Genomic DNA, 71,849 nt, shown 5'->3' with positions numbered 1-71,849 from the left:
GTGATGCACCGACACCTGTTTTGGTTTCAGGAGGTCTCTGACCAGAGATGAGAACTCCTTGGCCTTCTCCTCCGGGAGAAACACCTTCTTCTGTTCTGTGTCCAGAACCATACCCAGGAACAGCAGACGCGTCGTAGGAACCAGCTGCGACTTTGGAATATTCAGATTCCAGCCGTGCTGTTGAAGCACTTCCTGAGATAGTGCTACTCCGACCAACAACTGCTCCCTGGACCTCGCCTTTATAATGAGATCGTCCAAGTATGGGATAATTATAACTCCCGTCTTTCGAAGGAGTATCATCATTTCGGCCATTACCTTGGTAACTACCCTCGGTGCCGTGGACAGACCAAACGGCAACGTCTGGAATTGGTAATGGCAGTCTTGTACCACAAAACGGAGGTACACCTGGTGAGGAGGGTAAACGGGGACATGCAGGTACGCATCCTTGATGTCCAGTGATACCATGTAATCCCCTTCTTCCAGGCTTGCAATAACCGCCCTGAGCGATTCCATTTTGAACTTGAACCTTCTTATATAAGTGTTCAAGGATTTTAAATTTAGAATGGGTCTCACCGAACCGTCTGGTTTCGGTACCACAAACATTGTGGAATAGTAACCCCGTCCCTGTTGAAGGAGGGGAACTTTTATTATCACCTGCTGGAGGAACAGCTTGTGAATTGCCGCCAGCACTACCTCCCTGTCCGGGGGAGTAGCTGGCAAGGCTGATTTGAGGTAACGGCGAGGGGGAGACGTCTCGAATTCCAGCTTGTATCCCTGAGATACCACTTGTAGAACCCAGGGATCCACCCGTGAGCGAACCCACCGGTCGCTGAAGTTCCGGAGACGGGCCCCCACCGCACCTGGCTCCACCAGTGGAGCCCCAGCGTCATGCGGTGGATTTAGTGGAAGCAGGGGAGGATTTTTGTTCTTGGGAACTGGCTGTATGGTGCAGCTTTTTCCCTCTACCCCTGCCTCTGGGCAGAAAAGGACGCGCCTTTAACCCGCTTGCCTTTCTGGGGCCGAAAGGACTGTACCTGATAATACGGTGCTTTCTTTGGCTGTGAGGGAACCTGGGGTAAAATTGTCGACTTCCCAGCTGTCGCTGTGGAAACGAGGTCCGAGAGACCATCCCCAAACAATTCCTCACCCTTGTAAGGCAAAACCTCCATGTGCCTTTTAGAATCCGCATCACCTGTCCACTGCCGAGTCCATAATACTCTCCTGGCAGAAATGGACATTGCATTAATTCTAAATGCCAGCCGGCAAATATCCCTCTGTGCATCTCTCATATATAAGACTACGTCTTTAATGTGCTCTATGGTTAGCAATATAGTGTCCCTGTCAAGGGAATCAATATTATCAGACAGGGAATGAGACCACGCTGCTGCAGCACTGCACGTCCATGCTGAAGCAATAGCAGGTCTCAGTATAGTACCCGAGTGTGTATACACAGACTTCAGGATAGCCTCCTGCTTTTTATCCGCAGGCTCCTTTAAGGCGGCCGTATCCTGAGACGGTAGTGCCACCTTTTTTGACAAGCGTGTGAGCGCTTTGTCCACCATCGGGGATGCCTCACAACGTACCCTGTCCTCTGGCGGGAAAGGGTACGCCATTAGTAACTTTTTAGAAATCACTAATTTTTTATCAGGGGATGCCCACGCTTCTTCACACACTTCATTTAACTCATCTGAAGGGGGAAAAACCACTGGTTGCTTTTTCTCCCCAAACATAATACCCTTTTTAGTGGTACCTGCGTTAATGTCAGAAATGTGCAACACATTTTTCATTGCCGTAATCATGCAACGGATAGCCTTAGTGGAATGTACATTTGTCTCGTCGTCGTCGACACTGGAGTCAGACTCCGTGTCGAGATCTGTGTCTGCCATCTGAGGTAGCGGGCGTTTTTGAGCCCCTGATGGCCTTTGAGATGCCTGGGCAGGCACAGGCTGAGAAGCCGGCTGTCCCACAGCTGTTATGTCATCAAACCTTTTATGTAAGGAGTTGACACTGTCGGTTAATACCTTCCACATATCCATCCACACTGGTGTCGACCCCGCAGGGGGTGACATCACATTTATCGGCACCTGCTCCGCCTCCACATAAGCCTCATCAAACATGTCGACACAGCCGTACCGACACACCGCACACACACAGGGAATGCTCTGACTGAGGACAGGACCCCACAAAGTCCTTTGGGAAAACAGAGAGAGAGAGTATGCCAGCACACACCACAGCGCTATATAATTAGGGATTTACACTATTACAGAAAGTGATTTTTCCCTATAGCTGCTTAACATGTATAGTTTGCACCTAAATTTAGTGCCCCCCCTCTCTTTTTAACCCTTTGAGCCTGGAAACTGCAAGGGAGAGCCTGGGGAGCTGTCTTCCAGCGGAACTGTGAAGAGAAAATGGCGCCAGTGTGCTGAGGGAGATAGCCCCGCCCCCTTCTCGGTGGGCTTATCCCGCTCTTTTATTAATATTATGGCAGGGGATTTTTACACATATATAGTTTATTAGACTATATTATGTGTTTTTTTGCCATGTTAAGGTACTCTACTTGCAGCCCAGGGCGCCCCCCCCCAGCGCCCTGCACCCATCAGTGACCGGAGTATGTGGTGTGCATGGGGAGCAATGGCGCACAGCTGCAGTGCTGTGCGCTACCTTAAAGAAGACCGGAGTCTTCAGCCGCCGATTTTCTCCTCGGAATCTTCCGTCTTCTGGCTCTGCAAGGAGGACGGCGGCACGGCTCCGGGACCGGACGACCGAGGCTGGGCCTGTGTTCGATCCCTCTGGAGCTAATGGTGTCCAGTAGCCTAGAAGCCCAAGCTAGCTGCAAGCAGGTAGGTTCGCTTCTCTCCACTAAGTCCCTCGTAGCAGTGAGTCTGTTGCCAGCAGATTTCACTGAAAATAAAAAACCTAATAAATACTTTCTTTACTAGGAGCTCTGGAGAGCCCCTAGTGTGCAACCAGCTCGAGCCGGGCACAGATTCTAACTAAGGTCTGGAGGAGGGGCATAGAGGGAGGAGCCAGTGCACACCAGATAGTACCTAATCTTTCTTTTAGAGTGCCCAGTCTCCTGCGGAGCCCGTCTAATCCCCATGGTCCTTACGGAGTTCCCAGCATCCACTAGAACGTCAGAGAAAGATTTTTTTGTTTTTGTTTCAGTAGGAGTAGCGTTTAAATCCAGCCTCCTTTTTAGGACACCCAGCTGTACAAAACAGGCTAGCAGGATCCTCTCGCTCACACGCCGTCCTGCATAAGCCGCCGCTGTCGCATCTTCTCCTATCCCCTTCCCTCGACCGCCTCCAGCGTCTCTGCCTGTCCACTCCTCCCACGCCTCTGCCATTGCCCCCAACCACCAAAGTCTTGTCGGCTGCGGTGAGGTGAGCCCGCCAGAGCCACTATACATGCCGGGGTGCCTGGCTGGAGGGACAATGGGGCCTCCTCCTGACCTCCAGGTAACTGCTCTGCCGGACACCTCTCCTGAAGTATTGTGCTGCTGCTAACTGCTTCTCTATTTTGCTCTCTCACTGCCTCTCTCCCATGCCCTCCTTTCTGCGCCCTCTTTCTCTCTCCCCGATGCCACCCCACGCCCCTCTCCTCACGCCTCCCTGTCTCTCTCCCATGCCTCTCTCTCTCTCTCTCCATGCCCCCCATCTCCCAATGCCCTCCCCCTCTCTCTCTCCCGGTCCTCATGCCCCCACCTCTCTCCCTTTCCATGCCCACCACCCCCTTCATGTCTCTCCCTCTTTCTCTCTGCCTCTTCATGTATATGTATATATATATGTGTATATATATATATATATATATATATATATAAAATCTCACATCTGGAAACCCCTCCCTAAAAATCCTGTGTTTGCCCCTGGGTGAGAGGGAACAAGAGACATGATGGAGAGCGAGATGTGGGAGAATGAGAGAAGTGGGAGTGTGGCAGAGTGAGAGAAGTGGGGGTTGTGGGAGAATGAGAGACGTGGCTGTGTGGGAAAGAGACAGAGGTTAGGTGGTCAGCTATTGCCCCTAACACACTTAATATGTGGGCAGTAAGCCCCCACTCCAATGCTCCTACATCCTGGCACCCCAAATCTACAGCACCAGCAAGCCATGCTACAACACCCTGTGCCCTGTGTATAGGTGATAAGGCAGGTGCATAGGGGTATGTGTACAGGGGATGGAACATTGGGGGTATGCAGCATACCAATGTTCATAGAGACACTGTCCGCCTACTTCGATGACATCACAAGGTGGAGAGAAGTTGGTAGGTTGGCTGGTCTGATGAAAAGTTGGTTAGATGTGTGGAGCACTAATGAAAAGTTGGTTAGATGTGTGGAGCACTGTTTTAGTTGGACAGACAAGTTGGACGGTTGGAAGTTTGGAGAGCTGGAGAAAAGTTGGTCTGATGTATAGCTAGCATAAGATATAGCAGTAGTGGGAAGAAGGGTGCAACCTTTTGCCAGCAGGTGACATTAGTAACAGAAGAGGTGTGAGGTGGACATACTGCAGTAGATAGGACAGTAGTGGGAAGGATGGTGTGACGAAAGCCCAGCAGTCTGGATTCTAGACAGCATACAGTGGCATCCGGACGTATAGCTGTATTTTTACCCTACCCTACCCCACCCCTCCCGCAGCCACACCCTAACCTCCTCCTCCTGCAACCTAACCCTAACTTACGATACATACAATATCACCTATCTTTTTACAAAAAAAAATCTGTAAATTGGGCACACCTTTTAAGAAATCAATACTAATATATATATATATATATATATATATATATATATATATATATATATATATATATATATATATATATATATATATATACTGGAAAAAAAGGCTGCGGCACTCAGGGTCTTGTAGAGCAATCAAATGTGTATTGGCATCACCTTGACAACGGGGTTAGACACCCCGAAACGTTGGTGTTTTATTTTGTGATGCCAATACACATTTGATTGCTCTACAAGACCCTGAGTGCCGCAGCCTTTTTTTCCAGTATCCAGTTTTACTGATGGCACCGGGGCACGCAGACCCTATATAGGAGTGCCGGGTTATCTTCCATAAATAAATATATATATATATATATATATAAGCTGCTCCTTATAAAATGACTTCGTTAACATATTTGGGATTTTATAACACTGACTGCTTCGGAATATTCATCAGACATATTGTCTCAAAATCTGCATACCCAGATTACGGATAAAGTAAAGGATCATCTTAATAGCCAATAATAAGATTTTACTCACCGGTAAATCTATTTCTCGTAGTCCGTAGTGGATGCTGGGGACTCCGTAAGGACCATGGGGAATAGACGGCTCCGCAGGAGACTGGGCACATCTAAAGAAAGATTTAGGACTATCTGGTGTGCACTGGCTCCTCCCCCTATGACCCTCCTCCAAGCCTCAGTTAGGAACTGTGCCCGGAAGAGCTGACACAATAAGGAAGGATTTTGAATCCCGGGTAAGACTCATACCAGCCACACCAATCACACCATATAACACGTGATAGGAACCCCGGTTAACAGTATGATAACAATTGGAGCCTCTGAAGAGATGGCTCACAACAAAACCCGATTTTTGTAACAATAACTATGTACAAGTATTGCAGACAATCCGCACTTGGGATGGGCGCCCAGCATCCACTACGGACTACGAGAAATAGATTTACCGGTGAGTAAAATCTTATTTTCTCTGACGTCCTAGTGGATGCTGGGGACTCCGTAAGGACCATGGGGATTATACCAAAGCTCCCAAACGGGCGGGAGAGTGCGGATGACTCTGCAGCACCGAATGAGAGAACTCCAGGTCCTCCTCAGCCAGGGAATCAAATTTGTAGAATTTAGCAAACGTGTTTGCCCCTGACCAAGTAGCTGCTCGGCAAAGTTGTAAAGCCGAGACCCCTCGGGCAGCCGCCCAAGATGAGCCCACCTTCCTTGTGGAATGGGCTTTTATTGATTTAGGCTGCGGTAATCCTACCGCAGAATGCGCCAGCTGAATAGTGCTACAAATCCAGCGCGCAATAGACTGCTTAGAAGCAGGAGCACCCAGCTTGTTGGGTGCATACAGGATAAACAGCGAGTCAGTTTTTCTGACTCCAGCCGTCCTGGAACATAAATTTTCAGGGCCCTGACTACGTCCAGCAACTTGGAATCCTCCAAGTCCCTAGTAGCCGCAGGCACCACAATAGGTTGGTTCAAGTGAAAAGCTGAGACCACCTTCGGGAGAAACTGAGGACGAGTCCTCAATTCTGCCCTATCCATCTGGAAAATCAGATAAGGGCTTTTTCAAGACAAAGCCGCCAAATCTGAAACCCGCCTGGCCGAAGCCAGGGCCAACAGTATGACCACTTTCCACGTGAGATATTTTAATTCCACAGTCTTAAGTGGTTCGAACCAATGTGATTTCAGGAATGCCAAAACCACATTGAGATCCCAAGGTGCCACTGGGGCACAAAAGGAGGCTAAATATATGCAGAACTCCTTTGACAAAAGTCTGAACTTCAGGCAGTGAAGCCAGTTCTTTCTGGAAGAAAATCGACAGAGCCGAAATCTGGACCTTGATGGACCCCAATTTGAGGCCCAACGTCACCCCTGCTTACAGGAAGTGTAGGAATCGACCCAGTTGAAATTCCTCCTTCGGGGCCTTCATGGCCTCACACCAAGCAACATATTTCCGCCAAATGTGGTAATAATGTCTTGCGGTGACATCCTTCCTGGCTTTGATCAGGGTAGGGATGACTTCCTCCGGAATACCCTTTTCCTTTAGGATCCGGTGTTCAACCGCCATGCCGTCAAACGCAGCCGCGGTAAGTCTTGGAACAGACAGGGTCCCTGCTGCAGCAGGTCTTGTCTGAGCGGCAGAGGCCAAGGGTCCTCTGCCAGCATCTCTTGAAGTTCCGGGTACCAAGTCCTTCTTGGCCAATCCGGAGCCACGAGTATAGTTCTTACTCCTCTACGTCTTATAATTCTCAATACCTTGGGTATGAGAAGCAGAGGAGGAAACACATAAACCGACTGGTACACCCACGGTGTCACTAGAGCGTCCACAGCGATCGCCTGAGGGTCCCTTGACCTGGCGCAATATCTTTTCAACTTTTTGTTGAGGCGGGACGCCATCATGTCCACCCGTGGTCATTCCCAACGGTTTAACCACATTTGGAAAACTTCTGGAAGAAGTCCCCATTCTCCCGGGTGTAGGTCGCCCATCGGAGAATCCTTGTGGCTTCTGCCATCGCCATCCTGCTTCTTGTGCCGCCCTGTCTGTTTACATGGGCGACCGCCGTGATGTTGTCTGAATGGATCAGTACCGGCTGGTTCTGAAGCAGGGGCCTTGCTTGGCTTAGGGCATTGTAAATGGCCCTTAGCTCCAGAATAATTATGTGAAGCGAAATCTCCTTGGAAATTTCTTCCCTGTGTGACTGCACCCCAGCCCCGAAGGCTGGCCTCCGTGGTCACCAGGACCCAGTCCTGTATTCCGAATCTGCGGCCCTCTAGTAGATGAGCCCTCTGCAGCCACCACAGCAGCGACACCCTGTTTCTTGCCGACAGGGTTATCCGTTGTTGTATCTGTAGATGGGACCCGGACCATTTGTCCCACAGGTCCCACTGGAACGTCCTTGCGTGGAACCTTCCGAATGGAATTATGCTTCGTACGAAGCTACCATTTTTTCCAGGACTCGTGTGCTTCCACTGGAAGAAACACTCTTTTCTGGTCTGTGTCCAGAATCATTCCCAGGAACAGAAGACGTGTCGTCGGGACCAGCTGTGACTTTGGAATATTGAGAATCCAGTCGTGCTGTTGTAGCACTTCCCGAGAGAGTGCTACCCCTACTACCAACTGTTCTTTGGACCTCGCCTTTATCAGGAGATCGTCCAAGTACGGGATAATAAAAACTTCCTTCCTGCGAAGGAGTATCATCATTTCGGCCGTTACCTTGGTAAAGACCTTCGGTGCCGTGGACAACTCCAACGGCAGCGTCTGGAACTGATAGTGACAGTCCTGTACCACACATCTGAGGTACTCCTGGTGAGGAGGGTAAATGGGGACATGCAGGTACGCATCCTTGATGTCCAGGGAGACCCTGTAATCCCCCTCGTCCAGGCTCGTAATAACCGCCCTGAGCGATTCCATCTCGAACTTGAATCTTCTGATATAAAAGTTCAAGTATTTTAATTTTAAGATGGGTCTCACCGAACCGTTCTGTTTCGGTACCACAACCATTCTGGAATAGTAACCCCTTCCTTGCTGAAGGAGGGGCACCTTGACAATCACTTGTTGTGATTATAGTGTTGAATAGCCACCAACACTGCCTCCCTGGCAGAGGGAGGTGCCGGTAAGGCAGATTTTAGGAAACGGCGGGGGGGAAGAACGTCTCGAACTCCAGCCTGTACCCCTGAGATACTACTTGAAGGACCCAGGGATCCATGTGAGAGAGCCCACTGGGCGCTGACATTTCTGAGACGGGCCCCCACCGTACCCGGGTCCGCCTGAGCAGCCCCAGCGTCATGCTGTGGACTTACCGGACGCAGGGAGGACTTCTGCTCTTGGGAACTAGCTGTGCGCTGCAGCTTTTTCCTCTACCTTTGCCTCTCGGCAGAAAGGATGAGCCTCTAGCCCTCTTGCTTTTCTGGGGCCGAAAGGACTGTACTTGATGATACGGTGCTTTCTTTTGTTGTGGGGTAGCCTGTGGCAAAAAAGTCGATTTCTCAGCAGTAGCTGTGGAAACGAGGTCTGAAAGACCATCCCCAAACAGTTTTACCCCCTTATAGGGCAAAACTTCCATGTGCCGATTCGAGTCGGCATCGCCTGACCATTGGCGAGTCCATAACCCCCGTCTGGCGGCAATGGACCTAGCGCTTATTTTTGATGCCAGCCGGCAAATATCCCTCTGTGCATCACGCATGTATAAGACCACGTCTTTTATATGCTCTATTGTCAGCAAAATATTGTCCCTATCCATAGTTATTTTCCGACAGGGAATCTGACCACGCAGCGGGAGCACTGCACATCCATGCCGAAGCAATGGCTGGTCGCAATATAATGCCCGAGTGTGTGACTATATCTCTCAGGGTAACCCCCTGCTTTTTATCAGCAGGTTCCTTCAGGGCGGCCGTATCCGGAGTCGGTAGTGCCACCTTTTCTGATAAGCGTGTAAGCGCTGTATCTACCCTATGGGGTGTTTCCCAACGTGACCTATCCTCTGGCGGGAAAGGGTACGCTGCCAATAACCGTTTAGAAATTATCAATTTCTTACCGGGGGAAGACCACGCTTCCTCACACACCTCATTTAATTTCTCAGATGCAGGAAAAACTACTGGTAGTTTTCGGTCACCAAACATAATACCCTTTTATGTGGTACCTGGGGTATTATCATAAATGTGTAATACATTTTTCATTGCCTCAATCATGTAACGGGTGGACCTATTTGGAGGGTACACTAGTCTCATCGTCGTCGACACTGGAGTCGGTATCCGTGTCGACATCTGTTTCTGCCATCTGAGGTAGCGGGCGTTTTTAGAGCCCCCCATGACATTTGAGACGCTGGAACAGGCACAAGCTGAGTAGCCGGCTGTTCTGTGTCGTCGACCTTTTGTGTAAGGAGTTGACACTTTCACGTAATCCTTCCATAAGTCCAACCACACCGGTGTCGATCCCGCAGGGGGTGACATCACATTTACAGGCATTCGCTCCGCCTCCACATCATTATCCTCCTCATACATGTCGACACAGCCGTACCGACACACAGGGAATGCTCTGACAGAGGACAGGACCCCACAAAGCCCTTTGGGGAGACAGAGGGAGAGTATGCCAGCACACACCAGGGCGCTATATATCACAGGGATATCACATATAAAGAGTGTTTTCCCTTATAGCTGCCTATATATATTGTATACTGCGCCTAAATTGTGCCCCCCCCCCCTCTTTTTAACCCTTTCTGTAGTGTATTGACTGCAGGGGAGAGCCAGGGAGCTTCCCTCCAACGGAGCAGTGAGGGAAAAATGGCGCCAGTGTGCTGAAGGAGATAGCTCCGCCCCTTTTTTGCAGACTTTCTCCCGCATTTTTATGGATTCTGGCAGGGGTTAAAAAGCACCTATATAGCCTCTGGGGCTATATATGGTGCAAGTTTGCCAGCCAAGGTGTCAGTATTGCTGCTCAGGGCGCCCCCCCCCCAGCGCCCTGCACCCATCAGTGACCGGAGTGTGAGGTGTGCATGAGGAGCAATGGCGCACAGCTGCAGTGCTGTGCGCTACCTTGGAGAAGACCGAAGTCTTCAGCCGCCGATTTTCCGGACCACCTTCTTGCTTTGTAAGGGGGACGGCGGCGCGGCTCCGGACGACGAGGTCGGGTCCTGTGTTCGATCCCTCTGGAGCTAATGGTGTCCAGTAGCCTAAGAAGCCCAAGCTACCACCACTTAGGTAGGTTCGCTTCTTCTCCCCTTAGTCCCTCGATGCAGTGAGCCTGTTGCCAGCAGGTCTCACTGAAAATAAAAAAACCTAACAAACACTTTCTTCCTAGGAGCTCAGGAGAGCCCCTAGTGTGCATCCAGCTCAGCCGGGCACAGAAATCTAACTGAGGCTTGGAGGAGGGTCATAGGGGGAGGAGCCAGTGCACACCAGATAGTCCTAAATCTTTCTTTAGATGTGCCCAGTCTCCTGCGGAGCCGTCTATTCCCCATGGTCCTTACGGAGTCCCCAGCATCCACTAGGACGTCAGAGAAAAGATATTTTAAAAATTTCTTGGTATGTGGTATTTCTTGGTACTGCATGTGACTTTTTTACTGCTATTATCTATGTGATGCTGCTTTTTGGGTGGTCTTTAGGTTGCCGAATGTCGAGATCCCGGCGCACAGTATACCGGCGCCGGAATCCCAACACCCGGCATACCGACAGATATTCTCCCTAGCGTAGCGCGCCACCGTGCCCGCAGCGAGCCTACAAGGGGCTCATTTGCGCTCGCCACGCTGTCAGTATGCCAGCGGTCAGGCTCCCGGCGCCGGTATGCTGGTCGCCGGGAGCCCGGCCGCCGGCATACCATACTACACCCCTGCTTTTTGTATGTTTGTGCAATTAGTAAATTACCTTGTGATTAAAATATTTTTTTCTCATTCATACAATCTATATCTGCTGTATCAAACTAAGGTTGCAGTCTTCTAATCCTAACCTCCCCCACCCCCTCAGTCCAACACCTCTGTACTTACCATTGGGATTCTGCTGTCAGTATTCTGACTGTCGGGATCCTGAACACATCCACTTTTTTTAACCACGTATACATTTCTTTTGCCGCTTTATACCAGTGGTTGTATCAAAGGATACTAGTAAGCATACATTACACAAAATGAATGAAACATTTCATTTACTAAAACAATTTCTAAATGAAACATTAAAATAGGTTTGAACAAATAACAAAAAGATCAAAACGTTAAACTATTTTATTAACATGGCAAAAACAAAAATATATACAACCTAAACTGTTAATGTGAGCATTAAATGTAATTAAGAATGACAAAGTAAAGTTATGTATGCATAGGACATGAAGAACAGTGGCATAACAGTAATATGAAGCGTCTGTTCTAACTTAAAATGCTTCAGCGTTGTATCTAACATACAATTATGTAAAACTAACAGACAAAAAGAAAACTCTTGAACTGTAAATGTCACATTCACTGTTACATTAAGGACTAGATTTATTAGACAACAAACTCCAAATAAACTAACTTTAGAGTTATACAACAAAAGAGAAATAAAAACATAGGGTTGGCGATGCCCTGTCAGTGATGCAAAACGTGTTGTAAAATCAAACATACATAAATCCGTCTTAGTTTGTGACAAAGGTTGCAATGTGCTTTATTTTCATTAAAGAAATAAAAAACACATTTCCCCTGGCTCTTGTAACACTTACAGTACAATCTGAGGGGAAAACAAGTTAAATTATTAGGCTTGTGCTAAGTGCGCAAAGTGCTATTTTTTTAGTCCATAAGTCACAACAGCATAAATGTACTGACACAGCAACCAGAGGCCTCAGCTAGGCTGACCATACTAGCCTTTTAAACTGTAACACTCATGAATTATACAGGTTCTGTGGCTGGCTGACTTCAAGCCTGCATGTCACCTGATTTTAATCAGCCACAGAACCTGTGTAATTCAGGAGTGTCCCAGTTTTAAGGGCTAGTATGGTTAGCCTACCTTAGCCAATGGTATACAAACATGTTTGCATGTATTAGGATATATATGAGCCCCCCCACACACACACACACTTATTAATGGCCTTCTACAGTGTATAGTGACAGGACAATTCTCTCTCCCACACCCAGGTTATAAGCCACAGGCATTTCTTTAGCATTTCCTCTGCTGGCCTCATAGGCAGCCTATTCCAGCCAGTCTCAGTGAGCTGGAGCATAAAACATATTGATGCAACTGAAATCCAACAGTATGTTGGTGAATGCAGCCACAGAACTTCTATGGAGCGGTGTGTGTGCAGTCGACATCTGATTGTGCCGACATAAATCACCTAAGACATTGAACTTGAAATGATATATGTTCATTTAGCCTGACAAAAATGCATCTGTAGAGAGAGGTAAAGATGGTCTCAGAGTAACACAGGGTTAATCAATGGGGTACATACGTTTTGTCGACGATCAATACATTGAAAGTGAATATGTGGATATTAATATGCTAGTTCTGTAAGGCAGACCCCACTGAAGGGTAACTTACAGAATTCTAATGGTGTCGACATAACTTTACACATTATCGTTAAGAATCATGTTTAAGACTTTATCAAGAACCTAATAGTGGGGACTAAGGTGACCAGTCTGCAGCTCCTGAGCATTTACTAAACTGCAGCTGTCAGCAGCTGTTAGACCATGCTGGGAGTTGTAGTTTACGGGTGGAGGGAAAAGTACGCATCACCATCCCTTGGGCCAGTTGCTAAATTGATGACTCAAAGGGAACTCTAAAAGCACACCAAGTCTCATATTTGTGTCTAATTCTCCCTTTTTATGTTTGCCCAACATAGATATTAAAGATGCATAACGAAATCGGGGTAGATGTAAGTTTATTTGGTACGTGGTATCAGCGCATGTCATGGGCATTTATACCGCTTCTCCCACATGTAAGAGAGCTGTGATTACCGGCAAGTGCCCACATCATTATCAGCGCTGCTATCTACAAGATAGTGTGCCGATGTGCCGGGCAATGAAAGAATGGTCAGTGGTCAGACAAATGCAGCTATCGACTTTAACAGCTGCACGTGCCTCTGGGGGATTTCTGACTGGCACATGTGCAGAATGTACGCATCACCGGTCAGTGGCAGCAGTAGCAGTCGAAAGAAGGAGAGTGCACACACAGGTACTTTAACACTCTCCCTCTTCAGCAATTGTGTGCTTCATATATACTGCCGATATCAGAACCCACATCACCACGATCCAGAGGTGAAGCGGGTCTGCTCCGATAACGACCACAGCATGTATATTTATACATGTACACCTCAGTTTCAGAACTTCCACAGCTTTTACAAAGGTCTTACAAAAATTGCATTCAGGTTTCTAGCTTCTGTTTTTTTGTTTGTCTGCGCCATACATTTCATATAACAATTTAGGAGCACAGGCTGGGCAGGGCTCTGGGTTTCATTATAACTGGGGAGTGACCAGCTTCAACCCTTTGAAATTGTAGCCAACCCATACTAAGAAATAAAAGCTATGTATAGCATATATAATCCCCTGTACTAAACACAATTAAGACAATGAAGCATTTTAGTTACAGTGCCTTAAATATATCAACTGTAAGGCCAACAATTATTCCAGAATTGCTATCAGCTTGTTTTCTATCATTGTATGTTATAGGGTCCTCAACTACTCAACATTAAAGAAAAAAAAATCTTCTCGCCAGATCAATGAGAACAAATATTTGCCACCAAGTTTACAGATAGCTTTGTCTGGTGCACATGTATTTTAGCAGTTTATGTGCCTAAGATTTAAGTACCTAAATTTAACGGAATTTAATTTAATTGAATTTATGTACTTAAAGGTTCAAATGTAAACAGGGTTTAAAATTGTAAAAAGTCCCCTGGCAAGTAAAGGCCAATGTATTCAATCAATAAAAACGAAGTACAGAAAAAGAGGTCCACCAGTGCAATACAAAATAATGCGGATTAGAAAACTGCAATACTGTTTCCCAGAACTACTTTAAAATAAATTAGTTAAGTTATTGTGATTACACAAACACTGCTCGATTAAAAAGAAAGCGTTGGTGTAGAACCCAGCACTCGTTAATGTAAACACGTGCTGCAAGCCCCTGCAGTGGTATTAGTTTAATGGGGTCTATGGAGGAATCACAGTGAAAAGTAAAAGGTGACCGTGCTGCTTTTTACTGTGCGTTGCTCTGCGTTTCCTTTACAGAGCATGATGGTCAGTAAGTAAAGTTGAATTGGCTCCACAATCAATATATTGGTAGGTTTCCAAGGAGCTCTGCGACGTGTGTCCGATGTAGGAAAACTTCACTGACGTTCTGTATGAGGAAGGAGGAAAAGTTAGCTACCAATTTGAAGGCCAACTAAACACACTTCATAATATACCAAATAAAAATAAAATCATATGTATTAAAGATGAAAACACCTGCCTAATTGTCCTGCACATGTGTGTATCTAATAGAGAAAGACTTAACCCTCAGTCAGGCCTGACAGGCGCCACAAAGCTGTTCTCGCTCCCCTTTCCGCCCCAAGGGGGCGCAGGGGCCTGTCCCTCCTAGTACCTTCCTATCTCTAGGTTCGGAGGTTCTGTTCGAAACCCCCCTAGTCAGTTTTCCCGCCACCTGCGTAGAGTGCAGTAGTGACCCTCCTGGCCTCCCAGGCCCATTGGGCCCAAACTCCTCCGACTTTTGAAAGTTCATATTTCCTTTTATTTTCATCTATTAATTGTTTATTTTGCTCATTTTGTGAATGAAAATTACAAAGGTTGTGGATATTTTGTGGAAATATGTAGGTTTGTCCAGGGTGGCCTCTCAGGCACACTGTGCCTTTACATTTCAGTGTTTTTTGTTTTACTTACTCTAAGGTTAATAATAAGATTTTACTTACCGATAAATCTATTTCTCGGAGTCCGTAGTGGATGCTGGGGTTCCTGAAAGGACCATGGGGAATAGCGGCTCCGCAGGAGACAGGGCACAAAAAGTAAAGCTTTTCCAGATCAGGTGGTGTGCACTGGCTCCTCCCCCTATGACCCTCCTCCAGACTCCAGTTAGGTACTGTGCCCGGACGAGCGTACACAATAAGGGAGGATTTTGAATCCCGGGTAAGACTCATACCAGCCACACCAATCACACCGTACAACTTGTGATCTAAACCCAGTTAACAGTATGATAACAGCGGAGCCTCTGAAAGATGGCTTCCTTCAACAATAACCCGAATTAGTTAACAATAACTATGTACAATTATTGCAGATAATCCGCACTTGGGATGGGCGCCCAGCATCCACTACGGGCTCCGAGAAATAGATTTATCGGTAAGTAAAATCTTATTTTCTCTATCGTCCTAGTGGATGCTGGGGTTCCTGAAAGGACCATGGGGATTATACCAAAGCTCCCAAACGGGCGGGAGAGTGCGGATGACTCTGCAGCACCGAATGAGAGAACTCCAGGTCCTCCTTAGCCAGAGTATCAAATTTGTAAAATTTTACAAACGTGTTCTCCCCTGACCACGTAGCTGCTCGGCAAAGTTGTAATGCCGAGACCCCTCGGGCAGCCGCCCAAGATGAGCCCACCTTCCTTGTGGAGTGGGCCTTTACAGATTTAGGCTGTGGCAGGCCTGCCACAGAATGTGCAAGTTGGATTGTGCTACAGATCCAACGAGCAATCGTCTGCTTAGACGCAGGAGCACCCATCTTGTTGGGTGCATACAATATAAACAACGAGTCAGATTTTCTGACTCCAGCTGTCCTTGCAATATATATTTTTAATGCTCTGACAACGTCCAGTAACTTGGAGTCCTCCAAGTCACTTGTAGCCGCAGGCACTACAATAGGCTGGTTCAGATGAAATGCTGACACCACCTTAGGGAGAAAATGCGGACGAGTCCGCAGTTCTGCCCTGTCCGAATGGAAAATCAGATATGGGCTTTTGTAAGATAAAGCTGCCAATTCTGACACTCTCCTGGCCGAAGCCAGGGCTAGAAGCATGGTCACTTTCCATGTGAGATATTTCAAATCCACCTTCTTTAGTGGTTCAAACCAATGAGATTTTAGAAAGTCCAAAACCACATTGAGATCCCACGGTGCCACTGGAGGCACCACAGGAGGCTGTATATGTAGCACTCCCTTAACAAAGGTCTGGACTTCAGGGACTGAAGCCAATTCTTTTTGAAAGAAAATCGACAGGGCCGAAATTTGAACCTTAATAGATCCCAATTTGAGACCCATAGACAATCCTGATTGCAGGAAATGTAGGAATCGACCCAGTTGAAATTCCTCCGTCGGAGCACTCCGATCTTCGCACCACGCAACATATTTTCGCCAAATTCGGTGATAATGTTGCACGGTTACTTCCTTCCTTGCTTTAATCAAAGTAGGAATGACTTCTTCCGGCATGCCTTTTTCCTTTAGGATCCGGCGTTCAACCGCCATGCCGTCAAACGCAGCCGCGGTAAGTCTTGAAACAGACAGGGACCCTGCTGAAGCAAGTCCCTCCTTAGAGGTAGAGGCCACGGATCTTCCGTGATCATCTCTTGAAGTTCCGGGTACCAAGTCCTTCTTGGCCAATCCGGAACCACTAGTATCGTCCTTACGCCTCTTTGCCGTATAATTCTCAATACTTTTGGTATGAGAGGCAGAGGAGGAAACACATACACCGACTGGTACACCCAAGGCGTTACCAGCGCGTCCACAGCTATTGCCTGCGGATCTCTTGACCTGGCGCAATACCTGTCCAGTTTTTTGTTGAGGCGAGACGCCATCATGTCCACCATTGGTCTTTCCCAACGGGTTACCAGCAAGTGGAAGACTTCTGGATGAAGTCCCCACTCTCCCGGGTGAAGATCGTGTCTGCTGAGGAAGTCTGCTTCCCAGTTGTCCACTCCCGGGATGAACACTGCTGACAGTGCTATCACATGATTCTCTGCCCAGCGAAGAATCCTTGCAGCTTCTGCCATTGCACTCCTGCTTCTTGTGCCGCCCTGTCTGTTCACATGGGCGACTGCCGTGATGTTGTCCGACTGGATCAACACCGGTTTTCCCTGAAGCAGAGGTTCTGCCTGGCTTAGAGCATTGTATATTGCTCTTAGTTCCAGAATGTTTATGTGAAGAGACGTTTCCAGGCTCGTCCATACTCCCTGGAAGTTTCTTCCTTGTGTGACTGCTCCCCAGCCTCTCAGGCTGGCGTCCGTGGTCACCAGGATCCAATCCTGTATGCCGAATCTGCAGCCCTCCAATAGATGAGCACTCTGCAACCACCACAGAAGAGACACCCTTGTCCTTGGAGACAGGGTTATCCGCAGGTGCATCTGAAGATGCGACCCTGACCATTTGTCCAACAGATCCCTTTGGAAAATTCTTGTCCAGAATCATCCCTAGGAACAGCAGACGAGTTGTCGGCATTAACTGGGATTTTGGAATATTCAGAATCCACCCGTGCTGTTTTAGCACTTCTTGCGACAGTGCTAATCCCATCTCTAGCTGTTCTCTGGACCTTGCCCTTATTAGGAGATCGTCCAAGTATGGGATAATTAATATGCCTTTTCTTCGAAGAAGAATCATCATCTCGGCCATTACCTTTGTAAAGACCCGAGGTGCCGTGGACAATCCGAACGGCAGCGTCTGAAACTGATAGTGACAGTTTTGTACAACGAACCTGAGGTACCCCTGGTGTGAGGGGTAAATTGGAACGTGGAGATACGCATCCTTGATGTCCAAGGATACCATAAAGTCCCCCTCTTCCAGGTTCGCTATCACTGCTCTGAGTGACTCCATCTTGAACTTGAACTTCTTTATGTACAGGTTCAAGGACTTCAGATTTAGAATAGGCCTTACCGAGCCATCCGGCTTCGGTACCACAAAAAGAGTGGAATAATACCCCTTCCCTTGTTGTAGAAGAGGGTACCTTGACTATCACCTGCTGAGAGTACAGCTTGTGAATGGCTTCCAAAACCGTCTCCCTTTCGGAGGGGGACGTTGGTAAAGCAGACTTCAGGAAACGGCGAGGTGGATCTGTCTCTAATTCCAACCTGTACCCCTGAGATATTATCTGCAGGATCCAGGGATCTACCTGCGAGTGAGCCCACTGCGCGCTGTAATTTTTGAGACGACCACCCACCGTCCCCGAGTCCGCTTGAGAAGCCCCAGCGTCATGCTGAGGCTTTTGTAGAAGCCGGGGAAGGCTTCTGTTCCTGGGAAGGAGCTGCCTGTTGCTGTCTCTTCCCTCGACCTCTGCCTCGTGGCAGATATGAATAGCCCTTTGCTCTCTTATTTTTAAAGGAACGAAAGGGCTGCGGTTGAAAAGTCGGTGCCTTTTTCTGTTGGGGAGTGACTTGAGGTAGAAAGGTGGATTTCCCGGCTGTAGCCGTGGCCACCAAATCTGATAGACCGACTCCAAATAACTCCTCCCCTTTATACGGCAAAACTTCCATATGTCGTTTTGAATCCGCATCGCCTGTCCACTGTCGCGTCCATAAAGCTCTTCTGGCCGAAATGGACATAGCACTTACCCGTGATGCCAGTGTGCAGATATCCCTCTGTGCATCACGCATATAAAGAAATGCATCCTTTATTTGTTCTAACGACAGTAAAATATTGTCCCTGTCCAGGGTATCAATATTTTCAATCAGGGACTCTGACCAAACTACCCCAGCACTGCACATCCAGGCAGTCGCTATAGCTGGTCGTAGTATAACACCTGCATGTGTGTATATACTTTTTTGGATATTTTCCATCCTCCTATCTGATGGATCTTTAAGTGCGGCCGTCTCAGGAGAGGGTAACGCCACTTGTTTAGATAAGCGTGTTAGCGCCTTGTCCACCCTAGGAGGTGTTTCCCAGCGCTCCCTAACCTCTGGCGGGAAAGGGTATAATGCCAATAATTTCTTTGAAATTATCAGCTTTTTATCAGGGGCAACCCACGCTTCATTACACACGTCATTTAATTCTTCTGATTCAGGAAAAACTATAGGTAGTTTTTTCACACCCCACATAATACCCTGTTTAGTGGTACCTGTAGTATCAGCTAAATGTAACGCCTCCTTCATTGCCAAAATCATATAACGTGTGGCCCTACTGGAAAATACGGTTGATTCGTCACCGTCACCACTGGAGTCAGTGCCTGTGTCTGGGTCTGTGTCGACCGACTGAGGCAAAGGGCGTTTCACAGCCCCTGACGGTGTTTGAGTCGCCTGGACAGGCACTAATTGATTGTCCGGCCGTCTCATGTCGTCAAACGACTGCTTTAGCGTGTTGACACTATCCCGTAGTTCCATAAATAAAGGCATCCATTCTGGTGTCGACTCCCTAGGGGGTGACATCCTCATATTTGGCAATTGCTCCGCCTCCACACCAATATCGTCCTCATACATGTCGACACACACGTACCGACACACAGCAGACACACAGGGAATGCTCCTAACGAAGACAGGACCCACTAGCCCTTTGGGGAGACAGAGGGAGAGTTTGCCAGCACACACCAAAAGCGCTATATATAACAGGGATAGCCTTATAATAAGTGCTCCCTTATAGCTGCTTTATATATATCAAAATATCGCCATAAATTTGCCCCCCCTCTCTGTTTTACCCTGTTTCTGTAGTGCAGTGCAGGGGAGAGACCTGGGAGCCGTCCTGACCAGCGGAGCTGTGAGAGGAAATGGCGCCGTGTGCTGAGGAGATAGGCCCCGCCCCTTTTCCGGCGGGCTCGTCTCCCGCTATTTAGTGAATCCAGGCAGGGGTTAAATATCTCCATATAGCCTCTGGGGGCTATATGTGAGGTATTTTTAGCCTTTATATAGGTTACATTTGCCTCCCAGGGCGCCCCCCCCCAGCGCCCTGCACCCTCAGTGACTGCGTGTGAAGTGTGCTGAGAGGAAAATGGCGCACAGCTGCAGTGCTGTGCGCTACCTTTAGAAGACTGCAGGAGTCTTCAGCCGCCGATTCTGGACCTCTTCTGACTTCAGCATCTGCAAGGGGGCCGGCGGCGCGGCTCCGGTGACCATCCAGGCTGTACCTGTGATCGTCCCTCTGGAGCTGATGTCCAGTAGCCAAGAAGCCAATCCATCCTGCACGCAGGTGAGTTCACTTCTTCTCCCCTCAGTCCCTCGTTGCAGTGATCCTGTTGCCAGCAGGACTCACTGTAAAATAAAAAACCTAAGCTAAACTTTTTCTAAGCAGCTCTTTAGGAGAGCCACCTAGATTGCACCCTTCTCGGCCGGGCACAAAAATCTAACTGGAGTCTGGAGGAGGGTCATAGGGGGAGGAGCCAGTGCACACCACCTGATCTGGAAAAGCTTTACTTTTTGTGCCCTGTCTCCTGCGGAGCCGCTATTCCCCATGGTCCTTTCAGGAACCCCAGCATCCACTAGGACGATAGAGAAAAATCAGTTTTTTTGCATCAGATTTCGAAAATTCTCTTTGTACGTCCTAATGAAAGTCATTGATCACTTTAAGAGCGTTAGAATTGAGTTAATTAGGTGCTAATGACGATTTTCTAAAAGGCGCCTGTCAGGCGTACTGCGCCTAAACCCGGGAGTCCCAGAGGTGCGCCTAGTGGAGGGTTAATTAGCTCTAGCTAATAGCCTTGGGGGAAAAAAAGCTATTGAATGGCAGTAATTCTGTAAACCACGATCAGTCTTTTGTTGTTTTTTTTTTTCTTTCCAATAAAATAAAATATAAAAATATATGTACTAAATGAAAATGATGGGCTATTGAGACAATATGAACCTGTGGCTGTTAATATTAAAAAAGTATACTTGACACCCAATGACGGTAAAATTCTCAATAACATGAACTACTACAGCCAACAGGGAACTCGATGACTGATGAATGCCACCAGCAAGGCAAGTATTATTTTAACTCCATCTCAACCCAAAACGTAACGCGTATCTGTTTGCAGGCAGAGGTCTGCTACAAAGGCATTCTCTAGTATTCACTTTCATGTATAACCATATTTCCAATTGCCCTACTGCTGTTCTGAACAAAGATGTACTGACAAGCTGTAGGCTATAGTAACATGGTCAGCCATAAGAACGTGGGTCTGTACACCAACTTCCAGGAATGGAATCACAGGACGGCCTTGCTGTTATTTACTTTACTCTAAGTTTTCATGATAGAGCAGGACAATTAATAAGTAACTTCTTATTTACATGAAGTGCATTTTCTATGCAAATTAAATATGATTTTAATGTTGACTAATCCTTCATGTGTGAAGAGAGGGATCATCTTTTGAGACTGGCAATATGTTGGGGATTTCTTAATGAATTCAGATTTTTGTGTGTAACAAATGAACAGTGTAACGTTAGAAAACATTTTCACCAGCGATATAGGTTGTTGGGCTTATCTGAAGAGTTACTGCCTAGAAATCACCACATCTCCCATCTTTCTGAAGGCCTAATTTAGTGATGTACGTTAATCTGTCATTTAAGGCACATCTCCTATGTTTTGGGGACTGCATCTGCAAAATGGGTCCTGCGATACCTCATGCAGTTCCTCCAAATCTCTGCCTGATTGAAAGTCAGAGGCATTTGGGGAGGTGGTGTGGGGGCGTTCCTGGAAAGCGTTCCCAGAAACGGTGGCATGTTGCCCTGTTATCTGGGGAAAGCCAGAGGTCTGGGTGCCATCACACAGACTTCCTGGCCTCGCAGCCCCCGCTTCCGTCGGTCTGCTGAGAAAGCTGGAGCTTACTCATCAGTCCTTTTGAGTGGAACATCGTGACTGATGGTCGCAATGTTGGATCCCAGCTTTCAAAGTCGGTCGCAGTGCTGGGAATGCAGCTACATGCAGGAGGCATCTCTTGCATGTCCCCTCCTGGAGATTGGATGACAATACAATGCTGCTTGCATGCAGCATTGCATTTTCATCCACCACTGAATCAGGCCCAATGTCTGAAATAGAGTAAACACTGAAGGAAATCGGTGGCTTGACACAGCATGGTGTAGGCAGCTTCCTGCCAGAGCTCCTGCTAATATCCTGCTCTATCTCCGGTGTCCCTGGTGGTCTGTGGCAGAAAATTTCTGCAAGAGTGCAGTACATCCCTTTGCTCCTCCAGTGTGAATTTGGGGTTCCTCTGTGTCAGGCAGGAGTCCTAACTTACCTGATGGTGAAGTCTGTGATTGGATCTTGAGGGAGACTCTGCTCTCAGTGTAGCTGTTGCTCCTACTGCAGGTCTGTCTTCAAGCCTGCCTTCTGCTGAATCCTGTGATTGGGTCTCTTCAGTAGTCGGGCGGCTGGTTCTGAAAGCTGCTGGGGCAAGTGTGCTCTTCAGAGGTTTTGGTGACGGTATACTGTGGATTTCTGTGGCCCGTCTTCAGCATTGTCATGATGATGTCGCAATTACTGAGTCATGGTGCAATGAGAATCATGACTGGGACATAGCTACACCAGGATACAATTTATTTAGGAAGGATAGAATGGGAAGAATAGGAGGAGGGGTAGCAATGTATGTGAAAAAAAGCATAAATGCTACTTTAATACAAAATGTTGAGGACAAAACTGAGGCCCTTTGGGTCACCACGGAAACTGGGGAGAAGGACATTATTCGCATTGGGGTGATCTATAGACCACCAGGCCAGGGGCAGGATTTGGACAGGAACCTATTGTTGGACATCTCTAAAATGGCTTTAAAGGGAGAAGTTATAATCATGGGAGACTTTAATTTACCTGATGTAAATTGGGAGGGGTCCTTTGCAAGTTCAGCTACAAGTGGCAAATTTCTAAATTCCTTACATGGAGCATCTCTCAAGCAATTGGTGAGGGAGCCCACTCGCAAAGACTCAATATTAGATTTGATTCTTACAAATGGTGACAGGATATCAGACATATATGTGGGTGAGCACCTGGGATCATCAAGCAGTATGGTTTAGTATAAAGACAGGATCCAACTCCTGTCACACAAAAACAAAGGTGTTGGATTTTAGAAATGCTGACTTTGCAAAAAATAAAAACTTACTCACCGGTAATTCTATTTCTCGTAGTCCGTAGTGGATGCTGGGAACTCCGTAAGGACCATGGGGAATAGACGGGCTCCGCAGGAGACTGGGCACTCTAAAAGAAAGATTAGGTACTATCTGGTGTGCACTGGCTCCTCCCTCTATGCCCCTCCTCCAGACCTCAGTTAAGGAAACTGTGCCCGGAAGAGCAGACACAACAAGGAAAGGATTTGGAATCCAGGGTAAGACTCATACCAGCCACACCAATCACACTGTACAACTTGTGATAACCATACCCAGTTAACAGTATGAACAACAACTGAGCCTCAGTAACAGATGGCTCATAACAATAACCCTTTAGTTAAGCAATAACTATATACATGTATTGCAGAGAGTTCGCACTTGGGACGGGCGCCCAGCATCCACTACGGACTACGAGAAATAGAATTACCGGTGAGTAAATTCTTATTTTCTCCGACGTCCTAGTGGATGCTGGGAACTCCGTAAGGACCATGGGGATTATACCAAAGTTCCCAAACGGGCGGGAGAGTGCAGATGACTCTGCAGCACCGAATGAGCAAAGGCAAAGTCCTCCTCAGCCAGGGTATCAAACTTGTAGAACTTAGCAAATGTGTTTGAACCCGACCAAGTAGCAGCTCGGCAAAGCTGTAAAGCCGAGACCCCTCGGGCAGCCGCCCAAGAAGAGCCCACCTTCCTTGTGGAATGGGCTTTTACCGATTTAGGATGCGGTAACCCTGCCGCAGAATGAGCTTGCTGAATCGTGTTACAGATCCAGCACGCAATAGTTTGCTTTGAAGCCGGAGCACCCAGTTTGTTGGGTGCATGCAGGATAAACAGCGAGTCAGTTTTCCTGACTCCAGCCGTCCTGGCTACATAGATTTTCAAAGCCCTGACTACGTCCAGCAACTTGGAAGCCTCCAAGTCCCGAGTAGCCGCAGGCACCACAATAGGTTGGTTCAAATGAAACGCTGATACCACCTTTGGGAGAAATTGGGGACGAGTCCTCAATTCTGCCCTGTCTATATGGAAGATCAGATACGGGCTTTTACATGACAAAGCCGCCAATTCTAACACATGAATAGCTGAAGCCAAGGCCAACAGCATGACCACCTTCCAAGTGAGATACTTTAGCTCCACGGTCTTAAGTGGCTCAAACCAGTGTGATTTCAGGAAATCCATCACAACGTTAAGATCCCAAGGTGCCACAAAAGGGGGCTGAATATGCAGCACTCCCTTAACAAACGTCTGAACTTCAGGCAGTGAAGCCAGTTCTTTTTGAAAGAAAATAGATAGGGCCGAAATCTGGACCTTTATGGATCCTAATTTTAGGCCCATAGTCACTCCTGACTGTAGGAAGTGCAGGAATCGACCCAGCTGGAATTCCTCTGTAGGGGCCTTCCTGGCCTCACACCAAGCAACATATTTTCGCCATATACGGTGATAATGTTTTGCGGTCACGTCTTTCCTAGCCTTTATCAGCGTAGGAATAACTTCATCCGGAATGCCCTTTTCCGCTAGGATCCGGCGTTCAACCGCCATGCCGTCAAACGCAGCCGCGGTAAGTCTTGGAACAGACAGGGCCCCTGCTGTAACAGGTCCTGTCTGAGAGGCAGAGGCCATGGGTCCTCTGAGATCATTTCTTGTAGTTCTGGGTACCAAGTTCTTCTTGGCCAATCCGGAACGATGAGTATAGTTCTTACTCCTCTCTTTCTTACTATCCTCAGTACCTTGGGTATGAGAGGAAGAGGAGGGAACACATAAACCGACTGGTACACCCACGGTGTCACTAGTGCGTCCACAGCTATCGCCTGAGGGTCCCGAGACCTGGCGCAATATTTTTTTAGCTTTTTGTTGAGGCGGGACGCCATCATGTCCACCTGTGGCAGTTACCAACGGTTTACAATCTGTGTGAAGACTTCTGGATGAAGTCCCCACTCTCCCGGGTGGAGGTCGTGCCTGCTGAGGAAGTCTGCTTCCCAGTTGTCCACTCCCGGAATGAACACTGCTGACAGTGCTAGCACGTGATTCTCCGCCCATCGAAGAATCCTTGTGGCTTCTGCCATTGCCATCCTGCTTCTTGTGCCGCCCTGGCTGTTTACATGGGCGACCGCCGTGATGTTGTCTGACTGAATCAGTACAGATTGGTTTTGAAGCAGGGGCTCTGCTTGACTCAGGGCGTTGTAGATGGCCCTTAGTTCCAATATATTTATGTGTAGAGAAGTCTCCAAGACTTGACCACGGTCCTTGGAAGTTTCTTCCCTGAGTGACTGCCCCCCCATCCTCGGAGGCTTGCATCCGTGGTCACCAGGATCCAGTCCTGTATGCCGAACCTGCGTCCCTCGAGAAGATGAGCACTCTGCAGCCACCACAGCAGAGACACCCTGGCCTTTGGGGACAGGGTGATCAACCGATGCATCTGTAGATGCGATCCGGACCATTTGTCCAACAGATCCCACTGAAAGATCCTTGCATGGAACCTGCCGAAGGGAATTGCTTCGTAAGAAGCCACCATCTTTCCCAGGACTCGCGTGCAGTGATGCACCGACACCTGTTTTGGTTTCAGGAGGTCCCTGACCAGAGATGACAATTCCTGGGCCTTCTCCTCTGGGAGAAACACCTTCTTCTGTTCTGTGTCCAGAATCATTCCCAGGAAAAGCAGACGCGTCGTAGGGATCAGCTGCGACTTTGGGATATTCAGAATCCAGCCGTGCTGTTGCAACACTTCCTGAGAGAGTGCTACGCTGACCAACAACTGCTCTTTGGACCTCGCCTTTATGAGGAGATCGTCCAAGTACGGGATAATTATAACTCCCTTTCTTCGAAGGAGTATCATCATTTCGGCCATTACCTTGGTAAATATTCTCGGAGCCGTGGAGAGACCAAACGGCAACGTCTGGAATTGGTAATGACAGTTCTGTACCACAAACCTGAGGTACTCCTGGTGAGGTGGGAAAATGGGGACATGCAAGTAAGCATCCTTGATGTCCAGCGACACCATAAAATCCCCCTCTTCCAGGCTTGCAATAACCGCCCTGAGCGATTCCATTTTGAACTTGAACTTCTTTATATAAGTGTTCAAGGATTTTAAATTCAGGATGGGTCTCACCGAACCGTCCGGTTTCGGTACCACAAACATTGTGGAATAGTAACCCCTGCCCTGTTGAAGGAGGGGAACCTTGATTATCACCTGCTGGAGGTACAGCTTGTGAATTGCCGCCAGTACTACCTCCCTTTCCCTGGGAGCAGCTGGCAAGGCTGATTTGAGGTAACGGCGAGGGGGAGTCACCTCGAACTCCAGCTTGTATCCCTGAGACACAATTTGTACAGCCCATAGATCCACTTGTGAGCGAACCCACTGGTTGCTGAAGTTTCGGAGACGCGCCCCCACCGCACCTGGCTCCGCCTGTGGAGCCCCAACGTCATGCGGTGGACTTAGTGGAAGCAGGGGAGGATTTTTGTTCCTGGGAACTGGCTGCCTGGTGCAGCTTCTTTCCTCTACCCTTGCCTCTGGCCAGAAAGGATGCTCCTCTGACCCGCTTGCCTTTCTGAGGCCGAAAGGACTGCATTTGATAATACGGTGCTTTCTTAGGCTGTGAGGGAACCCGAGGCAAAAAAGTCGACTTCCCAGCAGTTGCTGTGAATACGAGGTCCGAGAGACCGTCCCCAAATAGTTCCTCACCCTTATAAGGCAAAACCTCCATGTGTTTTTTAGAATCAGCATCACCTGTCCACTGCCGAGTCCATAATACTCTCCTGGCAGAAATGGACATTGCATTAATTCTAGATGCCAGCAGGCAAATGTCCCTCTGTGCACCCCGCATATATAAGACGACGTCTTTTATATGTTCTATGGTTAGCAAAATAGTATCCCTGTCGAGGGAATCAATGTTGTCTGACAGGGTATCAGTCCATGCTGCTGCAGCACTACACATCCAGGCTGAAGCAATAGCAGGTCTCAGTAGAGTACCAGAGTGTGTATACACAGACTTCAGGATAGCTTCCTGCTTTCTATCCGCAGGATCCTTTAGGGCGGCCGTATCCTGAGACGGCAGTGCCACCCTTTTAGATAAGCGTGTTAGCGCCTTGTCCACCCTAGGGGATGTTTCCCAACGTAACCTATCCGTTGGCGGGAAAGGGTACGCCATCAGTAACCTCTTAAAAATCACTAGTTTCTTATCAGGGGAACTCCACGCTTCTTCACACAAATCATTTAATTCATCAGATGGGGGAAAAGTCACTGGCTGCTTTTTCTCCCCAAACATAATGCCCCTTTTGGTGGTAACCGGGTTAATATCAGAAATGTGCAATACATCTTTCATTGCAGTAATCATGCATCGGATGGCTTTTGTAGACTGTACATTTGTCTCATCCTCATCTACACTGGAGTCAGACTCCGTGTCGACATCTGTGTCTACCATCAGAGCTAGCGGGCGTTTATGAGCCCCTGACGGCTTCTGAGTCGCCTGGGCAGGCGCGGGCTGAGACCCCGGCTGTCCCAAGGCTGCTGCGTCATCAAACCTTTTATGTAAGGAGTTGACACTGTCGGTTAAGACCTTCCACATATCCATCCAATCAGGTGTCGGCCCCGTCGGGGGCGACACCACATGTATCTGCCCCTGCTCCGCCTCCACGTAACCCTCCTTATCAAACATGTCGACACAGCCGTACCGACACCGCACACACACAGGGAATGCTCAGACTGAGGACAGGACCCCACAAAGCCCTTTGGGGAGACAGAGAGAGAGTATGCCAGCACACACCACAGAGCTATATAACACAGGGATTTACACTGCTAATAAGTGATTTTCCCAATAGCTGCTTGTTTGTATCGATTTGCGCCTATATTTATGTGCCCCCCCTCTCTTTTTAACCCGTCTTGTACCTGGATACTGCAGGGGAGAGCCTGGGGAGCGTGCTTCCAGCGGAGCTGTGAAGAAAAATGGCGCTGGTGTGCTGAGGAAGAAGGCCCCGCCCCCTCAGCGGCGGGCTTCTGTCCCGCGTTTTGTGTGACTTAATGGCGGGGGTTTGCACACATATACAGTGCTAGACTGTATTATGTGTGTAATTTGTGCCAAAAGGTATTATAATTGCTGCCCAGGGCGCCCCCCCGCCCCCAGCGCCCTGCACCCTACAGTGACCGGAGTGTGTGGTGTGCTGTGGGAGCAATGGCGCTCAGCTGCAGTGCTGTGCGCTACCTTCATGATGACAGGAGTCTTCTGCCGCCGATTTCAACTGTTCTTCTGTCTTCTGGCTCTGCAAGGGGGACGGCGGCGCGGCTCCGGGAACGGACGATCGAGGTCAGGCCCTGTGTTCGAACCCTCTGGAGCTAATGGTGTCCAGTAGCCTAAGAAGCACAAGCTAGCTGCAAGCAGGTAGGTTTGCTTCTCTCCCCTAAGTCCCACGTAGCAGTGAGTCTGTTGCCAGCAGATCTCACTGAAAATAAAAAACCTAACAAATACTTTCTTTCTAGCAAGCTCAGGAGAGCCCACTAAGAGCACCCAGCTCTGGCCGGGCACAGATTCTAACTGAGGTCTGGAGGAGGGGCATAGAGGGAGGAGCCAGTGCACACCAGATAGTACCTAATCTTTCTTTTAGAGTGCCCAGTCTTCTGCGGAGCCCGTCTATTCCCCATGGTCCTTACGGAGTTCCCAGCATCCACTAGGACGTCAGAGAAATGGGGAGATGTTTAAGTGATTCATTGGCGGACTGGAGGAACTTGGAAGGAGTGCAGGAGAGATGGGGAAAACTGAAAAGTGCAATACTAAGGGCAACAGACCTTTGTATCAAAAGGGTTAGGAAAAGCACCAGGAAAAGGAAGCCAATGTGGTTCACAAAAGAAGTATCAACCAGTGTGAAAGCAAAAAAGATGGCTTTTAGGAAATACAAACAGACTCAAAATAATAATGACAAAGAGGTGTATCTTGACAGACGGAAGGATGCTAAGAAAGTGATCAGACGTGCAAAGGCAGAAACTGAGGAGACAATGGCCCAGTCGGTAGATAAAGGGGGCAAAACTTTTTTTAAGTATATAAATGAAAGGAGAAAATCAAATGGAGGAATAAATAAGATTTTACTTACCGATAAATCTATTTCTCGTAGTCCGTAGTGGATGCTGGGACTCCGTAAGGACCATGGGGAATAGCGGCTCCGCAGGAGACAGGGCACAAGAATAAAAGCTTTAGGATCAGGTGGTGTGCACTGGCTCCTCCCCCTATGACCCTCCTCCAAGCCTCAGTTAGGATACTGTGCCCGGACGAGCGTACATAATAAGGAAGGATATTGAATCCCGGGTAAGACTCATACCAGCCACATCAATCACACCGTACAACTTGTGATCTGAACCCAGTTAACAGTATGATAAACGAAGGAGCCTCTGAAAAGATGGCTCACAACAACAATAACCCGATTTAGTTAACAATAACTATGTACAAGTATTGCAGACAATCCGCACTTGGGATGGGCGCCCAGCATCCACTACGGACTACGAGAAATAGATTTATCGGTAAGTAAAATCTTATTTTCTCTGACGTCCTAGTGGATGCTGGGACTCCGTAAGGACCATGGGGATTATACCAAAGCTCCCAAACGGGCGGGAGAGTGCGGATGACTCTGCAGCACCGAATGAGAGAACTCCAGGTCCTCCTCAGCCAGGGTATCAAGTTTGTAGAATTTAGCAAACGTGTTTGCCCCTGACCAAGTAGCTGCTCGGCAAAGTTGTAAAGCCGAGACCCCTCGGGCAGCCGCCCAAGATGAGCCCACTTTCCTTGTGGAATGGGCTTTCACAGATTTTGGCTGTGGCAGGCCTGCCACAGAATGTGCAAGCTGAATTGTACTACAAATCCAACGAGCAATAGTCTGCTTAGAAGCAGGAGCACCCAGCTTGTTGGGTGCATACAGGATAAACAGCGAGTCAGACTTTCTGACTCCCGCCGTCCTGGAAACATATTTTCAGGGCCCTGACAACGTCAAGTAACTTGGAGTCCTCCAAGTCCCTAGTAGCCGCAGGCACCACAATAGGTTGGTTCATGTGAAAGGCAGAAACCACCTTAGGGAGAAATTGAGGACGAGTCCTCAATTCTGCCCTGTCAGAATGAAAAATTAAGTAAGGGCTTTTATATGATAAAGCCGCCAATTCTGACACACGCCTGGCTGAAGCCAGGGCTAACAGCATCGTCACCTTCCATGTGAGATATTTTAAGTCCACAGTGGTGAGTGGTTCAAACCAATGTGACTTAAGGAACCTCAAAACAACACTGAGATCCCAAGGTGCCACTGGAGGCACAAAAGGAGGTTGTATATGCAGTACCCCTTTTACAAATGTCTGAACTTCAGGTACTGAAGCCAGTTCTTTCTGGAAGAAAATCGACAGGGCCGAAATTTGAACGTTAATGGACCCTAATTTTAGGCCCATAGACAGTCCTGTTTGCAGGAAATGGAGGAAACGACCCAGTTGAAATTCCTCTGTAGGGGCCTTCTTGGCCTCACACCACGCAACATATTTTCGCCAAATGCGGTGATAATGTTTTGCGGTTACATCCTTCCTGGCTTTGACCAGGGTAGGAATGACTTCATCTGGAATGCCTTTTTCCTTCAGGATCCGGCGTTCAACCGCCATGCCGTCAAACGCAGCCGCGGTAAGTCTTGGAACAGACAAGGCCCCTGTTGGAGCAGGTCCTTTCTTAGAGGTAGAGGCCACGGGTCTTCCGTGAGCATCTCTTGAAGTTCCGGGTACCAAGTCCTTCTTGGCCAATCCGGAACCACGAGTATCGTTCTTACTCCTCTCCTTCTTATGATTCTCAGTACTTTTGGTATGAGAGGCAGAGGAGGGAACACATACACTGACTGGTACACCCACGGTGTCACCAGAGCGTCCACCGCTATTGCCTGAGGGTCCCTTGACCTGGCGCAATATCTGTCTAGTTTTTTGTTTAGACGTGACGCCATCATGTCCACCTTTGGTTTTTCCCAACGGTTTACAATCAGGTGGAAGACTTCTGGGTGAAGTCCCCACTCTCCCGGGTGAAGGTCGTGTCTGCTGAGGAAGTCTGCTTCCCAGTTGTCCACTCCCGGAATGAACACTGCTGACAGAGCTATCACATGATTTTCCGCCCAGCGAAGAATCCTTGCAGCTTCTGCCATTGCCCTCCTGCTTCTCGTGCCGCCCTGTCTGTTTACGTGGGCGACTGACGTGATGTTGTCCGATTGGATCAATACCGCCTGACCCTGAAGCAGGGGTTTCGCTTGACTTAGGGCATTGTAAATGGCCCTTAGTTCCAGAATGTTTATATGAAGAGATGTTTCCACGCTTGACCACAAGCCCTGGAAATTTTTTCCCTGTGTGACTGCCCCCCAGCCTCTCAGGCTGGCGTCCGTGGTCACCAGGACCCAATCCTGAATGCCAAATCTGCGGCCCTCTAGTAGATGAGCACTCTGCAGCCACCACAGAAGAGACACCCTTGTCCTTGTCGACAGGGTTATCCGCTGATGCATCTGAAGATGCGATCCGGACCATTTGTCCAGTAGATCCCACTGAAACGTTCTTGCATGGAATCTTCCGAATGGAATCGCTTCGTAAGAAGCCACCATTTTTCCCAGGACCCTCGTGCACTGATGCACTGACACCTGGCCTGGTTTTAGGAGGTTCCTGACTAGCTCGGATAACTCCCTGGCCTTCTCCTCCGGGAGAAACACCTTTTTCTGGACTGTGTCCAGAATCATTCCTAGGAACAGTAGACGTGTCGTTGGAATCAGCTGCGATTTTGGAATATTTAGGATCCACCCGTGCTGACGTAACACTACCTGAGATAGTGCTACTCCGACTTCTAACTGTTCCCTGGACCTTGCCCTTATCAGGAGATCGTCCAAGTAAGGGATAATTAAGATGCCTTTTCTTCGAAGAAGAATCATCATTTCGGCCATTACCTTGGTAAAGACCCGAGGTGCCGTGGACAACCCAAACGGCAGCGTCTGAAACTGATAATGACAGTTTTGTACTACAAACCTGAGGTACCCTTGGTGAGACGGGTAGATTGGGACGTGGAGATAAGCATCCTTGATGTCCAGAGACACCATATAGTCCCCTTCTTCCAGGTTTGCTATCACCGCTCTGAGTGATTCCATCTTGAATTTGAACCTCTTTATGTAAGTGTTCAGGGATTTTAGATTTAAAATTGGTCTCACCGAGCCGTCCGGCTTCGGTACCACAAACAGCGTGGAATAATACCCCTTTCCCTGTTGTAGGAGGGGTACCTTGATTATCACCTGCTGGGAATACAGCTTGTGAATGGCTTCCAAAACTGCCTCCCTGTCGGAGGGAGACTTTGGTAGAGCAGACTTCAGGAACCGGCGAGGGGGAAACGCCTCGAATTCCAGTTTGTACCCCTGCGATACCACCTGTAGAATCCAGGGGTCCACTTGCGAGTGAGCCCACTGCGCGTTGAAATTCTTGAGACGGGCCCCCACCATGTCTGAGTCTGCTTGTAAAGCCCCAGCGTCATGCTGAAGACTTGGCAGAAGCAGGGGAGGGCTTCTGCTCCTGGGAAGCGGCTGCATGGTGCAGTCTTTTTCCCCTTCCTCTGCCCCGGGGCAGGAAGGAATGGCCTTTAGCTCGCTTGTACTTATGGGAACGAAAGGACTGAGTTTGAAAAGACGGTGTCTTTTTCTGCTGATGTGAAGTGACCTGGGGTAAAAAGGTGGATTTTCCAGCCGTTGCCGTGGCCACCAGGTCCGATAGACCAGCCCCAAATAACTCCTCCCCTTTATACGGCAATACTTCCATATGTCGTTTGGAATCCGCATCGCCTGACCACTGTCGCGTCCATAACGCTCTTCTGGCAGAAATGGACATAGCACTTACTCTTGATGCCAGGGTGCAAATATCCCTCTGTGCATCACGCATATATAGTAATGCATCCTTCAAATGCTCTATAGTTAACAGTATATTGTCCCTATCCAGGGTATCAATATTTTCAGTCAGGGAATCCGACCACGCGACGCCAGCACTGCACATCCAGGCTGAAGCGATTGCTGGTCGCAGTATAACACCAGTATGTGTGTATATACTTTTAAGAATATTTTCCAGCCTTCTATCTGCTGGTTCTTTGAGGGTGGCCGTATCAGGAGACGGTAACGCTACTTGTTTAGATAAACGTGTGAGCGTCTTATCTACCCTAGGGGGTGTTTCCCAACGTGTCCTAACCTCTAACGGGAAAGGATATAGTGCCAATAATTTTTTAGAAATTAGCAGTTTTTTGTCGGGGGAGACCCACGCTTTATCACACACCTCATTTAACTCATCTGACTCAGGGAAAACTATTGGTAGTTTTTTCACACCCCACATAATACCCTTCTTTGTGGTACTTGTAGTGTCAGAAATGTTCAATGCTTCCTTCATTGCCGTGATCATGTAACGTGTGGCCCTACTGGACATTACGTTTGTCTCCTCACCGTCGACACTAGACTCAGTATCTGTGTCTGGATCTGTGTCGACCCACTGAGGTAACGGGCGTTTTAGGGCCCCTGACGGTGTCTGAGACGCCTGGACAGGCACTAATTGATTTGCCGGCTGTCTCATGTCATCAACCGTTCTTTGCAAAGTGCTGACATTATCACTTAATTCTTTAAATACGATCATCCAGTCAGGTGTCGACTCCCTAGGGGGTGACATCACTAACCCAGGCAATTGCTCCGCCTCCACATCATTTTCCTCCTCATACATGTCGACACACACGTACCGACACACAGCACACACACCGGGAATGCTCTGATAGAGGACAGGACCCCACAAGCCCTTTGGAGAGACAGAGGGAGAGTCTGCCAGCACACACCAAGCGCTATATATATATACAGGGATAACCTTATATAAGTGTTATTCCCTTATAGCTGCTGTTTATATAGTTTTTAGCTGCCAATAGTGCCCCCCTTCTCTTTTTTACCCTGATTCAGTAGCAAGTCTGCAGGGGAGAGTCAGGGAGCCGTCCTTCCAGCGGAGCTGTGAGGGAAAATGGCGCTTGTGTGCTGAGGAGATAGGCTCCGCCCCTTCACGACGTCCTTATCTCCCGCTTTTTCTGTAAAAAATGGCAGGGGTTAAAATACATCCATATAGCCCCAGAGCTATATGTGATGTATTCTTTAGCCAATCTAAGGTATATCATGTTATATTGCGTCTCAGGGCGCTCCCCCCCAGCGCCCTGCACCCTCAGTGACTGGAGTGTGAAGTGTGCTGAGAGCAATGGCGCACAGCTGCGGTGCTGTGCGCTACCTTAGTCTGAAGACAGGATCGTCTTCTGCCGCCGATTTCACCGGACCTCTTCGCTCTTCTGGCTCTGTAAGGGGGCTGGCGGCGCGGCTCCGGGACCCATCCAGGCTGAACCTGTGATCGTCCCTCTGGAGCTAATGTCCAGTAGCCTAAGAAACCCGATCCACTCTGCACGCAGGTGAGTCCGTTTCTTCTCCCCTTAGTCCCACGATGCAGTGAGCCTGTTGCCAGCAGGACTCACTGAAAATAAAAAACCTAAAATATACTTTTATTCTAAGCAGCTCAGGAGAGCCACCTAGCCTGCACCCTTCTCGTTCGGGCACAAACATCTAACTGGGGCTTGGAGGAGGGTCATAGGGGGAGGAGCCAGTGCACACCACCTGATCCTAAAGCTTTTATTCTTGTGCCCTGTCTCCTGCAGAGCCGCTATTCCCCATGGTCCTTACGGAGTCCCAGCATCCACTAGGACGTCAGAGAAATAAGACTTAAGACAGAGAGTGAGAATTTGGTGGAGGGAGACAAGGCAATAGCAGATCACTTAAATAATTATTTTTGCTCAGTATTTACTACAGAAGAAGGGAAGGGGCCCCAGGTATGTTGCAAGGACATTCATAAAAATAAGGTAGATGAAAGTACATTTACAGAGGAGAAGGTCCCAACTGAACTTTCAAAACTAAAAGTGGATAAATCAATGGGGCCAGATGGGATACACCCAAGGATACTAAAAGAGCTAAAAGATGTGCTGGTGGCACCATTAACAGAATTATTTAACCAGTCACTAAATACAGGTGCCATTCCAGAGGACTGGAAAAGAGCAAATGTAGTTCCATTGTACAAAAGTGGAAGCAAGGAAGAAGCAAGTAACTACAGACCAGTGAGCCTTACATTAGTAGTAGGGAAAGTAATGGAAAAACTACTAAAAGAGTTGTGAAATATCTTAAATCAAACAACTTACAGGATCCAAAACAGCATGGATTTACTGGTGGGAGATCATGCCAAACAAATCTTATTGACTTTTTTGACTCTGTGATGAAAATAATAGATCAAGGGGGAGCTGTAGATGTAGCATATCTAGACTTTAGTAAGGCATTTGACACTGTCCCACATCGCAGACTGCTAAATAAACTTGAAAGTGTGGGGGTGGATTACAGAATAGTTAAATGGATAAGAACCTGGTTGCGGGATAGGAAACAGACAGTTGTAGTAAATGGAGTGCAATCTATGGAGGGAAATGTTACCAGTGGAGTACCCCAGGGATCTGTACTCGGACCAGTTCTCTTTAATATCTTTGTTGGTGACATTGCAAATGGTATTGAAGGGAAAGTATGCCTTTTTGCAGATGATACAAAGATATGCAACAGGGTAGACACACCAGGAGGGGTAAAACAAATGATTGATGACCTAGCTAGGCTTGAAAAATGGTCAAGAACATGGCAACTACAGTTAATGCTAAAAAATGCAAAATCATGCACTTGGGTCTCAAAAACCCAAAGGCTAAATATAGTATCAAGGGTACTATAATGGAAACTACTGAGGAGGAAAGGGATTTAGGAGTCACTATTTCAAGTGACTTAAAGGCAGGAAAGCAATGCAACAAAGCAATGAGAAAGGCAAGTCAGATGCTTGGTTTTATAGGGAGAGGAATCAGTAGCAGGAAAAGAGAAGTAATAATGCCACTGTATAGGTCATTGGTGCGGCCTCATCTGGAATACTGTGTCCAGTTCTGGAGACCATATCTCCAGAAGGATATAAATACATTAGAGAGTGTACAAAGAAGGGCAACTAAAATGGTGCATGGCCTACATCACAAAACTTACCCGGAAAGGCTAAAAGATCTTAACATGTATAGTATGGAGGAGAGAAGGAAAAGGGGAGACATGATAGAAAACTTTCAAATATACCAAAGGTTTTAACAAAGTTCAGAAGGGAAACATTTTTCAAAGGAAGAGAAGTATTAGAACTCGAGGACATACACTGAAACTGGAGGGAGGCAGGTTCAGGGGAAATTTAAGGAAAAATTATTTCACAGAAAGGGTAGTGGATAAGTGGAATAGCCTCCCATCAGAGGTGGTAGAGGCTAAGACTGTAGAGCAATTTAAACATGCTTGGGATAGGCATATGAATATCCTTACAAAGAATTAAGGTTCAAAAAGGGTTGCTATTACCTAAAGGATAAAAAAAAAAAATGGGCAGACTAGATGGGCCAAGTGGTTCTTATCTGCCGTCAAATTCTATGTTTCTATGTGTGAATTCTACCACAACTCTGTAGTTGGTGAGCTGGATGGCTTTGCTTCTATGTCATTTCCTCCTTTTTCAGTGCAGCAGCTCTCAGAGTCCTTTATGGAGACTTTATCTGCACCACTTGCTATTACACTACAGCAGATGCTTACTGCAGGGGGTTCTTTTGAGCAACAAATTACTAATAGACTGGTGGAGCTGAGGGATGACCTTACGAATATTCACTGTTTCTTTGGTGGTGATTCCACGGACCTCCGTGAAGATTCAATCTGGGCCACACAGTTACTTTTCCGATGAAGAGGAAGATTGGCGCCGTAACATCCTCCAGTTTGCTGGCAGCCCACGGGAGGGAAAAGCTGTTTGCTATAATATTTATTTGGAAAAGTGGGTTAGTGTAACCGATGGGTGGAGGTTTTTGTTAGAGATGAGCGGGTTCGGATTTAACGCCAGAATTAACGCCAGTTCGGTTTTATCTGGATTTTTTTCTATTGGCTATCCAAAACACGTGACACCCGTGAGCCAATAAGATGCCGTTTTGAGAACCGAGTAAATCCGAGTAAAACCGAGTAAAACCGAACCCGCTCATCTCTAGTTTTTGTCAGCTGCTACTTGTTCCTATACATTTATTGACAAAGCTGTGTGTGATGGCTGACGGCCTAATTTATCCTTCTACGAAATGTCAATCGGCTGGATTACTTTGTTCCAGGGTGGACTCATCCTCCGAACTGATTTTGCTCACCTTAGGACTGGGAACCATTTCACTGGTTGCTGAGGCCCTTATTGCGATCTATGTTGTTTTTTCTTTTGGTACAGGTTAGGTATCCCATATCCAAAATCCCCCATTTTTGGGTCCCCTACTGAGATAACAGCATATATATAATATATTATGTGTGTGTGTGTGTGTGTGTGTATGTATATATATATATATATATATATAGATATATATATAGATAGATATATATATAATATATACATATAAATATGTGATATTATCTCAGTAGGGGAAGCAAAGATGTGTGATTTTGAATTTTGGATAAAGGATACTCAACCTGTATACTGATTTTCTTTAGCTACTGCGTAATTTCATATTGCGTGTACATCCTTTCACAGCGCCAGTTTTCTTATTCTGCTATTCTTGTGCTCATTCTAGATAATTATTTGCATACAACCAATTATTTTCCAGGAGAATTCTGCTCTAATGTTTAAGGCCATTTATTTAGTGTTATTGTCGCTTATATAGATATTAGTCTGTTTTTCAGCTCAGTGTAGCTAAACCTATTTGCATTTTTCACAATTTTATGGGAGCAGCTTGCCATAGTTTGTGGTCATTTATTTTAATGCCACAGCCACTTACATTTATACAAAGTCTGTTGTATACGCTCAGTTATCTTGATAGTTATATTGTCTGGTCTTCAAGCTCAGCTACTGTATCTCAAGATTTGCATACAACTTTACTATTCTGCGGGTGTAACCGGCTCCATTTAGTTTATGACCATTTATTCTAGTTGACCCTGTCAAATATACAGTATACTTATGCTGTGTTATGCATTTGTGGGGAGGAGAGACGTTAGGCATTTAGGTGTAGTGTAGTTAGGGACAGGGATCTTATGGGGATCCAGATATGCCTAGGTTAGGTTATACAGGGTGGGGAGTTCTTGGGAGGTTTGCTTCAGGTATCGTTATTTTGTTGTGTATTTGTTTTGTTTGTAGGTTAGGGCTAGGGTATGTGGAGTAGGGGGGGGCAATGTGAGGTTTTTTGTTTTGATATTATAATGGATGTAAGTTTTTTATATTTTCATTGATGGTATGTCACCTATGCCCCATTATTAATCTGGTTCTCTCGTGTGTACACCCGAATGGCGCATTTGGGTGGCGATTAAGTTATCCGTGCTTGATACGGGGTATTTTGTATGTTTTTCTTTTTTAATATAGCCTGCTATTTTTCCATTTCTCATATCAGATGGCTTGGTGGCTGATCTTTATTTTGTCAGTTATACACAGTTTTCTCAAGGCCTCCTGTGTTATTCCTCGTGTTTGCCGTATAATACCTATGCCTGTTAAATGTATGGGTGTACTTCTTTAAATTTACAATAAAAATTACACAATAAAAAAAACAAAAACACAACAGTGAAGGAAAACACACAAAACAAATAGAAAACTCTACGTACCGCATGAATACAACAATGTTGTGCACTTTCACCGACTGCAAGGTGCAGAAGTTACTGAAACAGAACAGAGTACACTTACCAATAGATCTACACAAAACAGAATTGAAACAGCAAATGAAAAAAGGTAACATTTGAATTTCAAATATAAACCAGACACTTAAAAGTATCACTTTATCCTCATGTTAAACTTCTTTGAAGTTTACTTAACGAAATGTAAGAACTTCGAGATTACTAAAAACACAACAATTTATCTGTCCTTTTTACCTACAGAAAGTTGTTAAATGTAACCTGGGCTGTATCAATTATCAATCTAATTAAACGGTGCTAATGATGTAGTAACTTCAGTAAACCATTAATGATGTTTCAATAAGCATTGGGCCTGAATCAGGTCCAGACTCATCCAGCACATTGGACACAAACTACCGATGTTCGGTACTTTGAGCATGTGTCGGACCCATACTGCACATGTGCAGTATGGGTCCTGCGTCATCGGACGCACTATTGCTGCAGATGTCAAGAGATTGACAGTCTGCAGCCTTTTGGGGGCAGCGATGGCAGCTATTTCACAAAAGGCAGGCATGTCGCCTCTTTGTGGGAATGCCGAGGACAGGGTCTCAGTCTTCTGAAGGAGATCTCCTGGCCTCTTGGAAGAAGTTGCCGCTACTGGGATGCGTGAACCCATGTGTCACATAGCCAGCCTTTGGAGTCACAAGTGATACAATGCTGCAACTCAATGAGACATGCAAGCAGGAGGTGCCTCTCCAACCACATCTGAACCATGCCCATTGTATATACATTTTTCAAACTTTGTTTCTTATCAGCCGTCTTTTTACAGCTTCAATTCTTCTTCCAGAATATTTATTTGTGAGCTTAGTGGGATGCTTATTCCTGTAATAGCCCTTTCACACTGACGGCAATATCCCGGGTTATTTCATGTGAACACGAGGCAACTCGGGATATTGTGCAATGTGAAAGCACCCAGTTGAAATAATCCAGGTCCAGCGACCCGGCATTTCAACTCGGGTATCAACCAGGGTTGAACACGAGTACAGCCCAGGTCATGATGCAGTGTGTACGGGTAAGCTGGGTTGATTTGACCTGGGATCTATTCACAGCAATGGAACAGCCAGTACCTGGAGATGATTTCATTTCCAAGTGCCGCCTTGGCACGTGACCACGGTGACGTCATTGACCTGGCAATAAGCCAGGTCAGGCTGCCAGTATGAAAGGGGTCTCAGCCAGGTCGAACCTGGGTTGGACCACTGTGCAAAATCCGGCCTGGCAATGCGGTGTGAAAGGGGTATTAGGGTATTCTTCCACCAAGAAGGACCCAAGAAACACAGCCCACAGCCAATTTTTAAATTGAATCATGACTGTAAATAGTATTACTAATCAGGCACCCCATGCTATCTTACACCCCTGAAGAAGTTGATGATATGTCAAAATGCGGTGGTTCATATGGGCGTCTGATTCATGCACCCAATACAGAAATTTGTAAGGAAAAATCGCATCACGAAAGGGTTCCCAATGGACTTATAACATCTCAGGGTGTTGCACAAGTTCAGTACTATATTAAAGTATGTTAACTAAGATTATTCAAACTTGTTTTAAAAGTGGCATTAAACAATTGGTATATTATTCAATCATTGGCTGTGGGCGATGTTTCTTGGGTTCATTCGGCAGGAAGATACCCTTACAGTAATAAGCATCCCACTAAGCTCACAAATAGACATTGCGGAAGAAGGATTGAAGCTGTAAAGAGACTACGTCTACATTGGAAAAGATATTCCAATAAAAAAAATAATAATAATAAAAAAAAATTAAAGTTATAAAAATGTACGCAGTGGCTAGGTTGACACACCCATTATGTCGACATGAAAAAAGGTGGGTGTCGACCTAAGTGGTGTCGACCCAGAGTCCGGATACCGTGGGACCGTACTATACCAGAGTTATACCTGTTACAAATCTTTAGTAGCAGTTCAGAAACATACTGCAGCATAATTTCTACAGTCTCTGTTTCCTTCTGCATTACTATTTGTAATTAGCATCCTGATCAGTGTTTTAGCAATAATATTTCCTCTGGGTACAATACTCACTATAAATAAGATAAGGTTCCACCCAACTCCAACTTCACTGTGAAATTCACCTAAAAACATACAGATTGCCATTAAGTTCTGCACATTGATTACCAATTATATAGTTTTCAGTGTATAATAGCTTGCAGGATGTGTATAATAACTTGCACCTTTATCAAAGCAGTATAAAGAAGAAACAAAATGTGTAAACATGGGTATAATAATTCTCGCCTAGGGGTCTGCTTTGCCAATGAAGAACAGTTTTCTAACTCCAGTGCTCAGAGACCGCTAACAGTGCATGTTTTCCAGATCTCCTAGTGGTTGCACAGGTGTATCCTTTACTGGCTGACATTTTTATTACACTGTTTTACCCGGCAGCCACCACTACATGGCGCCCGGCAGATCAATTCCAGTGTTGCTTCTGGCGCGATTAGCCGCAGGGAGAATTTAGCTCGCAGCCCCCTGAGCTTGCGAACAGAAATGTGTGAATCGTGACCCAAATTGCACTTTATGTCATGCCCAGCACTTTATTTGGGTTTAGCAGTTTTACACGGGTAAACCCGACACTTTTTGGCGTGATCAGCTCAACAACAAACATTTGAATATCACCCCCCAATCTTCTGCCACTTTAAACGGGAGATTGGGCATGATAAAACAATTAAATTGCCCCCTTGAAGTTTAATGAAAATCCTATTAACCATGGTGGATGTCCCATTAGATGGTAATGGGGATGATCACACATTCAGCACCTATCACAAACCTGTCATTTTCATCTCAAAAATATTTCCAGGATCAGACCCTTTCTCACCCAGGATGCCACTAAGGGTGACATGTACTAAGCAGTGATAAAAGTGGAGAAATGAGCCAGTGGAGAAGCTGCCCATGGCAACCAATCAGCTGCTCTGTATACTTTTATAGTATGCAAATTATAAATGTTACGTCAATGCTGATTGGTTGCCATGGGCAACTTATCCACTGGCTCACTTCTTCACTTTTATCACTGCTTAGTACATGTCCCCCTAAGTCCCTCATCCACTCACTGGTCATCTCCGGACTGGACTACTGTAACCTTTTCCTGACTGGCATCCCCAACACATACTTCTCTCCACTCCAATATATCCTCAATGCTGCTGCCCGGAACATCTTCCTCACCAAACGCACTACATCCACCTCCCCTCTCTTACTAGCCCTTCACTGGCTCCCTTCAGAATCCATTTCAAGCTTCTCACACTACCTTACAAAGCCCTCACCCACTCCTCTACCAGTTACATCTCTGACCTTATCTCCCTTTACACTCCCGCCCGTCCTTCGCTCTGCTAATGCACTCCACCTCTCCTGCCGTCTGATTACCTCCTCCCAATCCTACCTCCAAGATTTTTCATGTGCTGCTCCCTTTTTCTGGAATTCTCTACCTCTCCCCCTCAGACTCTCTACAAAACGTCAAACAGGCTCTCAAGACCCACTTCTTCACCAAACCCAGCCGTCTCTCATCCTAAGCCTTCTGTGGCCCATGCTCACTTTCTATCCCATCTGTGTCACCCCTGTTTGTGTGCCCCTCCCCTTTAGAATGTAAGCTCTCACGAGCAGGGTACTCTTCCCTCATGTGCTTTTATGTCTCTTACTTTATCTTCTTTTCAATACTCCCTTTGATGGTACCAAATCACTCGGTTTTCTGCCACCCTGATAAATGCGGTTTACTGACGCAGCTATGTTTATATACCCTCTACTTGTCCTATATTGTATTGATCTGTAAGTCACTGTCTTCTCGTTTTGCTTGTTTACTCTGTAAGTGGGCGCTGCTGAGCCCATGTGGCGCCATATAAATAAGTAATACTAATAATAATAATCACTGATTGGGCAGCACAGTGGTTAGCACTGCTGCCTCACAGTGCTGGGGTCATTGGTTTGATTTCAACAGGTGGCCGTATATGTGCGCAGTCTGCATTTTCAGTAGCTTTACAATCGATGTGGGTGTTTGTATTTCATTACATTTTAGTTAGAGAAATATTAGTCACATTTACTAATACTACACACAGAACAATATCCTCTCTTGTATATATGACACTTATCACAACACTGTAATGTGTACAAGTAGGGTAATGAGACTTCAGCATTTACTACTAGCACTACCAAGTCCCATCTATATTACTCATATATACCTGGCAGACATACTGGAGCTTCTGCGGAGGACATATCTTGAGATACATTCAACTCCATACTGTCTGGAACAAAATCTTCTTGTATATGTACAAGGCACAAAAAGGGGCTTATTGTTCGTCTGGTCGTGGATGCCTGCTTACTACATTATAGTAATGCCAGAATCTGCCTGTACAGTAAATATCCATGTGACTGCATTGGGGAAGCTTATCCAACCCAGTGCTCTTACATCCGCAGCTGTATCATTAGGATCTGAATTTACACCAGCCCCATGTAGGGTTCAAAAAATCTGGCTGAAACAGACGTCTCATATCTGCGCGCATGTAGCGAATGATTCTGGAAGTCATTCGACACGCCCACAAGAACGGAAAGTTCTGTGCAATCGCATTGTTGGTGCCCAGTTTCTGCCCCGAGACACCCTTTCCATTAATAGTGTGGCCCATCAATGGAAGGCTCAATCTGTAGGCACTAGCGATTTCCGTCCGTGTGTGGATACCTTATCCAGCACGTGCAGAGAAGCAGACTACTGAAAACCACAGAATCTGTGTGGATTGCGACTTGTGTGGGGCTCAGCCCCAATATGTGCAGCTGGACCTGCTGAGAATGGAGAGTATCTCTATGGTCAATATGTTTCACTGTTATTCTGAAAAGAACCCTTCTGCCCATATAATGATTATTTCCTTAGCCACTATAAGAACTAAGTTATTTTAATAAGTGTTGTGGCTGTTCTAAGTTACAGCATTAACAGCTGGTGCTAGGGTCTGGATATATATAGCAGCTATTAAGTCGTCTGTGATAAAGGTTGGAATAATACATTTGGCCACAGTGCTTCCTTGTTACACATCCAGCAAGTCCGTCCTATTTAGTGTAACATATTGTGTAATGAAAAAGTTTAGGAGTAATAAAAAGAAAAGTTAATGTTTACAGATTAATCTCTGTGTTGGTATTCTATTACTACCAACCACTGCCCCCCTGACACTCTCTTCCTGTGAGCATCTAACAAACATTTATCAACGATTAGGGGCATATTCAATTAGCTGCGGGGTTTGTCAGTTACAGTAATTACTGCACACCGTGGGGATTGGCTATTCAATTAAGAAGCCTTCTCTTTGCACCTAAAATCAGGGATTACCAAACAGAAACTCACCGATTCCTCATAAACAATGGGTTTTCCCCACACGTGAACCCCTCATTGTGACTTTCTCACATGGCATTTCCTCGCAGCTCTCAAAGCCGGAAAGAAAAGCACACCCTTGGGGGTTATCGCACGGTAGGGAAAATGCGTTTCTTATTAAGGGCACATAATAATTAAGAAGTACTACTTCCCCTATGTAAAATAAACACCTTGGGCTGTTGGGTCAGGCGCAAGCAGGTTTATGACAATACCGTATCATGGAGAAAAGACACCTGCAATGATCTCTGAGAAGTCATTAACAAACTTCTCATAAGTGAGTATCCCAGAAAATTCAGCTGAAGGTAACTACAAGATGTCCTCAGGAATTGCAAATAACCCAAACACTTCATTCCACATCCCTGGAGTGCAGTGCTTGAGGTTAGATAGCATCCATCTCTGTAAAATTACTAAAAGAATATTTTGCATTCATTTTATTCGGAACATATAAACAAATTCAGCACTTATGCAATATTAAAAAATGGTGAAAACAAACATAACAATAAATGCTCATCAAGCAGTGACCCAGGGATTTGCTCACAGGATTAGGACTCCTTGAATTAAACTTGGACTTATCTGTATGTTAGAAAAGCTCTCCCCTATAATATATCCATGAATGTGCCTATAAATCTATGCTACTCCAGTCACGTACCAACCAAGCTGTCTTACATGTGCAATAAGCATTATTGGGACCTTGGCAAATGTCTTTGAGGAAGCAGACAAATAAAAAGGAAATGACTTGAACTGAAAAAGTGCTGATTGTAGACTGCAAACATCAGACTTCTGGAGTGACTGTTTCATTGGTATGTGAATATGTGCATCCATGAGATCTACTGTACTCAGAAAATTCCCCACCTCCATAGCTGATAGATTCCATCTTGAAATACATTGTGTAAATGTGTTTGTTGAGGGTCCTTTGACAAACATGAACTATGACAATGACGTGCGGACATTTCTAGGATGTCCTTTACAGATGCCATTTCAAGTGTGTGTATCTCCCACCTTTTCTCCTTAGAATAACCTCCTGGCTTCATTGACAGAAAATGCTCAGATGGACCTTTTATTCTTTTGCTGTTGACAAAGTTATATTGAGGTTCCCCCTTGAATCTTGACTTGCTTAACTTCTACAGGTCTATGTATCTGTGCCGCCTATTTGTAGGCCGATTCTGCTCAGCCCACTAGGTAAGTCTTGTGGAAACCAGACTGACTTCGCTTCAAGCTTCTATCCAAAGTTATGCTTACCTTTTTATGGAAGAGATACTAGAAACTGAGTGAATGCCTGCTATGCAGTGGTGTCTCCAGGAAGGTCCTACAGCTGCAACAGATGAAGCCACAGCTCTGGCCTCAAGTCCCATGGAACACATCAAGGATTCACACATATGTTGCTCTTGGAACCATTTTTTTCAAAAGTTTTTTTCACTCCATCTTAAAATATTCTTTTCAAGATCGTAAAGCTTAAAACACACGGTCCTTGAAGTTATTTCCTCAACAAAAGCTTTTAATGCTGTTATAGTTAATGGGCCCGATTCAGAGAGGAAGGCAGAGAACATCGCTGCTGCAGAGATGTTTATATATGCTAATGCAGCAGGAGGTGTCTCAGAGAATAAGATGCCTCCTCACAGCATCTGCAATGCTAGCGTTGCGGCCAAAGACACAGGATCGGATCACCATCATGACCATCGACCGCAACAGTCATGGCCCTCTGCCATCTGAGTAAGCAAGGAAACTGCTCAGCCAGGGCCATGAAATCTGTGCCCGAAGATGCAGACCCTTGGCTCAGCATGCCCACAAAACAGGCCGACATGCCCACATTTTGTTGAACAGTTCTCGCCGTTGTCACGCCCCCAAATGCTGCAGCATGTCAATTATGCTGCGACTAAGGGGGAATTGCAAGCTTAAGGAAGGAGACAGATGCATGTGCAGTACAGATCTGAACACACTTTCAAACGTTCTATCTTCTAGCTTAGATCTTTAAGAACCAACTTACACATCAGTTTTGAGATGGGCGTTGCTACAGGTACAGGCAATATTAGTTCTGGTTATTTATCAAGTGCACAAGTTTCATAACAGGGTGGTATAGTCCACAACTTGGTTCCATTACAGTGGGTGTATGATTTATTCATAGTGTACTAAATTGGTGTCTATCAGAATGTTACCCGTCTAAAGTAATCATATTTTTAATTAACTTACTAGCTGAATACCCATGCTTCGCTACGGGATATCAAGTATTTCCGTGCGTATAACTTTCATTTTAAAGCACTTCCTGGTAAACTAAGACCACCCATCCCCCAGCAAGGCAGCAGCCGGAGGGAGCAGCCCAGAGACAAAGGGGACGTCTGCGGCTGGGAACCTCCTGGGATCACCCCCTTCCCCAAGCTGAACACAGCAGCCAGCGCCGGGTACACCGGCGGGGAGACATCTGCGTTACCCAGGAGCGGTGCCGCGTTGCCGCCCGGTGTCAGTGGCCTGTACAGTGACAGTAGTAGTTATAGCAGTGGCAGCTATGCCAGGGGGTGGTCACAGGGAGCAGCGACCCTAATGTGATTTATCCTCGCTGCCGCTGTGTAGCTGGGGACAGAGCTGCATTGCGCTGCTGCAGATCAGTTGGCTGAAAGCGAGTAGCGGAGCGGAGGGAGGATGTTAAACGTGTAGAGTCTGGACCAGGTGGATCTGTGTGGGAGTGTGTTGATGTGGGTAAGTGTGGAAGCAGCAGCAGCAGGGCTGCCCCATCCCCCACCCCCTGCTGTCATTGTTTTATCACCCACGCCGGGTGTAGTATATGCGGAAGCTGTTCCCCAGGGGTCACTGTGTAATAGGCCCCTGGGCTATATACCTGTCAGTTTGATGCTTATAGAACCAGCATAATTTGACACAAATGTCGGTCATTTTGGACATTTTATTTTTCACACTTTCTCACCCCCCATGCTGATAGCAGCTGAACTTGGACTTAAACGGCATCTAAGTGCCACTATTCATCTCAGCGACCCCGAAAACTATGGATTTTTACATGTCAGCCCCCTCCCACCCGCACCCACAGTATTTTTTTCAAGATTGTAAGTTATATGTGTACCAAGTTTGGTGTAAATTGCTCCAGGCATTCCAGAGTTATGCTGGAGCATGCATACACACATCTCTCTCTCTCTATATATATATATATATATATATATATATATATATATATATATATATATATATATATATATATAGAAATAGAAATAGAAAGAAATTATTGCGCCACGTGTGTTCACCAACGTTAACTAAACCTGAATATGGATAATAACAAACAATAAGATCTGACACTCCCTAAGAATTTAAAAGGGCGTCTGCTTACCCCCAAACAGGGATGGCGGTTCCCTGTATCATAAAATTAAATACAGTTGGGGGGAGGGGGTTTAGCGACCAATGGTGTCTAAAAGAACTCACACTTTAGGTGAATAATTAGAAATATAAAATACAGTTTATTAACGTGTATATTTAAAATGACAAAACTTTTTCTAAAAATGGGATAAAAATTATACACACAGAAATATAATACCAGTTAAAAGTAAATAAATAGTAAAAAGATTCCTTAACTTGGTATGCAGTCACTGCCAGATAGCCCAACGCGTTTCGTCCTTAAGACTTCATCAAGGGGTGTTGGCAGACTGGGACCAGGCTTCTATTTATACCAGTACTAATCTGGTGTCAATTATGACATCACTTCCTGTTAGTACCACATGTTATGTGACAGACTAAAAGCTATTAGTTTACATTAGTGAGTAACATGATTAGATAGTATATAGGTTTCACATGTTAGTTATATGTTTTAGAAACAGGTTTGGAGTTCAGAAAACCGAATAAACTTCTCAGAAGGTGCGCCGATGCGTCTTCCGCCCCACTTCCGGTTTCTTGGCGTCGCGTCACTTCCGCCCCACTTCCGGAAACGGGACCGCGCATGTGCCCGCAATCTCCATTCTTCTAGTAGTAACAAGAGAACTGAGTTGTATGTTCATGATTATCTCAGCGGCGGCCATCTTTGTATAGATTTTTCATTCAGTCTCTCTAAGCGGCGGCCATCTTAGTGGAGATCAGCAAGGTTACTACTAGAAGAATCGGCGCACCTTCTGAGAAGTTTATTCGGTTTTCTGAACTCCAAACCTGTTTCTAAAACATATAACTAACATGTGAAACCTATATACTATCTAATCATGTTACTCACTAATGTAAACTAATAGCTTTTAGTCTGTCACATAACATTATGTGGTACTAACAGGAAGTGATGTCATAATTGACACCAGATTAGTACTGGTATAAATAGAAGCCTGGTCCCAGTCTGCCAACACCCCTTGATGAAGTCTTAAGGACGAAACGCGTTGGGCTATCTGGCAGTGACTACATACCAAGTTAAGGAATCTTTTTACTATTTATTTACTTTTAACTGGTATTATATTTCTGTGTGTATAATTTTTATCCCATTTTTAGAAAAAGTTTTGTCATTTTAAATATACACGTTAATAAACTGTATTTTATATTTCTAATTATTCACCTAAAGTGTGAGTTCTTTTAGACACCATTGGTCGCTAAACCCCCTCCCCCCAACTGTATATATATATATATATATATATATATATATATATATATATATGTTTAAGGGAACAGCTACCCTATGCATGTGAGGGGACACAATATTCACTGGGGGTGGTATAATGTCCTAAGTAATGAGATTTAAAAGATGACATTGATCACTAGGGGCCCATGCAAAAATGTGTATAGATTACACTGCGGGTGGGGAGGGGGTGTAATACTAATGCAGAGCAATTGCCACTGTGGGAGGGAAGTCATTTTACAATGGGACCCTGTGGACACTGGGTGGAGTGGTGTGGACCCCCCCTCCGTGGCATAATTTTTTTCAATTGCATATTTTGATTCACTTTAAAAAAGAAATAAAAAAAATGACCATGAAGTGGTTAAGTATGTGGTGCTTACAATATGTTAAACTTGCAATTTACAAAGTCCCACTAACCTCAGTACTGAGTGCGATCTCAGCTGGAACACCTGTGTGTAGATCTTCACACACTAAAGAATCTTTGTTGCCCACGGCAGACATGGCACTGCACATAATTAGTGTTCACTCTAGGAATTTTTTAGGGCAGGGTGCTGATCACGGGTAGGGCACATTTTTCATTCGGGAGGGCACATTTTTCGTTCGGGAGGGCACATTTTTCGTTCGGGAGGGCACATTTTTCAGTTAGAAGGGCAAAATTAGGTACATACTATAATGCTTGGTCCTCCCATTCCCACATGATAAAGAATGGGCAGTGCGCGCCAAAGGCGAAAATTTAGGGGCGTTGTTTTTCGTGGGGTTAGGGGCATGGCCACATAATAGTGGCAATTCACATTACACCACACAATAGTGCAGCTAATACACACTGCACCAGGTAGAACCTCCTATACACACTGCGACAGGTAGAGCACGTTATACATATTGCGCCAGGCAGAGCACATTCTACACTTTGCGCCAGGCAGAGCACTGAGACACACTGCGCCAGGTAGAGAGCACTGAGACACACTGCACCAGGTAGAGAGCACTGAGACACACTGCACCAGGTAGAGAGCACTGAGACACACTGCACCAGGTAGAGAGCACTGAGACACACTGCACCAGGTAGAGAGCACCGAGAAACACTGCACCAGGTAGAGAGCACCGAGAAACATTGCACCAGGTAGAGAGCACCGATAAACATTGCACCAGGTAGAGAGCACCGAGAAACATTGCACCAGGTAGAGAGCACCGAGAAACATTGCACCAGGTAGAGAGCACCGAGAAACATTGCACCAGGTACAGAGCACCGAGAAACATTGCACCAGGTACAGAGCACCGAGAAACATTGCACCAGGTAGAGAGCACCGAGAAACATTGCACCAGGTAGAGAGCACCGAGAAACATTGCACCAGGTAGAGAGCACCGAGAAACATTGCACCAGGTAGAGAGCACCGAGAAACATTGCACCAGGTACAGAGCACCGAGAAACATTGCACCAGGTACAGAGCACCGAGAAACATTGCACCAGGTAGAGAGCACCGAGAAACATTGCACCAGGTAGAGAGCACCGAGAAACATTGCACCAGGTAGAGAGCACTGAGAAACATTGCACCAGGTAGAGAGCAGCGAGAAACATTGCACCAGGTAGAGAGCACTGAGAAACATTGCACCAGGTAGAAAGCACTGAGACACATTGGAGGAGGAGGGGGGGGGGGGGGGTAGATGGTTCCGCACACACATAAGACAAGGGGTAGTGGGGCCACACACAGGGGGTTGGGGGGGCAGGAGGGCACAAGGTGTCACACACACGGGGGGGGGGGGGGGGGGGGGCGCACAAACCAGGGTGAGGGGGGTAAAGTGTGCCACACACAAAGGCTGGGGGTAAATGGGGTCACATGCAGGGGGTGGGGGCAGGATATGGCAATGCATTAAAATACATGTTCATTATTATGTGTATCTACTTACTCACACTCTGGCAGCTGAGGGTCACACTCCGGTAGATGGGTACGCTGGCCAGTGGCACTGGCTGGTGGGGGTTGCCCGCGGGTGTCTGGCCATGCACACAGAGAGGAGGGAGGGCTGGGTTTGCCTCGGCGGGAGAGGCAAACCCAGCCCTCCTGTCTCTCGCAGAGGAGGGGAGATGCGGCGGCTGACAACTAAGGACGGACGAGGTGGGCGGGCGGGACGGACGAGGTGGGCGGGACAGATGGGGCAGGACAGACGGGGCGGGCCGCGGAGGTCTCTGTCTCTCATGCAGGGAGACAGTGTGACTGTGATTAAGCACACTGGATTACTGCAGTAATGTGTCCGGTGGCTTGGCGGGGTCCGGCGGGCAGCAAAGTGCGGGGCGGGAGGGCGCACACAAATGGGCAGGGCGCATTCAGGTGTCTAAAAAAGGGGCAGGGCGCAGCGCCCTGTGAAAGACACCTAGAGTGAACACTAATAATGTAATACAATAAAGCCATGTAACCTACCAGTTTCTCGCCAAGTGGCTGAATAACGGAGACATTGTTCTGCTGCTGGGTTCCAATGACAGTGTTCATGTACTGTACTTGGCTAATCAGGCTGTCTACGGATACGGAATAGAAATTCGAATTGGTCATCTGTAGTGTGCTCTGCAAACAGAAAAACAGCACATATGTAACAACATACTGCTGGCTCTCACGTGGTATATACACACACGCAGCTCTAAGTAACACATTTCAAATATTCAAACTATTCTAGTGGTTAACTTTTAGAGTAGAAATAAATATATTGACAATAATTCTGGTTGTCCTAGTGGTATTACTGTCAAACTGACATGGGTTCTCCATCTAAAATAAAACTATGGGCCCGATACAGAGATGTACGCAAACACGCTTTCTCTGCAGCTGAGCGATTATCGGTTGCTCTGCACATTCGCCACATTGGTCTTAAGCCAGCGGTCATAGAGGAGATTTATTTGTAAAGTGATTGAAAGTCAGGGACCACTTGGGGGAGTTTATGGGGGTGTGTTGCAACCGGTTTGGAGGGCTTAATGCTTGTGACTGGGAACCCATATTGTGTAAATGTCTCCGGAGACTTACTTTCAACGGCCAAAAGGCAACTCATAAAAATAAGAATTTACTTACCGATAATTCTATTTCTCGGAGTCCGTAGTGGATGCTGGGGTTCCTGAAAGGACCATGGGGAATAGCAGCTCCGCAGGAGACAGGGCACAAAAGTTAAGCTTTAGGATCAGGTGGTGTGCACTGGCTCCTCCCCCTATGACCCTCCTCCAAGCCTCAGTTAGGATACTGTGCCCGGACGAGCGTACATAATAAGGAAGGATTTTGAATCCCGGGTAAGACTCATACCAGCCACACCAATCACACTGTACAACCTGTGATCTGAACCCAGTTAACAGTATGAAAACAGAGGAGCCTCTGAAAGATGGCTCACTACAACAATAACCCGATTTAGTTAACAATAACTATGTACAAGTATTGCAGATAATCCGCACTTGGGATGGGCGCCCAGCATCCACTACGGACTCCGAGAAATAGAATTATCGGTAAGTAAATTCTTATTTTCTCTATCGTCCTAGTGGATGCTGGGGTTCCTGAAAGGACCATGGGGATTATACCAAAGCTCCCAAACGGGCGGGAGAGTGCGGATGACTCTGCAGCACCGAATGAGAGAACTCCAGGTCCTCCTTAGCCAGGGTATCAAATTTGTAGGATTTTACAAACGTGTTCTCCCCCGACCACGTAGCCGCTCGGCAAAGTTGTAAAGCCGAGACCCCTCGGGCAGCCGCCCAAGATGAGCCCACCTTCCTTGTGGAATGGGCATTTACATATTTTTGGCTGTGGCAAGCCTGCCACAGAATGTGCAAGCTGAATTGTACTACAAATCCAACGAGCAATAGTCTGCTTAAAAGCAGGGGCACCCAGCTTGTTGGGTGCATACAGGATAAAACAGCAAGTCAGATTTCCTGACTCCAGCCGACCTGGAAAACTATATTTTCAGGGCCCTGACAACATCCAGCAACTTGGAGTCCTCCAAGTCCCTAGTAGCCGCAGGTACCACAATAAGCTGGTTCAGGTGCAACGCTGACACCACCTTAGGGATAAACTGGGGACGAGTCCGCAGCTTTGCTCTGTCCGAATGGACAATCAGATATGGCTTTGTGAGACAAAGCCGCCAATTTTGACACTCGCCTGGCCGAGGCCAGGGCCAACATCATGGTCACTTTCCATGTGAGATATATCAAATCCACAGATTTGAGTGGTTTAAACCAATGTGATTTTTGGAATCCCCAAAACTACGTTGAGATCCCCCAGTGCCACTGGAGACATCAAAAGGGGTTGTATATGCAGTACTCCCTTAACAAACTTCTGGACTTCAGGAACTGAAGCCAATTCTTTCTGGAAGAAAATCGACAGGCCGAAATTTGAACCTTAATGGACCCCAATTTGAGGCCCATAGACACTCCTGTTTGCAGGAAATATAGGAATTAACCTAGTTGAAATTCTTCCGTGGAGCCTTCCTGGCCTCACACCATGGAACATATTTTCACCTAAACTGTGATAATGTTGTGCGGTCACCTCCTTCCTGGCTCTGACCAGGGTAGGGATGACCTCTTCCGGAATGCCTTTTTCCCTTAGGATCCGGCGTTCACCCGCCCCTGCGTCAACGCAGCTGCGGTAAGTCTTGGAACAGACATGATTCTTGCTGAATCAAGACCCTTCTTATCTCTTGAAGTTCCGGTTACCAAGTCCTTCTTGGCCAAACCGGAGCCACGAGTATAATTCTTACTCCTCTCCTTCCTATAATTCTCAATACCCTGGGTATGAGAGGCAGAGGAGGGAACACATACTCGACTGGTACACCCACGGTGTTACCAGAGCGACCCAGCTATTGCCTGAGGGTCTCTTGACCTGGCGCTTCAGGTGAGACGCCATCTTATGACCACCTTTGGTCTTTCCCAACGGTTTACAATCATGTGGAAACTTCCAGATGAAGTTCCCACTTTTCCGAGTGGAATTCATTCCTGCTGAGGAAATTCAGTTTTCCACTCCCGGAATGAACACTGCTGACAGTGTTATCACATGATTTTTCGCTCAGCGAAAAGTTCTTGCTGTCATTGCCCTCCTGCTTCTTGTGCCGCCCCGTCTGTTTACGTGGGCGACTGCCATGATGATGTCCGACCAGATCAGCACCGACTGACTTTGAAGCAGAGGTCTTCCTAGGCTCAGAGCATTGTAAATTGCTCTTAGCTCCAGTATATTCATGTGGAGAAACAGTCTCCAGACTTGACCACACTCCTTGGAAATTTCTTCCCTGTGTGACTGCTTCCCAGCCTCTCAGGCTGGCATCCGTGGTCACCAGAACACAGTCCTGAATGCTGAATGTGCTGTCCTCTAGAAGATGAGCACTCTGCAGCCCCCACAGAAGAGACACCCTTGTCCTTGGAGACAGGATTATCTGCTGATGCATCTGAAGATGCGATCCGGACCATTCGTCCAGCAAATCCCCCTGAAAATTTTTTGCGTGAGATCTGCCGAATGGAATTGCTTCGTAAGAAGCCACCATTTTTCCCAGGACTCCTGTGCATTGATGCACTGATACTTGGCCTGGTTTTAGGAGGTCTCTGACTAGTTCGGATAGCTCCCTGGCTTTCTCCTCCAGGAGAAATACCTTTTTCTGGACTATGCCCAGAATCATTCCTAGGAACAGCAGACGTATCGTCGGAAAAACGCTGCGATTTTTTGAATATTTAGAATCCACTCGTGCTGTCGTAGAACTACTTTAGATAGTGCTATTCCGACCTCCAACTGTTCTCTGGACCTTTCCCTTTTCAGGATATCGTCCAAGTAAGGGATAATTAAGATGCCCTTTTCTTTTGAAGCGAGTCATCTTTTCGGCCATTACCTTGGTAAAGGCCCGGGGTGCCGTGGATAATTCAACGGCAGCGTCAGAAACTGATATTGACAGTTCTGTACCACGAACCATAGGTACCCTTGTTGAGAAGGGCAAATTTGGACATGTAGGTAATCCTTGATGTCCAGGGACACCATATAGTCCCCTTTTTTCCGGTTCGCTATCACTGTTCTGAGTGACTCCATCTTGATTTGAACCTTTGTATGTAAGTGTTCAAAGATTTCAGATTTAGAATATGTCTCACCAAGCCGTCTGGCTTCAGTACCACAATATAGTGTGGAAGACTAATACCCTTTTCCTTGATTGTAGGAGGGGTACTTTGATTATCACCTGCTGGAAATACAGCTTGTGAATTTTTTCCCAATACTGCCTCCCTGTCGGAGGGAGCCTTTGGTAAAGCAGACTTCAGGAACCTGCGAGGAAAAAATGTCTCGAATCTCCAAACTGTACCCCTGGGATAATACTTTGTACGATCTAGGGGTCAACTTGCGAGTGATCCCACTGCACGCTGAGACTCTTGAGACGACCCCCCACCTCACCTGAGTCAGCTTGCACGGCCCCAGCGTCCTGCTGAGGACTTGGCAGACTCGGTGGAGGGCTTCTGTTCCTGGAAAGGGGCTGCCTTCTGCAGTCTACTTCCCTTTCCTCTATGTCTGGGCAGATATGACTGGCCTTTTGCCCGCATGCCCTTATGGGAACGGAAGGATTGAGGCTGAAAAGACAGTGTCTTTTTCTGCTGAGATGTGACTTGGGGTAAAAAGGTTGGATTTCCCAGCTGTTGCCGTGGCCCCCAGGTCCGATGGACCGACCCCAAGTACCTCCTCTCCTTTATACGACAATACTTTCATGTGCCGTATGGGATCTGCATCACCTGACCACTGTCGTGTCCATAACATCTTCTGACAGATATGGACAACGCACTTATCTTGATGCCAGAGTGCAAATATCCCTCTGTGCATCTCGCATATATATATATATATATATATATATATATATATATAGACTGCATCCTATTAAATGCTCTATATCACGAAAATATTTTCAGTCAGGGAATCCGACCAAGCCAACCCAGCACTGCATTTCCAGGCTGAGACGATCGCTGGTCGCAGTATAACCACCGTATGTGTGTATATACTTTTTAGGATATTACTCCAGCTTCATATCAGCTGGCTCCTTGAGGGCGGCCGTATCTGGAGACGGTAACGCCACATGATAAGCGTGTGAGCGCCTTATCCACCCTAAGGGGTGTTTCCCAACGCGCCCTACCTTCTGGCGGGAAAAGGTATAACGCCAATATTTGCTATCGGGGTAAACCCACGCCTCATCACACACTTCATTTTATTTTATCTGATTCAGGAAAAACTACGGTAGTTTTTTCACTCCCACATAATACCCATCTTTGTGGTACTTGTAGTATCAGAAATATGTAACAACTCCTTCATTGCCCTTAACGTGTGGCCCTAATGAGGAATACGTTTGTTTATTCACCGTCGACACTGGATTCAGTGTCCGTGTCTGTGTCGACCGACTAAGGTAAACGGGCGTTTTAAACCCCTGACGGTGTTTTTGAGACGTCTGGACCGGTACTAATTGTTTGTCGGCTGTCTCATGTCGTCAACCGACCTTGCAGCGTGTTGACATTATCACGTAATTCCCTAAATAAGCCATCCATTCCGGTGTCGACTCCCTAGAGAGTGACATCACCATTACAGGCAATTGCTCCGCCTCCTCACCAACATCGTCCTCATACATGTCGACACACACGTACCGACACACAGCACACACACAGGGAATGCTCTGATAGAGGACAGGACCCACTAGCCCTTTGGAGAGACAGAGGGAGAGTTTGCCAGCACACACCAAAAACGCTATAATTATATAGGGACAACCTTATATAAGTGTTTTCCCTTATAGCATCTTTATATATATTTCTAACGCCAAATTAATGCCCCCCCTCTCTGTTTTAACCCTGTTTCTGTAGTGCAGTGCAGGGGAGAGCCTGGGAGCCTTCCCTCCAGCCTTTCTGTGAGGGAAAATGGCGGTGTGCTGAGGAGATAGGCCCCGCCCCTTTTTCGGCGGGCTCGTCTCCCGCTCTTCAACGGATTCTGGCAGGGGTTAAATATCTCCATATAGCCCCCGGAGGCTATATGTGAGGTATTTTTTGCCAAATAACAGGTTTCCATTGCTGCCCAGGGCGCCCCCCCCCAGCGCCCTGCACCCTCAGTGACTGCCGTGTGAAGTGTGCTGAGAGCAATGGCGCACAGCTGCAGTGCTGTGCGCTACCTTAAGAAGACTGAGGAGTCTTCTGCCGCCGATTCTGGACCTTCTTCTCTTTTCAGCATCTGCAAGGGGGCCGGCGGCGCGGCTCCGGTGACCCATCCAGGCTGTACCTGTGATCGTCCCTCTGGAGCTAATGTCCAGTAGCCTAAGAAGCCAATCCATCCTGCACGCAGGTGAGTTCACTTCTTCTCCCCTAAGTCCCTCGATGCAGTGATCCTGTTGCCAGCAGGACTCACTGTAAAATAAAAAACCTAAACTAAACTTTTCTAAGCAGCTCTTTAGGAGAGCCACCTAGATTGCACCCTTCTCGGCCGGGCACAAAAACCTAACTGAGGCTTGGAGGAGGGTCATAGGGGGAGGAGCCAGTGCACACCACCTGATCCTAAAGCTTAACTTTTGTGCCCTGTCTCCTGCGGAGCCGCTATTCCCCATGGTCCTTTCAGGAACCCCAGCATCCACTAGGACGATAGAGAAATACGTGCATCCGATGGTTGCGTCTATGTACGTAAGTGGCGGATGAGACATTAATAATCTACATCAATTATGGACAACTCCCTGCGGCTGCGATATAAGCATATTTGGCACCACTGCTGTGTACAATTTTGCAGCTGTGAATGCATTTGCGTACATCTATGAATCAGGCCCTATGTAATGCATGTTTGCAGTATAGAGACTTATCAACAATGCTCTTATATTCTCCTAGATATGTCTAAAGGGTCCAGACAACAAATGTTTAACTAAACTACTTCTCGCCATGCTCGGAGGACAACAGCATGTACAGGTGCCAGGAATACATGGAGACAGGCCGTCCTCACTGACAGCAGCGTGTTTTGTGTTACTAATGGAAACTGGTCATTTTTGGCGTTAGTGGGAGAAATCCTTTAACTTCTTGAAAACATAGAAATCTACATTTGTGCAGGGTTGGTAGATACAAATATTTTTAATGGCGAATACTATACACTTGCAAGACAAGGTGAAAGTTTGTGTCGGAGGATAAAAATGACAAAGTTACACCTAACAAAGTGTACAATCCCAGGAAATTGCTCTTGACAGATAACTACCAATTACAATGCAGTTCTATTTAAAGCCAACATACTGTAATATGATAGAGCTAATACACCAGCCACAATACATGGATTTAGCTAAACTGTTTGAGGACAAGGATTATAATCCTTTAAATATGTCTCCTGCGGAGCCCGTCTATATCCCATGGTCCTTACGGAGTCCCCGGCATCCTCTAGGACGTAAGAGAAATGGGGATTAAGTTCTAATTTACACATTGATTCATTAAGACTCGTAACAACTGTTAATTTTAAAAACTTCTTTAACATATTATTTGTCCTTTATTTATCCTGAGAGTTCATGTTAGAGTAGACTGCAATGTGGTATCCTGGAGGTATGTAAAGGTTTCATACTTTGTGTACAATAAAACAACTGTACTGACTTTAATGACCTGGAGTGGTCTTTCATTTTCCTGTATAACAGAACAGGCATGTGAAATTCTCTCTTCAATTTAGTAGAATAAATTAATAAATAAATGTTGGCAGATAACGTGTGTGAGCAGGGAGACTAGCCACCAACCACACTTTCTCTTATGTGTTATGAATGGTTTTCAGCACCCCCAATCAAACTGGTTCATACCTCTTTCACACCGCACAAATACCCCGGTATGAACCGGCATATTGAAAGGGCCATGGTCGAATTCCTGGGTCGGATGACCCGGGAATTCAACCCGGGAATAAAGCAGGGTTATTCCTGGGTTGAACACCAGGTCAGTGGCAGCGTGAACAGGTTCCTGGGTCGATGCGACCCGGGATCTGTTCACTACATAGGGAGAGGCGGCGCGGAAATGAGCTCATCTCCCAGCGCCGCCTCCGCCCCCCATCGCTATAGCAACCGACCAAGCAAACTGCCGGGTCGGGAAGCCTGCTATTAGGTTCCAATACAGAATCCCACCCGGGATGGACCAGTTCCAAATTCCCGGGTGGGATCCAGCATTTGCGGTTTGAAAGGGGTATTAAAAACACATTTTTAGACACATTGTTACTACTATACACATAAATGACAGTCTAGTAAAACCTCATTTGTAGTCTAACCGCACTGTGATTCACTGTAACAGTCATGTGACCAGGCCAGCTTCATTTAAAATCACACAACTCACTGTTTATTACTGCCTTCTGCAAATGCTGAAAGGAGCCTGTTACTATTTGTAAGCTTTATTTTAATAATAGATATAAAGCACTTAATGCTGCCTGCTGTTTCCTTCATTCATTCATTCATTCATTATTACAGGGCTTCCCATAAAACGGTCAGCTGTTACATGAAACGCAGATCATGGTGCAGTGGCGTGTACATGAAAGGGTGTTGCCGCATCTCCCCAGTTTGATTGGTGTTCTGGTACAAACTTAAAAGCAAAAGTGCAGTGGAACCTATTTAGCAGTGAGGCCCTCTTTTCTTGCATTTTATCCTGTGGCCCCTCTAACATCTCCAAAAAGGGATCCAATGTTTTATGTATTACTGGCAAAGCTACAATACAGGGGAACGTTTAAAAACTTGAACTTTGACTTCTGTAAAAAAGAATAATTTGATTATTATGTAGTGAAACAGCTTTGTCTTCAACAGCACGTACAGTTTCAGTGAATTAGAGCTGGAGGATAGGTACCAAAATGGGAGAGGGATATCCTATCAGAGTGGACTGATAGAATTTGTGGAGCCCATGCCTGGCCGGTGCTGCTGCTGTAATTGTGGAGCCCATGCCCGGCCGGTGCTGCTGCTGTAATCCAATTGAACCCACATGTTACTAGACAGGTGTCTCAGTTTTGCTGGCACATGAGTGTGTATATGTATGTATGTTATTTCTATAGAACATACAGATAATTGTGACAGTTAAAGTAAATCTCTTCTAAGGACGTACCGTCATAGCAAGGTTCACGATGTGATTTTCATTATCGAACCAAACTTTTACCATTCTGATGCCACCATCCTCTACAAGAACAGTGCGTGGAAACAGGAAAAACACCACAAGACCACATATTAGCAGGCATAACAGGACCGAAAGCACGACATAAAGTTTCCTGTTGAGAAATATGTACACAAGTTAGATATAGACACGAAATTAACTACATGTATTGTGAATGATTAACTATTCCCTGTAAAGTGCTACATAACATAGCGTCATTTTACAAACTATTCAATAGTTAAAAAAAATAATAATAATAGTTACACAACACGAGTTTCATGCTTTGACCGCAAAAGGACTGTAGATGAAATATGGTGATAAAGTGAATGTCTTTTCTTGAAACAGAAAGGGAAGGCTCTAATACAGAGTGTGTGTCTCTGTTCTAACAATCACGACTACTACAAATAGTAACCTCTTTAGAGTGGTTGTTAAAGAAAAGCTGTAAGCAAGAGTACCAATGAGAAGATGCAAAGTCAGTGAGAGATTTTTTCATTTGTCCAACTCACACCCTTATCCATAACATCACACAGCCACGGGTTTAAGCCAGGACTGAGAGAGACTAAAGCAAGGTACACACCTAAAGATTTAGCCATCTGGTGGGAACTAAAATCTGGTAATATATGGGAGCAAATGACTCAACCATTTGCTCCCAAACGCTGGAAAACAGACAATGGTCGTTGAGACACATTGGTTAAATCCGTTTGAGTTAACAAATTTATTTGAAAAAATGTTTTTGTCCGTTTTCCAGCGTTTGGAAGCAAATGGTTGATTGTCATGTGCTCCCATACATCACCAGATTTTTGTTCCCACCTGACAGATAAATCTTTAGGTGCGTGTGCCCAGCTTAACCATTGAGTACAAAGGTGGTGTGCTCCGTGTATGGGGGGGGGAGCGCTCCGTGGATTGGGGGGGGGGGGGGGGGGGGAGAGTGCTGATGTTGTGGTGAAAGGTGGCAGTGCAGCTTTTAAACCAAGCAATTAAAAACATGGTATTGACAAATCATTAAATAATGCTTTTACATATAACAAACCCGTAAATGGTTGAAGATTACATACTCTCTACTTCATACTTACGTTCTCTGGGGCTGCAGCCGCTGGTCACTGTATGGTATTAATGCAACCAACTCATTCACTTGCTCTGAAACAATATGGAATATAAAAAGGGCAGTTATGAGAACAAGATTATTTTATAATGACAAAATGCAAAGTTTTCAGTCAAAGGTTGCACATTTCTCTAGTATCCCTCCCCTTGTTTTTCCTCCCTTCCTTGTGATAAGGAAAAATAAGGACCATACAGTATGATGCCTGTTATTTTTATATACATCTTCATAGATGTTACTGGACCCTGATGCATAATGGTTTACATTAGTCACTTCTGTTTGCACCATTATGTTTTTTGTCATTTGAGGTTTGTAACTGACCAAAATAAGGTCTCAATGCTATTCTAGTTATAGGGTAATTACAATTATGTTCTGCCAAATACGTAGTGAAAAGTTAAAATTAAAACATTTTTGGTTTTTATTTATTTGTAATCTACAGATGTGTCAGTTTACATCCTTGCTGCAGTCACGCTAAACAGCCCTTTAGTCCCCGCCACGGCTCAGTAGCAATGAGCATCTTTTTTTGTGTCTTTTGAAGCGAAAATGCATCTTAAGCCCCATACACAGTAGACAAGATTTTAAAAGATCTAGCTCAGAATGGCCGATCTGAGCGAGATCTTTCACAATCTCATCCAAAGTGTACACTAAAAGTCGTTAATGATGCGTGCTCACGCGCATCGTCAACGACCCGCTCTCTCATCCGAACGTGTATGGACGAGGGAGGTCCTCGTTAACGACAGCCATGCTGCAGATGCAGCATGGCTGTCCCCCCACCCCACCCTGTCGGGTAGTCTGCAGGGCCCTTTAGACGTAATGTAATGCAATAGGGAGCACAATCAGCTTCTGATGATTAAAATGATATGCAGCATGCCTATATTCTGTGTGTAATAGCGGCTCAATCTGCATCCGAAATGCCACGTTACATTGTTTTCCAGGAAAACACTGAAGCATAGCATTTTGTATGCAAATACAGTCACACACAGAATATAAGCATGCTGCATATCATTTTAATCAGCAGAAGTTGCTTGTGCGTCCTATTACATTACAGTGCATCTAAAATGCATTTTAGCAAAACGCACAAAAAGACGCTCGGCACTACCGAGTCACACGGCACTCACTCGTTGTGTAACATGACTTGTAATGCATGGAGCAAAGTTGTAAGAGGACAAAATTACAAACCAGGATCAATCATAAAGCAAAGTGTTGAAAAACTTTTGTTATGTTAAAATCAAAACAATTGTGCAACCTTGTTATGGATAAAAATGACATGACAAAATTAGTAATTTTGTTGTTCATTGGTGTATGCAAATATTTTAAAGTAAACTACAATATGGGAAGTATTTCTTTGTTGCTAGAAGTTTCAGAAAAGAAGGTCAGTGATCAGCAGCAGAAGTGCCTTGTGCCTCACCTGTTGGAATGCACCCAGCACCCTGGCAGGACGGGCAGGTAATGCTGTCCCGGCCTGTAAATTCAACATATGGAAATTGGGCAATATCTTCCTCCCTGTCCTTCTCGTCCAACAAATCATCATCCTCTTCAATGCGTGAGTTACTAGCCTGCTTCCAGGATGTCGCACGACTGGTGTATGCAGACATTATGGACCCCATAGTCTGTGTTCAGCATCTATTTAATACAGAGCAACATTAATATAAAACATTAAAGGGTAAAATATAAGTGTGACAATCAGCACATGTGGTGGTGTAGCCTAGCAGGTGTGTAGGTTAACAAAACAATCAACAAGCATTTAGAGACTCTGTGGCATCATTCACATGCTACCGTTAGAGAACACATTTTTAGAGAACTTCTGAAACCAGTGTGGTCACACCTGAAGTGCTGCAATGTGAGAAACTGCCCAGTGTCACTAAAGCAGCTTCTAAAACGGCACTGTCAGGCTGCATTACAAAGTGTTCCTAGACAAAGAAGGCGTACTGTATCTCTAATCTATACGTAAGGTTAGGCATTCTGTAGATAATATGAGGAATGTAATAGTCACGAACACAGGAACAGTAATAACAAGAATTACACCCAAAGGTGAACATGTCAGATCGAATTACTCAGGCAACTCTAGAACAGTCTTAAGCCGGGTACACACTATCCAACATTCGGGACGATCCTGTCGAAGATATCTGGAGGCTGTACACACTGAGCTAGAACTTGCTCAGTTTATATCTGTGCACCACAGATATCGCTCTGTCGGATCGGGGAGTTTATTGGATCAGCAGCACTTATCAGATAGTGTGTACCCAGTATTAGTAAAGGTTGTCCAGCATGTAAGTCTATTATTGAATATTTATAATGTATCAAAGTTTCAGTTTTAATAACGTTGCAATTAGCACTTAGTGTGGACAATGCAGTGTCAGCCTTAACTGCACCCTCACTGCGTCCACGAAACAAGGGACCTTAGTCAGATGTATCCAAACCAGATGGTTGCAGCCGTTGTATTCAAAGATGTAAGCAAACCATGACAGGCTGCGGCCGTTTGGGTCTGGAGCGTGGGCGGCGACAGGCAGAGTCACAGAAAATTGGGGCGTGGTGGCCCCATTTGAAAACCAAGGGCTGCATCCATGGGCACAGCTTCACTGGCTTCAGCAGCGATTTCCCAGTCAGTCTGAGTAATTGGACACAGCAGTGGATCAGAGAAGCTGACAGGAGGCATCTACTTACACAAGATACCATCTGTGGCATTAGCATATTATCACACAGCCGCTGTGTGATTTGTGTCCATCTCTGAATCAGGCCTTAAGTGTTGATATTAGCTCCCATTCATCCCTGCAGCTGTACTGTTGGTTTCATAGCCATCATCAGTGTGCTCCTGCACCACCCCTATTCCTGGCACAAAAGGACAGTCCAAACCATGCGTAGTTACACATATGGACAGCTCTGCATAGCCTGCAATTCCACTGACACAACCTCAACACATACTTGCTAAACTCAGCATATGTGTGAAAGCCCCGGTACCACCCAGTTACACCCCATCAGTCACAAGTGGAGATGCGGCTGTGTTGTGTACACCCACAGTTGCCTACACTCAGCTCTGGTGCATGTGGGGGATGTAGAAACTTGCATCACTCTGGAACAGGCTGGCAGAAGTGGGGCAGTGTGAATCTATGTAACAGAAAATCTTTGTGCAGGTGCCACTGTGAATTTTGAGGTTTGTGGAAGATGGGGATTAAAATTCTTTGCCACTAAATTTTCAGCAAAGCCGCTTGTATAGTTCACTTTTGGTACCATTGTTCAGTAATTATCTTTTTCATTTAGAAACGTACAAAACGTATGCCCCTTATTTTATTACACGTTTAAGGATTTACATTAATGGCAGAAATATGCACTTTGCTAGACTGGTTGGGTGTATAGTTCGGGATATAATTTGTGTAGTGTTGGAATCATTGGTGAACAATACTGCAGCTAGTCAGCACATCCACATGGTCTAATATAGGGGTGGGCAAAATACGGCCCGCGGGCCGGATGCGGCCCGCGAACCGATCCTGCCCGGCCCGCTGCCTCCAACCTGCGCGCAATGACAAGCGGCCCGACTGGGCCGCTTGTCATTGTCCCGGCCAGCTTCCAGCCCAGGTCACCGGCAGCGAGATGATGCCTGCGACAGCGAGGCTCTGTTAGCCGCAGCCGGCACTGTGTGTTCATTTGCCCCCTGCTCCCTGTCATGCGCTGACAGGGAGCAGGGGACAAAAGATCACACAGTGCCGGCTGCGGCTAATAGAGCCTCCTCCCCCTGCTAGTCTCACCTTCCCAGCCAGCCCAGGCAAAGCTCCACCTACGAGATGAGGGGGATTGGGGAAGGACTGCTTGCTTTGCAGTGGGAGAATGGTGGGCTCTCAGCAGCAGGGGTCTCTGGGGGCATATGTCTTGGCCCCCCCCCCCCCCCCCTGATTATCAGAAGGAAAGAGGAAGCAGTGTCCCAGCAGGGGGCGGGGCTACCCAGCACGGAGCACAGCCTTGATGCTCCTGCATTTTATCATGCATGGCAGGTAGAATAAAGGACCTGCCAAAGTAGCCAAAGTTTTCATGCAGTGACATTCTTTAAGGTATGAGGGACCATAAATTATATTATGTCTGTGTAACTGTATATGATAATGTGCCTGTAACTCTGTGTATGTGTCTGTATATGTCTCTGTGTAACTCTATATGTGTCTGAAGCTCTGTATATATGTCTGTAGCTCTGTATATGTGTCTGTGTAACTCTATGTATACTGTATGTCTGTAACTCTGTATCTGTGTCTGTGTAACTATGTATCTGTAGCTCTGTGTATGTGTTGGATCAGTATGATTCAATGCCGCTTGGGATCCCGGCGGTAAAAATACTGACGATGGGATCCCGATATCTCGAAACCGACAGGGGTGGGTAAGGGGTGTTCTCTCCTCTCCCCAACCCCCTAACCCTCCCACCCGGCAGCCTAACCCTAACCTCCTTCATTGGTGCCTAACCCTAACCACCCCCCATGGTTACCTAAACCTAGCCCGTCCCTGATGCCTAAACCTACCTGGAGTAATGTGTAAAATGGGTCTCTACCTAGCATAATGTGTAAAAGGGGCTCTACCTGGTGTAATGTGTGTAAGTGGCGCTACTGTGTGGCGTAATTTGAATAATGGAGACTGTTGTGCAGCCCAATATGAATCTGTATTTTTTTTGGCCACGCCCCTTCCACACGAAGCCACGTCCCTATATTTTTGGTGCTATTTTGTGTGCGTCCCTCGAATCCTGACAGGAAAGTGTCAAGTGGCCCCTCGGCTGAAATAATTGCCCACCCCTGGTCTAATACAATGAAACAAAACACTGAGCAGTCAGCAAAAGAGAACGATCGAGTATTTGCATATCTCGGCTTCTTACTGATGTAGGTCTATAACAAAACATCATGTTACACTTCACACTAGAAGGAGAAAGTACCGGTTTGTTTGCCATTGTATGACGCATCGTGTCTACATTCTAATCACAGCCATGGTGGGAAATTTGTACTTTATTTGATTATAATATAAATGATTACGAGAAAGAGATTCTTAGAAAGATTATATAGATAGACATTTTTTTCTATTTGGTTTCTTTAGCATACAACAATTGTATATAAAAAAGATGAAGCCCAGCTCTCGCTTCCATTGGTGACCGTACAAAGTTGTGAGATGTTTGGAAAAGCAAGCACCTCCAGCGATACACTCTGCACAGAACTCATTACTTTAAATTGAAATCCCTGGGGCAGTTCTACTAAAGCTTCTGAAAAATAAAAAAGTGATGATGTTGCCCATTACATCCAACCAAAATCTACCTATCATTTCCTTATTGCATCCTAGAAAACGATAGACAATCTAATTGGTTGATACAGGCAACACAACCACTTGTGCTTTAGTAAATGCTTGCCCTGAACCTATTAAAAGTTAAAAAAAAAAGTAAAAAATATGATTTGGTTTAAACAAAACGTGAGACATGTCACACACTACACAATGCAAGATGGTACTAAAGTTCCATTTATTTGTAATTATTGCACATGTGATAGTGCCTAAGCCTGAAATGTTGGGGCTTTCATGTCAGTGTAATATGTGTTGCCACTACATAGTGGTATGACCGTATACCAGTGGTTCCCAAATGCGGTCCACAAAGCAACCCAATGTGCAGGTTTTAGGAATATCCCTGCTTGTGCACAGATGGTATAATCAACTGACTCAGAAACTGATAAAGTCACCTGTGCCAAATCACGGACATCCTTAAAATATGGACTGTTGGGTGCCTTGAACGCATTTGGGAACCACTGCCATATAAAATATATTACTGTACGTCCATCCTACATAAAAGGCTAATTCTGCTCCTCACCTCTATGTGGGAATCAAAGTGTTTTGCGCGCTGGTGGCTACTAGATGGCACCCAGCGAAACAATTAAAGTGTTGCTCCGTTCGGGTGCACGCAGCCGCTGGCGTTGACATTACTGTTATGTCCATTTATAATGTGGGTTCTAATGAGCACGGCTTGCCATAATCTTTGTGGCATAAACATACTTGCATGTGTAACGTCTATTTACATTTACCTGCACATCACTAGGCATATCAGTGGTAGTAAATAATTCTAACACTATCCCGCAACTAGCAACATTTCACAACGTTTCTGAGTAGCATTTTAATTCTAGAAAATGAGGAAATGATACCCAAATCTCCTTATAGAGAACTACATTCAGAAGCTAATCCAAGTACTAGGCAATCAGTCAATATATAGGCACATACAATACAAGTGTCAGGGACTTCAGCTGTATTTATATAGCAGTGGTTCAAACATTTTCTATACTTAAGCTGTATACTAAAGTACCCTGGTATACAGGGAGAAGCAATATCCAGAGGGATCACTACATTTACTAACGTTATGCAATTGATCTGGCCCAAAAAAATTAAAAAATTGTTTTGGCCACAACTAAGGATGCCTGCAAGATACAGACATGAGTGGGAGCAGTCAGCTGCACTGTTATCAGTAGCCTGGCTGGCTGTCCTGAGCACCAGCTGGCTGCTGGAAATGAAGAGGAGGCAGTGAGCACTGGCATGGCCACTAATTACACTGTAGGGAAAGGAAGCTCTGTAAGTGGGTATGGCATTGAGACTTATAGGCCCTACACACTGGCCGATTTTCTTAAAGATATGAACCATCTCGTTCATAAATGAACGAGAACTCGGCCCCGCGCTCGTTCATCGCTGGTCTCCCGTCGGCTGTGCATGCAGGCCAATATGGACGATCTCGTCCATATTTGCCTGCACTTCAATGCAGCCGCGTGACGGGGGGAGTGAAGAAACTTCACTCCCCCCGTCACTGCCCCCCCGCCGCCGGGTCGCTCGTCGGCCGTTTCGGCCGTCGGGCACCTCGGCGGCGCATCGTCTAATGAGTAGGGCCCATAAGGACTGTAACTGGGCACCGAGACTGGGGACTGAGACTAGGGACTGTAACAGGACAGGGCAGTGAGACTAGAGACTGAGACTAGGGACTGTAACAGGGGAGTGAGACTAGCTTTTTCAACCAGTGTGCCGTGGCACACTAGTGTGCCGCCACCAGTTGCAAGGTGTGCCGTGGAGCCAGAGCAGCTTCCTGCACCTTCAGAGTGAACTGTTGGCCCAGGCTCTTCTTAGAGGATCAGTCGTGCCCCGACCGCGACCTATGCCTTGAAGATGCGGCGGTGTGATATCATAGGTCACAGACGCTGCGTCTCACCATCCAGCCAGCCCACCCACCTCATACCTCCCAACATGACCTCTCCAGGAGGGACAGAATGCTCTGCTCCTGAACTTCCCTCTTAATTTATGATTGCCATCACCTGTTCTGAAACACCTTTCTTTATTCATTTACCTGTTCAAAACAGGTGCTGGCAATCACAAATTAAGAAAAAAGTCCAGTAGCAGAGCATTGTGTCCCTCCTGGAGAGGGTCATGTTGGGAGGTATGCCACCTGCATATACATCTTCCAGTTTCTGCCTGCATACACAGCTTTCCTTGCCCACCCACATCCACACCTGCCCGACCACCCGCAGCACTCCACTATGAACAATCCCCGCCACTGAGGGACAGGGAGGAGGACAGCTGACCGATAGGGGATATTTGTTATTTTATTTCACCTGTGGGAAACAATAGGATTTATGTGGGCAGAATAAGGATTTATGGGGGGGAATAATGTGATTTATGTGGGGAGCAACAGAATTTATGTAAGGAGCAACATGATTTATGTGGAGAGCAATGTGATTGTTTTTTCTGTGTAGGCCAATGTATGTGTGTTGTTTTTTTTTACTGTGAGGGCCAATGTGTGTTGTTTTTTTTTCTGTGGGGAACTGATGGTGCGCCTTGACAATTTTAAAATATTGTTTGGTGTGCCGTGAGTAAAAAAAAAGGTTGAAAATCACTGGACTAGGGACTGTAACAGGGGAGTGAGACTAGGGAGTGAGACTAGAGACTGAGATTAGGGACTGTAACAGGGGAGTGAGACCTGAGACTAGGGACTGTAACAGGGGAGTGAGACCTGAGACTAGGGACTGTAACAGGGGAGTGAGACCTGAGACTAGGGACTGTAACAGGGGAGTGAGACCTGAGACTAGGGACTGTAACAGGGGAGTGAGACCTGAGACTAGGGACTGTAACAGGGGAGTGAGACCTGAGACTAGGGACTGTAACAGGGGAGTGAGACCTGAGACTAGGGACTGTAACAGGGGAGTGAGACCTGAGACTAGGGACTGTAACAGGGGAGAGAGACCTGAGACTAGGGACTGTAACAGGGGAGTGAGACTAGAGACTGCTACTAGGGACTGTAACAGGGGAGTGATACTAGAGACAGACTAGGGACTGTAACAGGGGAGTGAGACTAGAGACTGAGACTAGGGACTGTAACAGGGGAGACTAGAGATTGAGACTAGGGACTGTAACAGGGGAGTGAGACTAGAGACTGAGACTAGGGACTGTAACAGGGGAGTGAGACTAGAGACTGAGACTAGGGACTGTAACAGGGGAGTGAGACTAGAGACTGAGACTAGGGACTGTAACAGGGGAGTGAGACTAGAGACTGAGACTAGGGACTGTAACAGGGGAGTGAGACTAGAGACTGAGACTAGGGACTGTAACAGGGGAGTGAGACTAGAGACTGAGACTAGGGACTGTAACAGGGGAGTGAGACTAGAGACTGAGACTAGGGACTGTAACAGGGGAGTGAGACTAGAGACTGAGACTAGGGACTGTAACAGGGGAGTGAGACTAGAGACTGAGACTAGGGACTGTAACAGGGGAGTGAGACTGAGACTAGGGACTGTAACAGGGGAGTGAGACTAGAGACTGAGACTAGGAACTGTAACAGGGGAGTGAGACTGAGACTAGGAACTGTAACAGGGGAGTGAGACTGAGACTAGGAACTGTAACAGGGGAGTGAGACTGAGACTAGGGACTGTAACAGGGGAGTGAGACTAGGGACTGTAACAGGGGAGTGAGACTGAGACTAGGGACTGTAACAGGGGAGTGAGACTAGGGACTGTAACAGGGGAGTGAGACTAGAGACTGAAGCTAGGGACTGTAACAGGGGAGTGAGACTGAGACTAGGGACTGTAACAGGGGAGTGAGACTAGAGACTGAGACTAGGGACTGTAACAGGGGAGTGAGACTAGGGACTGTAACAGGGGAGTGAGACTGAGACTAGGGACTGTAACAGGGGAGTGAGACTAGGGACTGTAACAGGGGAGTGAGACTAGGGACTGTAACAGGGGAGTGAGACTAGAGACTGTAACAGGGGAGTGAGACTAGAGACTGAGACTAGGGACTGTAACAGGGAAAACATAAAATTTTCCGGCGGACGGGATGCCGGCTGTCAATATGCCGACAGCGGCATCCCGTCCGCCAGAATGCCGGCAGCGGAGCGAGCGCTGAGAGTCCCCTCGCGGGCTCGGGGACTTACTGGTCTTGCCACAGGAACTATTCCCACCCACAAGTGGGAATAGTCCTGTTGCGCCGGGATTCCAGCTGGCGGAATTGTTGGTGTCGGTATCCTGTACGCTGGGATCCCGACAGTCAGCATGTTAACCACAACCCTGTAACAGTGCAGGGCATTGAGACTAGGGACTGTAATTTGGCAGTGAGACGGAGACTATGGACTGTACCAGGGGAGTGAGACTATGGATTGTAACATGGGTAGCGAGGTTGTCTAGAGTGACGGGAGTACATGAGATGCCAGTATACACAGGCCACTGCATCATACACTGCTGGCTGTACGGCACTGTGGCGGCAGCGTATGTACCAGTGCGAGAACGGCGAGGAAAGACGTGCGGGCGGAGACAGAACATGTTGATATTTTGTTTTACGTACAGTTATGTAACATTCGCTGGTGCAGGGGGTCCCGGACACGGGGTGGCTATGTTTGTTACGGGCGGCAGACAGTGGGCCGGGGCATGTTAGACCGGATACCGACTTCGGGATATGCGGTGACCTGTCACTCACCTGCCGCTCAGGGGCGCGGGAGGTCCCGCAAGACAACAGCCGGTCTCAGTTACCGTGAAATCCAGAGACGAACACAGCTGAGGCTCCGCCTACCCAGCACTTGCTGTCACATGACCGGAAACAGCGAGGGAGGAAAGATAGAGCGAGCCGGTTACAGATCAGAGCAGCAGTTCTCAAACTGTGTGCTTTGCTTTGTGTAGTGACGCCCTATGGTTCCTTGGGACACTTGCAGGGGTGTCTTGGATTGGTAGTCCAGGATCAATTCAAATTATTTTTAAATTCAGCTTAATTTAACAAGCAAAACCCATACCTCCCAACTTTTTTCTCATCTGAGGAGGGGGCGCGCGCCCTAATGGAGAGGGGGCGTGGCCTCGCGGCAAGTGCCAAAATCGCAAGCCACGCCCCCGTTTTAGTCATTATGGGGTCATGAACAGCGCTGTGAGTGCTGCTGGTCATGCCCCCTCTCCCTCTCTGCCGTGAATAGACGCTGTGCGCATGCGCACAGCATCTATTCACCGCTGCTTTGCTCAGAGCAGCGAGTGACGGGGGGATCTCTCAACTGCCCCCCCACCCGCGGGACACTGCGACCCACGGGTGGGACAGCGGGAGAGACCGTGAAAAACGGGACTGTCCCGCCGAAATCGGGACAGTTGGGCGGTATGCAAAACCAATGCTGGTGGCTGCCAATCATAAACTACATTATGTGTACAAACAGAAGCAAGTCCAGTTCCTCATCACACAATTGAACCCAAGGATGACATATACACACAATTTATTTAATATTTTTCTCTTACGTCCTTGAGGATGCTGGGGACTCCGTAAGGACCATAGGGTATAGACGGGCTCCACAGGAGACATGGGCACTCTAAAGACTTTAGATGGGTGTGCACTGGCTCCTCACTCTATGCCCCTCCTCCAGACCTCAGTTAGATCCTGTGCCCAGAGGAGACTGGG

General features: G+C 46.6%; 1 protein-coding gene across 1 annotated transcript; it reads right to left on the bottom strand.

Annotated features, from left to right (window-relative positions):
- Positions 1-11,411: 11,411 nt before the first annotated feature.
- Positions 11,412-71,149, bottom strand: TMEM106C (transmembrane protein 106C). The gene is made up of 8 exons (XM_063952233.1): positions 70,896-71,149; positions 62,359-62,573; positions 60,925-60,988; positions 59,807-59,966; positions 51,186-51,326; positions 40,883-40,932; positions 38,787-38,840; positions 11,412-14,500 (listed from the first exon to the last, which is right to left on the bottom strand). Exons 2-8 carry the CDS (start codon positions 62,555-62,557, stop codon positions 14,386-14,388), a joined length of 783 nt encoding a protein of 260 aa, XP_063808303.1. The 5' UTR covers positions 62,558-62,573; positions 70,896-71,149; the 3' UTR covers positions 11,412-14,385.
- Between the last annotated feature and the right edge of the window lie 700 nt (positions 71,150-71,849).

This window comes from Pseudophryne corroboree, chromosome 2 (assembly GCF_028390025.1).
Source record: "Pseudophryne corroboree isolate aPseCor3 chromosome 2, aPseCor3.hap2, whole genome shotgun sequence".
In the NCBI taxonomy this organism is placed as follows: Eukaryota; Metazoa; Chordata; class Amphibia; order Anura; family Myobatrachidae; genus Pseudophryne; species Pseudophryne corroboree.
This window is presented reverse-complemented; position numbering and strand designations above follow the sequence as displayed.

Bases quoted from the DNA above. Each gene is read 5' to 3' on its own strand.
- TMEM106C (XM_063952233.1), bottom strand. From the start codon at position 62,557: ATGGGGTCCATAATGTCTGCATACACCAGTCGTGCGACATCCTGGAAG. The intron at 51,327-59,806 runs GTACGTCCTTAG...TTCTGTTTGCAG, and splicing joins TCGTGAACCTTGCTATGACG to AGCACACTACAGATGACCAA. The intron at 14,501-38,786 runs GTACGTAGAGTT...TTCCTCATACAG, and splicing joins AACATTGTTGTATTCATGCG to AACGTCAGTGAAGTTTTCCT.